Below are 72,089 nucleotides of genomic sequence, written 5' to 3'. Positions count from 1 at the left end.
AATTTCATAAATCAGTTTTCTTCTGTGTAGATATAGATATATGAAAAATACGCTGTTTATTTTCTTAATATTTTTTGTTTGAAGTGATCACTCGATCTTTAATATGTATTTTATTAAAAGTATAATGAACCTAGGTTATTTAGTACAAGATTACAGATCGTTATAGAATATAAAAAATTCAAGCCTTTCATAGATTTAGAAAAACTTTCAATGCTATTATTTAAAATACTTATAAAGGTTATAATATGTTATTATGGTTATAAAAACTTTTTCTAAATAGAATTATGACTTATTTTTTTGCTTATTAATTAATACTTTGTTTATTAATTATGTTTTTATTTTTTAAAACAGAATGTATTAAACTATATATTTTCAATAAGATAAAGTTTTAAAATCTATTATTAATATTATATTTTTTATAATACGTTAAATACATTACATATATTAATATTTACAAAATTGATATTTACAAGTATTGAATAAATACATATAGTGTATTTGTGCACGTACTGAAAAAATTACTAAATTTTCTTTATTTTGGAATTAGTTTTGCTTTTTTCTCTGAAAATTATCAAATTTAAAAATATATGTATATATAAATAAATAAAATTAAACGTTATTCTACTATTTTTCTAATGTTTCAAGTAGTAAAAAATCATGATAAACGAGTATAAGATTTTAGTTAGCAATGAAAAAAAAATTAATGAAATCAATAAAATAAAATATAATATATGTACTTAAAAAGTTATAAGTATTTGAGTAAAAATACTATTTAGATGATATAATCATGAAATTTTTAAATTATTTTATAATAATTGGTATAAAATTACATTTTGTCTGATTTCTGTATTCGAGATAACGGCAGAGAGCAAGGATAAATGTCTTCGGTAAATAACTCATAAGATGTTCTACGAATGAATAGTAAAAATATAAAGTTAAAAATAAAAGAATAAAAATAAAGAAAAAGAAGAAAAAAATAGAAAAAATAAGAAAAAACTGCAGATAGGGATTTAAGAAATAGTACGAATGTTATTTAATACGAGATATTAAGCCAATGAAAAAATTAATAATTTACATGCCAAATTATTAAAAATATTTCAAAATATACTTACATCAATTATTAAAGATAATTTTAAAAACATTTGTTTTTTTAACACATTTAATAATTTTATTACAAATATTTGTGTTAAACTAGTGTTACTAATTATATAATGCAATATTTTTCGTACGTGTAATATATCTATAATATAATAAACATTCTTATTCCCAGTAGAAATCTATCCCCTTATTGATAAAAGAACTATTTTGAAACAAATAACTAATAGTTATTGACAAAATATTCCAGAAGCATCAAATACAGCCATCTATAGAAGAAAACGTAGTACTGAAATTATATGCCATATATAGATAAGAAGTGTTTTGCACAATAGGAATACACTTAAAATATAAACTACACCAAATTCTTTCTGGCTTATTTTTAAGCATTATGAACAAATGAATATTAATTTGCAATATAATATTTAAATATTCTTCCATTCTTCTCTCATTATTTGAATTGATATTATCGTTGAATTACAGTCTAGAAACGCTATCCCTGATACATTATGTTAGTTCTTATTCAATAAGAGAACTAAGTATTGTTTAAGAGCAAAATAAAATATTAAGACACTTAAACCATATTGTATGAATTCGCAATTGGATATTGGCTTAATAAATTATAAAAGTATTTAAAAATTGATTATAAGAAAATACCAAATATTTAATTTATATATTATTTTAGGAATTGGAATTATATCTTATAAAATTTATTTTAACTTCAGTGATATTAGACACACAAATATTTATAAGATGCACACAATATTAAATGTATAAATTATAAAAAATAAATACTAACTTCATGTTGATAATTTATTACTTATTAATTTGATAAACACTAAACTTGATATGTATTTTCCGATTTTAAAGTATATACATTATTAATAAAAGATGCATTACATTAAATTTTTTGTTGATTCATATAAATGATTTAACTGATAAATAAAATCATACTATAATTAAGTGAAACGAATTGTTTACAACATACAACATACAACAAACTATATTTACTAATTGGGGAAACTAATTTTTTTTAAATTATATTAATAATATAAAATATAATTTTAATTATAAAATATTAATTTTATTTTATTTAGATTTCCCAAATAATTCAAATATTACATGTATTATTATATATAATAATTGTGACAACAACAAATATTCAATTTTATTTCTAAAAATAATTTTTTATAAAAAGATATTTTAAATTACAAATATGTAAGTATTTTCTTCATTTATTTATATGTTTTTGTTTTTGATTTTTTTATTGTTACATTTGTAATTTATTGTTATAAAATATTTATTTCGTGATGCAGTTTATGAAGTGTTATCTACAGCCGGTAACAAAGTATTTGTTATTTTGTGACCTTATGTAGATAATGTCCACTTTCGGATATTTTTTGCTTTAATATCAATTACTTTTTTTAAAATATTGTAATTTAATATTATACAATATATTAAATTATCTCACTTTTTTCATTATTTAGAATAGAGACCAAAATTTTACTCTAAACTTCATATAAAAATGTTTAGTATATAAAAATTATCTAAATAATCTATAATAAAACAATTACATATATAAAAATTTTCAAAACATGATATTTAGAAGTACGTATAAAATAACAATGCAAAATTTTATACAAAACAAAGATTTTATTTAAACCCATAAATAAATGGTATTAATTATAATTTCAATTATAATGAAATATACAAATTAATTTTCTTTGTAGATATTTGTATTGTATTATTTTCATATCTTGCCTTATCTATTTAAATATTTTGTTTATTGCTATTTTACTTTTTTATGTTTGTATATTCTCAATTATCATTGAAAATAGTTACAATAAACATTATAAATTTCATATACTTAGAATAATTTTTGTAAAGAAATTATAATTATACGTGAAAATTTTAAAACCAAAAAATTTGTTATATCTGTTAGAAAAGGTACAAAACTAATTTTATAACTTATAAAACATTAAATTATATGGATTATTATCTTTATACATATATAACATAATTTTATAGTAATGGGTATCTTTTGAATAATAGTAATGATTTCAGTTTTTATTATAATGTAGATAGTAACTTAGTAATTTATTATATATTAAATCATATATTGTTTATTCTAGATAATACAATTTAAATTTTTATTTTAGATTCTTAATATTATAAAATGATTTATTGTATAATTAAGATAATCATTATTCTTTTAGTATATAATAAGATTGATAGTTATACATGGTTATCAATGTGGAAATTAATATATTATGTAATGATTCATTATATAAAAATTGTAAACAGTTATAATACAACCGTACGAACAAACAGACAATGTATTTTCAAATATAATAAAAATTACATTATGAATAAATACATTGTGTGAGATTATGGTAAATTAAAAAATATTTCTAAATTAATATAACAATGAAATTTCTTTTCAGTTCTTTTGTCAAATCCATTGATGTGATTTAATTATTATTTAATGAGTATGTCGATAAAAATTACAATATATTATTATATTTCTTTATTAATCTTAAAATCTTTTATAATATTACCTTATATATGTACTTTTAAATTAAATTTATTATTCAACATAAATATTATTTAACGATCTGGAATTTTTAAAAATTATAATTCATTTTTTTCTGATATAAATAGTTAAATCTATGATTATATTGAAATGCAACATAATCATTTATGTTGTTATTATTTTATTCAGATTTTCATTAATTATATAGAAATTAAAGTTAGTATTTTAGTACAGTCTACCAATTTCTTATAGATCTATGATGCATTATGCATTGGGAGTAATTTATAAAGATTAAGTTAAGTTTTTGTAAAATAAAGTGTTCGAAAAAATTTCTCGAAGGTTACAAAAAAATATAGGAAATAATTAAGCAGTTGGCTAAGAGTATTCAGTTTTTAAATCAATTCATGCTACTATTAAATTTTATAGTATATATAGTATATGTTTCAATTTATAAATTTTAAAAAATCCTGGACACGATACAATTCTATTCGTAAGATAAGAGTGTATGTATAAAAATACAGCATAATATAGACTAGGATGGTAAAATGCGTATATAAGCGTCTCCGGACCCTTGAGGCTGACCTGAATAATTTACAGCTACTGAGACTACGGGTTGTGGGGTCTGTCTGAAAGGCTCCACTGGCTATCTTTGTTGCTTTTGCACAGGGGTACTGGGCGTTCAAGGACTGTTCAAATATTCACATGCCTATTCACGTGTATATATTTGTGAGCATGCAGACCGTTAAAATTGCACGCACAGCCAAAACGGAGTACAACGAAAAATACTGTTTTTGACTCTTCTTATTTATCTACAATGCTTTCAATGCTTCAACAGAACAAGACAGAATTTTCATTCAAATCTATAGAGTTGTTTATGTAATTGAATAAAGATGAAGTGCCATACCTTAGATTTCTTTATAAATATAAAATACTATTCATAATAAAATAAAATAAAATTTAAAAGTCTTGATAGTTTTTATTTATTAAATTAAAAAATTGTAATAGAATAATGAATCTTTTTCATAAGAAAACATAAAGCTACACAAAAAAGTATAGCTCCTAACTAAAAAAGTCTTATTAGAAGTTCAAAAGTGACTCCAGTTTTTTGTATTTATTTATTAACATATGCACTCATGATAAACTAAATAACTAAAAAACTGAATAAAAATCTAATGCTACAATACGTCTATAAATCAATAGAATAGTGCTTAGTACTTTTTCTCATGATTTTTTACGAAGTTAAGTCTGAAATCATATACATATATATGAGTATATATAATGCGTAAGATTCGAACAATCGTGATAAAGACATAAGCTTTTTTATGAGCTTTACGTATATTTTCGGTCAAGTGCTCCCGCGAGGATATAGTTCTACTCCCGTTATAAGACGATCGATAATCGTAATCATTGTTCGGTCTCCACACAGATGAAAAAAATTATTTCTACTCTCAGTTTTGTACTGGATACCTGTAATGGATTTAAATCATTATAATTTATATGGCTATAACATAAACTTAGTCGATTTGCTTTCAAGTTTAACAAAACATGTAAAACTACTTCACTTTATAATTGTACAATTTGATTAAATAAGTTTTAAGTGTTTATAATTTTTATATATAACCAAATTTTATTGTACTTTTATTGGAAAATACCTTATTGCACTCTTGTCAAACAATCATAATGTAATAAGCAAAAATAATTCATTTTACGAAGAATAAGGAAAGCATTTTAATTAAACATAATTACTTCATTATACATAAATATATTGATTCAATTCATTCAAAATAGACAGCCATCAATTAAATGTCTATTTTGTACAAATATACTGTTCTTATTTATTAATTTAATTATCTATTACATAATTGAATATTTCCATTGTTGTTGATTGGAGGTAATCGTTATTTGATTTTTCTTTTATTTTTGGCTTTTATCCTCGCAAATGTATATTATTGAAAAACTTTTTTAAGCTACAAATTTTCCATGGAACCTTTTTCTTTTCGTACCCCACGTCTTAGGTCAAGATCTTTTGTGAGTACTATTTACTTAAGTAGAAATGAAATAAAAGTTGTAATTTAATTAATATTTTATTGTATAGAGTATCTATTACACTTCTTTTATTTAAATATTTTATAATAAACAGTTAATATAAATATAGAATAATGATGTAAGTAAATGTAAATAGATTGATTACATATAATGGAATGAAAATATTTATTTCTAAGAAATTATAAGATTATAAATAAATAAATTAAGGTTATCAATATAATAATTCTTTATTTCTTAAAAAAGGTTAATTTGATAATTATAATTATGAATATTTTGTGATGCATTTTAAGAATAATAAATGTAAAGGAATAAGTTTTTAATATAAAATATTTTTAATAGTTCTATGAAAATATATTGCTAAAATTTTGTTTCGTTATGAACTTGTTTAATTAGTTTTTATAAAATGTTGTTTTTAAAACATTATTAATATTTTAAAAATTAATATTAATGATAATAATAACATTAATAATAATAATAATAATATTATTAACAACAATAATAATAATGCAGATATATACGTTTTAAGAAATTATTTTAGAAAATTCTAATAAATACAAAATTATTTGATTTTTAAGTTTTAAGTATTAAACATTTTTTTAATTATATTTGATGTTATACATGATAGTCACTAATTTTCATAATTTATTTGACTGAAATCAATATAGTAATATGAAAAATAATAATTTGTGGCTCATTTATAATATTAACTCTCTTGCAAAAGTATATACAAATTTATAAAAAAAAGGTAGTGTAAAGTTCACGTTCTATGATTTAAAAATTATATCTTTACTTCGATAGTTTCCTTTTTTAAATATCTGTATATTGCTAATATATATTAATTTTGTTAGTTAAATATTTAAAAAGAAATATAGAATTATTTATGAATTAAAATATCAGATTAAATAAACAGCATTTACTGATTCAGTTACAGATTATGAACAAATAATTCGATACAAAGTTAATTAATATTTATTTAATTTTGTAATTATTAAAAATTACTTATATTTCTTCATATCAACTATTTGTAATGGAATTATTTGTTAAATTTTGTTAAATTATTTGTTAATTCTTTTGTAGAACGAATATTATTATAGGAATAAATGTGAAGCCCAGTTTTACTTATTTATTACTTCAAAAAATTAAATTAAAAATTAATTATATTTAATTATTTTAAATAATCATATTTTAATTTAATTTTACTATATTTTAACATAATATTGTAAATGTATTTTATAAATTTTTATAATTGTTTTATATAACATTGATACATATCTATTATAATAAAAGAAAGCAGTCAATATCAATATGTATCGGAAATATTTGTATAAGTATAAGTTAGGTATAAAGCGTCTCGTTTTTCCCTTAGTCAAGAAAAAATAAAACTATACGTGTTAAAGCGAATGAAAGGCTAGTAAAGTTGTGATGCTATCCGTGATGTGATGCGATATCCATTGTAGAAACTTTCCGTTGTTCCTTCATCAAACGAGACGTTCTAGGGGTTGATTTCTAAAGTGGTGACGAGGTAGCAACATACGATGTATTTGTCATACGTCGATAGGCGTCAGAATTGACACGCGACTTAGAGTCGAAGAGCTTCGGAAGCACGTAAAATGACGTAGGGAGCATCAAAATAAATATTTGAGACATGCGATGTAACTGCTTCGGCAATCGCGAAGCAGCCTATCGAATATTTGGTGACTATAAATCGATTTATTTCAATTTGTATGGTAGTCTTTCTTTATCTGTTTATACTTATATACACATAATTTTTAGTTAGTGTAAAGCAGTTTAGTTATTAGTAAGTTAGAAAAATGAACGTTGATTCATAAAAACTTTATTTTAATAAAATACCTTTAGTATTAAAAAATTTATTTAAATGCTTTTTAATTTATACAGTTAAAATTACTAGGTAAGTACTATGAAATTTTACGTATTTTTCATATTGAATTGAATCTATGTAAATTAATATGTGCCATTTCAGGTAACTGAAATCATACGATTTACATTGTCAAATCATAAAAGAAGTAAGAAGAAGTATATATATTTATGTTAAATATTAATTTATTAAGATGAAGTTGAATTACAACTTTTTATATATAAGCTTATAATTATTTTACCGCGTTTTAAGAAATAATTATGCTAACTTAATTCTTTGAAATATATGACAATTTTCATTTTGAAGAATTTTCTTATTTAAAAAGATTCTTATTTAAATAATTATGCGTGTATTATAACCATTAAAAAAGAATTGATTTTTTTTAAGTTAATTAAAGAAATTTTCATGTATCAATGTATAAGAAAAGCTTTTTGGATTTCACTAAGTTATTGGTTAATAATTATACTTAAACATTGTAATATTCATTTTTGATGCGTTATAAATATTCTATTACATATTTTAATCATATTCATTCATTTGAAAGAAAAATTTAAAAAAAAGAAAAGGTTTTCTTTTTCTAAATTTTAATTATTTTTTCACCTGTTAATTTTTATTTTAAGAAAAAAATTACGTAAATATAATATACTCAAAGTAATATATTTAAGATTTATAAATTATAATCTATTCCATTTTTATTATATTTTTTACTTAGAAGATGCAAATTTAAAAATAAATCAATGCGTATTTACCTACACAAGTTAACAATATTTAATAATATTTATTAGTATTATTAATAATATTTATTAGAAGTATTTATTAGAATGAAAAATTACGTTTTATTTATTTATATTCATTTTATATTTTATATTTATTAATCCTATCTAAATATTAATAAATTTTATGTATATTTTACAATTACTTTTATTTTGAAAATTTTCAAAATTTGTACTAAATAAGTATAATTATTTTTTATAATTATTTTTGAAAAAAAAAAATTAATAATGAATTTAATTATCCAAGATCAATACTATTTTAACTATTTACTTATATTATTATTCAATCTATTAGTAAATTATTAAATAATATTTTGTTAATAAATTATGTATTTTTTTACTTGTAATACAAATTTCGAAATGTCAAGTAAAAATATTTTTTTAGTTTTTAAAATAGATGTAACGTTGTCAATATTGATAAAAATTATAATTATTATGATATTGCATGTTTTGGTATTTATTGTAAATTAAAATAAAATCTGCAATAATATTTTACAGAAATACATTTTTTATTTAAAACGTTTCATTAGATTTTTATAATAATAAATAGATAATAATTTCGTATTTTAAACATTAAATATACATATACTAACTATTGAATTTTATACTTTAAGATAGTAAATTTTTAAACTTTAGAAGTAGTTGAGTTATATTATCTTATTCTTAAAAGTTTGTTTAAAATTGAATTTTTTTATCTTTGTAACTATCTCTCTATAAATATTTAGATCAATTAATATATACGCGACGATACATATTAAAAGATAATGAGTGCCAAGGAGATGAAGTGAAATAAAAATGTTCAAATAAGTAAAATAAAATTAATTTGATAAGTTCGTTAGTAAATTCAATAGTAATAAGAATGCATTATAGATACAATTAGTTCTACAAGCAAATCTTAATAATTAGACACATTAACGAAATCGCTATCTCTTAAAATAATGCTGAGTACATAAATACACGCTCGCGGATTTTATTGTAAAAATTAACACTTGGTATATTTTACGTAGTCATTTTAAAGTACTAAATATAATAAATATATTTTGTGCAATATAAGCTATTTTTTCATATAGTTACACGATGTAGGGTCATATGATATTTGCATGCATATTATTTGGCGAAGTGTATTAAAGTACTAAAGAAAGGTTTAGTAATTTAATATTTTTATTCTTAGAATTGTAAAATTTTAAGAAATATTTAATGTAATTATTAATTTCACCTACATTAGTAAGTAGGTGAAAATAGCATTTTAATATATATGATACATATTGAAAATTAATCTACAAAAACTCAAACAATCTTTTAAAATATTTAAATAATTGATGTACTGCATGTACATATGCATTGCTAATAATAAAATTTCATGTGTAATAAAAATGATTATGTTATTATAATTAATAATCATAATAAAGTTTTAATAAAAAAAATAATTATAATATATAATAATACATTATAATATATATGTAATTGTATTATATACCACTTAACTTTTTTTTAATATACGATAATGTCATGTTATACAAATATGATACGCTTTATCAATATCAATAAATAGTTAAAATATTTTTAAATAATACGTTTCATATTACATTTAAGAAAGTTTTTGTTACTTAATATATCTATTTTTTTTATTCACGACATTTTTATAATAAATAGAAAGCTATATTACATAGTGAAAATATTGTTATGCAATATTGTATACATTAAATCATATATGCGTACTTTTTATAAGTACTTTCTATATTATTTACTTGAAATCATTCTCCGTATAAAACATAAAAAAATTCGATACACCTTATTTGAGTTACAAGAATTCGGGAGTACAATCATCACCGATCACTGTCTTACCTAGTAAGAGTCTGACATGAATAAAATGCGAAGGGTGGAAATGATTTTACAGGCGGCACAGGACTCAGTAATCAGTTTGTTGAAACACATGCTCATGTACGTTACTTTCATATCGATATGATTCGTGCGTACTCGTTCTCCCCTCGGATTGCGCGTAAGGGCTGCATTTTAAAACTAATCCCTTGGGGTGCTCTTATGAAATCGAGCTGTACGCGGTCCTGTTCTTGGCTAAGGCGGTACTGGCCCTGTGGGACTATCGTCTGGATGGTTGCTTAGAACTGATCGTAGCTACTGACATCGACTCTCAATTGAACACCAAGTGCTAAAGGAACATTGCTGAGATCTATTTAAAATAAGTCAGAGCTATGATATTACATTCGAAAATTATTTTTTAGTATTAATATTTATCGGAGAGTTGACGAAAGTATCTTATCATTGTTTTTATTTTCCTACCGTTTAAGAACTGATTAAATCTCAAATATACTCATCTTAAATATAATTATAAAACACATATATAAGATATATAGAGTTTTTTTAATGTAAAAAATAATTAAATAATTGCATTTTTATCTACATAAAATTTAAAATATATTAATTAATATAAACTGTTTGGTAGAATAATTATAGATTGCGTATATATATGTACGTATGGGTTAATATACCAATAAAATAGATAGAATATAGAATTTGATAAACCAATTAATATTATTGAATATATAGTTATTATTGAATATTCAATAGTTATTGAATAAGAGAAACTAAAAATTCAGAAAGCTTTTATATTAGTTTCAATAAAAAATCATACATTATTATATTATTGTTTTAAATTAATAAAAGTTGAATTGTAATATTATTTTAATTATATTTATTTATATAATCTGTTCGATATTAGAAGAAAATATAGTTAAAATGGAAATATAAATATCGACGATTAAAAAGGAAAAGAATACATTAATATTATATATCAATATAAATTTTTTTCTTACTAATCTTTTTTGTTGATTTAACTATATTTCTATTCGATTTCACGACTTCATTTCTATGTAAATATTGACAAATCCATAACCCACAAACATGAAGTTATCGAAAAATTGCAATACAGTAGTTAGTTTCAAGTGAAAGATTACATCTAATAAACTCTAATTTCGATTACATTACGTTGTTAAGCCATCTAAGATAATTTTATTTTTTAATCATTATCTATTTTATTCTCTTAGTGTTACTGCATTGAGTAAAAGGACCGTAACGCATATTGCCTTTGTAATATTATATTATGTAATATAGTATTATTTGAATTGATGGTGTACTAATCAGTTATTTTATATGATGGGTTATTTTACAAATTATTACACCCTATAAATAAAAAGTATAAATTCAAGTATATTTCTAATAAATATGTATTAATGTAATTTAGATTCTTCTTTTGTTATATAAATAACAAATACATTATGAGCTATATACTAAAATTCTGGTTGAAAATATGTAAAAATTATAGTTGTAAAATAATATATTTCAATCACTTCGTATTTAACGAAAATAGACTTTATTAATAGTACCTTTAACCTTTGGATTAATCAAATGTAGCTTAGAATTAAAATCTGAAAACGATAAAAAATAATAGAAAGTTGTCAATGAAAGCAGTAGTAATAGCATCACAAATAGATTTGGTTCAATATATTTCAGAAAATGGACAATTATCAAGAACAACTTATGACATTCATTATGAGATAAGTTCACATAGCAGTTATAGTCTCCTTTAGGTGCTTCAAGAGCTGGTTACAAACTAGACTGATAGAAATAAAAGAACGCGTTGTTCCCTCGGGAAATGATTCTACTTTGTGAAGACCAAATGGAAATAACGAGAAATGGAATCGCCTCCAGGGTCCCATTGTTGCATTAGACTTGATAGTTTTAGTCATGGACACAAATATACTTGGTCAGCGATAATGATAATTTCGAAATTCTGAGAGTTCACTTAAAGCTATACATTGAACTAATTAAACGGCCAATTTATCTGATATAGGTAATTTTATAGATTGAATACTGTCAGTGTCTATAGAACCCTACGTTACTTTTTCTCTTATTATATTTTATTTTGAGGTTTTTATTATACAATAAATACACAAAGGATATATCAACCTATAAAATATGAACTTTACAAAAGTGTTGAAAAAAATTATTCTAATTATTTTTTACTTTAACAAAGAGCGTATATGTGGCCAAATAACGATCGCAGAGAAAAAGATATACCAAAATAACACTAGTTTAATTTATTTATTTATAAACTTTTATACAAATTAATTTCAAGTTCAATGCAGATATTATATCATTATTAAATGTTGCTATGTTGCATATATACAGAATAATTAATTTTATTCTTTTTTCAAAAACATTATATATAAACTTATTTAAATTGTTAGCACAATTTATTTGAAAGCAAAAAGTTCACCTAATGTATAAATTTTAGAGGAAATAAATCGTAATTGATACGTTTTATGTATGCACTAATCTTCGTTGTTATTTAGTTATTGTAAATAACGTTATTCACTAGTGACAAAGAAAAAGGAAGAATAAGACACATAATAAGATTTAAAAGGAACTATGATATTCAGTTTTAGAAGTAATTAAAATAGATATAGAAAATAGACAATTTTTGTGTTATCATATATTTATTTTCTTCGTTTTATTTCGGATTTTATTTACAAATTTGATAAATATAAACTATCTTTTTGAAAAAGGGGTTTATTTTTACCAGAAAATTCAATTATATTTTATATATATTTGATAAACTTATATTTTAATATGTTTTTTATTTTCATTTATTATATTTGTAATATCTTTAACATTTGTACAAAAGTATATGCAATAAACATTTTAAGAAATTAAAGATTATTTCTTATTTTAAATGAAGTAATTTGTTTATAATATATATTATTAAAATATAATATACAATATAAAAATACTATTTTATTCATAGAATGAAAAAGCAATTTAAATTTGCTTAAATTTTGACCGGTATTTTATATATATGAGAATGTATATATTATATGTATGAGACAATATATTGCAATTTTTCCCACTTAGACAAGATTTTTTTCGTTGTTTGCAGCAATATTAAATATAACAAAATAAACAAGAGAGACAATCTCCACTAGCGAATGGGATATAGAGCTATCAAACAGTAACTCTTTCAGACTTCTACAACTGTTGCCTGAAGAAAGATGTAACACTCAAATGACTCAAACGTTTGAGTAAAACTAAAGAAATGATTGGATTAATTAACAATTTTTATGCACTTTCCATAAAATTAAGAGATTTTATGCAAATTTTTATGCCAGTCAATTTTGAGAATTTAGCATACCTTATGCTTAAATATTTTAAATATCCTTAAATTCTCAAAATTGACTGGCATAAAAATTTGCATAAAATCTCTTAATTTTACGGAAATTTACGAAATTCGTATTACTATTCAAATCACTTTAGCATACCTTATACTTAAATATTTTAAATATCCTTAAAGTGATTTGAATAGTAATAGGAATTTAGACTGGTATTACATTTAATTCAGATCCTATTATCTCAGATTTTATATTTTCATTATATATATTATTTAAAATATGTTAATTATTATTATATATATTAATAAATTAAAAACATATATTAGAATAAATAAGAATAATACATTTAAAATACATAATAAGGAAACGTAATGGTCATTATATATTTGAAATAGGTTTACGTCACTATGATATTTATTATAATTAAATTATGCTGTTAAGTTCACGTTCTTGTTTAACTCCAGCTTTTCTACCGTAGATTCCAATAAAATATATGTATTATATGTGTTCACAGACGAATTTTATTAACCTTGTACTTCTCCATATTCAATACATTTTTGTATTCACGTAATTTACAAATATACTGTACATACATTATATTTTCATATTTTTAAAGTAATAATCTTCATGTACCAGAAAATATATTCATTAAATGAAATTTTTTTGTTATTTTTATTACTTGTATTGTTAAGTTATAATAATGTATGTTTATTACAATTTTGTATCTTTCTTTTAAAATTTAACCATATAATTGTAAGATACAATCAGTAATTATTAATTAATTACATACAATTTAAAAATATTTTTATAGTTATTATTAGGGTTGCTACTATTTTAATGAATTAATATTTTACATCATTGAAATTTAAAACTATAATTTACTTCATTTTTTATATTTATTTATATATAAATTAAACTTTTAAATTTAATAAATTACTAAATAAAATAAGTAGAAGAAATATTTGAAAATGTTCACATTAAAACAATTTTTTGTTGGTAGTATGTGTTACATACTCATGAATATGTTTCTGATGTACGTCTAACTTCTTATTTGCGTTGACGTAATATACAACCCCAACGTTTCGCATCTATGCGAAACGAGGCGAGTGATCGGGGGCGGCAAGGACCTTTCATTTTTTGACACCCGGTGTACTTGATTTCACCCTTGTAATAAAGTTCGAGGGTTCTTGCTCTTTTTTCTTTATCCTTATATATACTGTCTTACATGTCATATCGACACCTCATGCTGCCACTACCATCACCTTCTTAACTTTCATATTTTTTTTTTATTTTACTTTCCCTTTTCGGAGATATATTCAAGGGGTGGGCGACTCTTGGATAATTTAGTTTGTTATTTTCGCTTTTTCTCACGCACTGCAAGGACCCCTTCGTACTATTTGATTTAACAGTATATGCTTTTCTTTATTTTATGCTTTTCTTCTTTATTTTCGTCTTTTTCATTTGCTTGCCGACTGTGATTTCATTATGCCGGAGAATCGTCGATATTTGAAGAATTCGTCGCTATTATGTGAAAGGTACATAGAAGATATCTGTATGGTCGGTGACTTCTGGGAAGTTTTATGAAGACTTCGTTTTATTTACTTTGAGTAATAATTTATATCCAACTAAATATCTAGTAAATAAACACACATATACCAATACTGCAATGTAATGCAGATGAGTGGGCTTTCGTTATAAAATAGCTCACATATTGTGAGATGCATGTGCTTATTATTAATTTAGTAAAATAAATAAATGTTTTTATTTAATGAAATTTCATTATTTTAAATACAGTTTAAATATAATTAATTAATCAATAAAAATAAATATAAAATAAAAAAGGAAACATTTATCTAAATTTTAAATTATTTAGGTTAAAAGATAATTTTAGGAAAAAATAAAAAACCTTACGATTTGTCGAATTTAAATATGAACATAAATATAGTAAGTCAAAAAATCGTACTGCTATGTTATTTTTTAAATTATAATTTAGCTCATAATTTAACTCATTATTCTTATTTTTTAATTAGAATATCAATTTAATATACTATGGGTTCCAATTAAGCATACAAAAAAATTTCTTTAAACCTATAGATTTTTTATAATTATTACTTTGTGTATGCTATTCCGTATACAATTCATAAAATCTAGAATATAAATTAATATAAAATTTTTTGTTTATTTTATTATTTATATCATAAATTTAAATAGAATAATTAGAAGAAATATATTGATTCCATTCAAAAAAATTTGAGTAAATTCCTTTATTATTTTATACGGTGGAAATTTAAAAAATATAAATAAAAATTTTAAATAAAAGCATTTCTTTTTATTAAATATCTTGTAATATAATTTCTACATCACCTATAAAAAAATATTATTCAAAATTTAATAAAAAAAAAATTCATAAAAGTTAATTATTAATTTAAAATCTTTATTTTTGACTAAAAATAATTTATTATAATATTGATTCATTCAATTGTATCTGTAAAAAGTAAATACTGTTTATATTTTATTTTTATGTTATTTAAAATCTTTTAGTATTTGTTTAACTTTAATTAATATTGATCATGTTATAAAAGAAATTTGTATTTTTTAACATACAATATAAAAATAAAACTATACGATATATTTTACAAATATTAGCAATATTATTTTATTAAATTAAGTAATTAATAAAAAATTCTATTAAACGTATCAATAATAATGCACAATTTTTTAATAAACACTAAATTAAGTAATTACATATTAAATTCTATATTTAACAAAAATTTTTTTGATAAAAAATCGAATGATTATTTTTTTCATACTATCATTTTAAAATTATCAAACTGCGGAATATATTGATATCATATTTTATTATTAGATTTTTACTGTAACGTTTTATTAAAAAAAACTAATCTCAAAGTATATTCAAGAAATATAATTAATTAAATATGTTTATCATGTTTTTTTTAAGCTAAATCAAATCTTAGATATAATATTTTGCAATACTATATTGAGTAATATATATGAAGGTTTATACATTCATCATTCTTCATAAGCTTTACAAAATATGTGTAGTAAACAATTTTTAAAAATGGAAATAAAAGAGTTTTTATAAAAATATAAAAAATTAAAAATAAATATAAGATATATAAGAAATTTGAAAGAATTTAATATCATGGTATAATATTTTTCTTTAAATTTTAACGCGGTATACTTCAATATTTAATTAAATTCCAAAATACAAACATAATGAATATATCTTTTTATATGGAATTTATTGCAACTTTTAAAATCGAGATATTATCAGGAATATAAGCAAGTATTAATTCCTAACATTTTATGCATTAAACGAAACATAAATACATTTTGTTTCTTGTTATTTATATATACTCATTACAAGGTTCCTTGTCTTTTTATGTCATCTGTGATAAAGACGATTTCTTTGCTATTAATAAGGATTGCTATTAATAAGCAAGTACCCATTTTCAAGATGAACTCATATGATGAATGAGGCTTTATTCAGTTTTTGACATTTACTGAGAAAGACAAATTTATCTTTAAGAACCTTTAAAGACGCTAAGGCCGTGTTGTCGACGCTCATGAGTTGTGTGTCTCCAAAAGATTAAGAAGGTGGGGGTCAGTATATACGCGCACATAAAAGTCGCCGCATGCGCAGTGGATCGTCGCTGAAAAAGTCAGTGACGACCCGCCCCCCGCGACTCCGCCCCAAATTTTCTTCTATCGTTTGCTGCATTGCTCTCTCTCTCTCTCTTTTATTATCTTTCTCGTTTTGTCTTTGCTCTTTTTTCTCTTTTACCTTATAATTCCTCTACTCTTCTATAGTTTCTTAGACGTAAGGTTACAAGGATGCCAGTGCATAAAAGCTATCTGATTTAACTGTAATCGTGTGATTGGATATTTTGAAAATGAATAAAAAAAACTATTTTTTCAAAAGAGAATTTCCAAATATTTTTTTATTAAGTGTATGTTATTTTATAGACTTGTAATAATAGATTGAACAATTACAATTTCAATTGAATTTGCTTTTTTTTGGCTTGTGCCAAAGATGATTAGTGACGAGAGTTTGATTAGTGATACCGATAAAAGTTAATTTAGATATAAAAGTGAAATGTGATTTAGAAAATTATTTTGCTAAACATAATAAATATTGAATTTAACATGATATTACTAGATTCAATTTAAATATAAATTTAAATATATATTTACATATAGAAAGTGATAAAACATTAAAATTCTTTATTTTTTAATAGGAATTCAATCTTATTTTAAAATAATATATTATCTAAAAAGCTCTTATTATTAAAATCTAAACTTATAAATTTATAAACTTCTGAACATTTAACTGTTTTTAAATACTCTTGAAAGAATATATAAGAATCATTCACACAACACTATAGAGAAATTAATTTCATTATTTTCAAACGTCGTACAGTAAAAATAACATATGATAAGATGGTAAGTTTAGTCCAGTAACGTCACGATCACATAACTTGTACGTTGTTGACAGAACTATTCGAGTCTAATTGATTAATGATAGATTAATTCTCGATGTTATGGCAATTATTGTATGATTATATAATAATTGAACCAATTTATTTAACAAATAATTTTATTTTATTATGAATATCTTTAAAGATTGATAAGCTATTTTTCATTTTTATAATAGACAATATTTTGGACGTATATTATAATTTCTTTTCTCTTACTTCTCATCCACATTTAAGCATGAATTTTTAATATTATACATATTTTTTGTATAGTATATATTGTTAAGTACTTTTCAAAATTTTTTTTAAATTTTAAATATTCCAAAATCATAGTACGTACATTAAAATACAAATAATTTAATACGTATCAAAATGAATGATTTTAATGCTATTAGTATTATTGCTGAAATACAAATTATATATTTGAAGATTTTACAGTAATTTTTGGCATTTCTTACATATATTAGATTTATTTTATAAACAATTATATGCTGTTATAGAACTGGAAGGAATTTGTTAAATTAAAAAGTATTAGAAATCTTATTTTACTAGAAAATTCTTTACATACTTTACAAAAATATATAAATACATATGTAAAAATCTCTTATCGAATAGATTATGGTAAATTATTGGTAGTACATTTATCTCGCATACGTATTGTTGTATGATACGTGATATGTATGATTAAAGAATGCCTATCATATTTTAAGTATTTTAGTGATTTTATTATTGTTACTTGTTTCCAATATATAAATTGTATTGTATTTCCTATTCAATTTTCTATTCATATTATTTAATCATTATTAAATTTTATTATATTTAGTTTGTTATATTTTTATTATGTTGCCTTGACTCAAGAAATCGCTAGAATTTCTAATTAAGAATCATATTTGAATATATTTTAGAAATTTTTTTTCTAATTCATATTTATATTTATGTTTTTAATTATATTATATTATTATTTTATTGTATCCACATTTATTATAAATTATTTAAATACATTGACTTTAAAGTAAAAAACCAATTTTTAATTAATATAAAAGATAGTTTTAGATCATACTAAAAGAGTATAAAATTGATGTTATTGAGTAAGTAATGTGACATGTAAATATCTATGAATTAATTTTAAAGAAAATAATTTAGAAATTAAATGTATTGTCGAGTCATTCTAATCCACAGGTTTTGTATTATCTTAGTATTATTTTAGTACTTAATCATTTACTGTTATTAAATTTATGACAATAAATAATTAAGAACTATTACTAAATTACAATATACTAAAAGCATAATTCTGAAAAAATAAACAAGATTCATCACAAATTATGTAAAAATTTTATGTAAACAAATTTTTATTTAAAATACATTGATTAATTATTTTTTTAATTGTTATACTGTAATATTAACTTATTATACTAATGTGATATTATAATATAAATTTATTTTTGTTTATTTTGAAATTGCTTAAACATTTATTTTTTAAATAATGTACTTGGAATTTCAATTTTCAATATTAATTCTTATTGTGAATAATTTAATTGTTAGTAATTGATTATTTGTATATAGGTAAAATGTATGTTTTAATAAATTTGCGATGAACGAACTCAGACCTAAAGTAACTCAGACTTATAGTGACAAGTAACAAAGTAATTAAATTAAAGATATCTAAATCAATAAAAATAATGTTTATTAATTAAAATCAATGGAAAATAATCATTATCATGTCAAGGGGTTTCTTTTTTTTAACTTTTTTTTTGCTTTCGTTCTGTCAAGTTTCTCAACTCCCCTTATATGTTCTCTCTCTCTCCCTCTCTCTGTCTCTTTCACTCTCAGTCTTTCTTTATCGTAGTCCCCCACGAGTTCTCTTATTCTAAACGCAACTACATGGCCGAGGGTGCTTCCGTCGTCTTTGTTTTCCCTTCTTCCCAGTGTCGTTTTGTAGCTGGTTGCGAAACAATCTTCTAAGAAGGCGTTTTCAATAATAATTTTAACGATGAAGGTAAAGCAATAGTAATTAAAGTTTCTTTTCGAAAGGGGTGAAGATAGTTGCTCGCGTCAAAATTTATATTTGCATTTATGTTACATGTGCTTTTTTGTACATTATTTTGTTTAATATATTTCATATATATTTAATGATAATTTATAAGTTACGAATTGCAATTATTATTAATTTAATATTATTGAATTAAATCATCACAAAATCTAAACAATTCCATAATATAATAATATGTACTATTTATAAAAATTCATTATTAATTAAATTTTGTTGATATTAGAATGATGTTAGAATCATAATGAAATGAATTAAATTTTATAATAACAATGTTATTAAGAATAAAATTGTTTTGAACGGGTCAATATTGTAGTACTGTAAAATCTTATTTAGAATATCACTAACATGAAATTAAAAATAGAGATAAACTTAAAAAATAAAGTTTGATTGATAATAATCATCGCTAGAACTACTGTAGACTATATATGAATTACAATTTGAAGAATTATAGGTTCTTTGATTAATAAGATGAAATATGTACCGAAATAAGTGCTTCATAAAGAAATTGCGTATCATACATTTAAAATATAAAAGAAATACAATAATCGAATAAACAGTAGGTGGCAGTCTCATCATTTAAATGAACAGTACGCATAGGCAAGAGTGAGAAAAATAGATTCTAATCGAAGAAAAAAAAGAGAAAAAACAATATAAAAGAGGAAAAAATCAGGAAGAGGTAAAGCAGGTGGCGGGGTATTCGTTTGCAAGCTCTATTTTTCCCCTACCAATGAGAGAAAAACCTTGTTTGGCACCCTCCCTCCATGAAAGTGCAAATCTCCCGACGTGGTGGGGAGGTCATGTGAACGTTTTCCCGTTTTGTTAATTCCCTCTTTCTGCCTTGTTTTCTCTCTTTCTCTCTCTCGCCCTCTCCTTCTCTCTCTCTCTTTCGTTCTCTGTCTTTCCTTCTTTCTTTGGCTCACTCAGTCTATATGTGCGGAGCATCGTGCGTTCACTCGCCTCTTTTTCGCGGCGCACCTTAGTGGTGGTGGTGTATGCGGCCGGGGGCGGCGGCCTCAAAAATACACCGCAACCACACCGCGCGCGGCTCCACCGCAGAAGCCGCTAGCCACCTTTCCAACACCAACGTGCACTCTCCACTGTACTCACCGAAACGAGACCGCGTAAGTTAAACACCCAGTGCAACTTGGAGTTGATAAACGGCAAATGACTTAAAAAAATTTCACTGGTTTTTGATTTTCAATAATCTTGATATTTTTGGAACATTACAACTTTTTTTTGGGCATTCCGATGGCAACGATATTGTAATACAATATTATTAATTATCATTGAAAATTTTAGAACTATTGTATGCTCTTTCTAGAAATTAGTGACCGCGAGTGTAAAAAGTTTTTTAATAGTGAGTTTATATTGACATTATAAAAATACATAAATTTGAACTTGGATATTTTCAATTGTGTTAAATATTTTGTGAAACTTTAACAAATTATTTTCTTGCAAAGATAAAAAGTGACTGAACTTACTTTTATAAAAAAATTTTTTTTTCCATTTTCTGTTCCTAAAATACATATGTTTTAATATAATTTTTTAATAAGATATGCAACTTATCAAATGTTAAAGTGATAGTGTTATGGTATATATTTTTTAAATATATAGATACTTAATATTTCTATAAAAATGATAAATTTGTTTATGAAGTTACAATATATGTGAACATGTGGACTGATATACATTTAATAATTATCTAAATAATAATTTTATTTAAAAGAACGAATAAAAAATTATAAAATAAAAAAAATTTTAAATCTCATATTCTTTAATTTATTATATAGTAAATTTTATATTCAAATAAAAATTATCTTGATTGAAAACTAAAATTGCAATATATATTGAATAATACCTGATTTTTACTGATATGACCAAAAATTCGTATATGCAATTGTTGTACAAAATTAGTATTTTAAATTACTGAAGATAAAATATGTTTAAATATCATTTTAAATTAACAATAAAAGTCTTATAATAGATGGTATTGTTGATATTGATAGTATTTATAATATTAATAGTAAAGTAATACAATAAATATTGTCGTGCGTTTTAAAAATAATATTATTTTTCAATGTTAATGAAGACAACTGCAATGTAATAAAATTAATTTATTATGCATAAAGGTTATGGATAATGTTCTTCTATTTAGCATTTACTAGATTGATAATGGACCACGATAATAGTAAAATTGGAGGTGATAATTTTTTTTTAAATTTGATAAAAAATTCAGAATTAAGTAAAAATCAGAAGTCAAGATTAATACAAAAAAAAATTAGATAACTCAGTATTATTATTACAATTTTAATATTACAAATTTTTAATTTGTTTATTATTAATTATTTATATATATATATATATATATATATATATATATATATATATATATAATAAATATATATAATAAATAATAAATAATAATTAAATAAATAATAAATAATAAATAAATAAATAATAAAATAAAAAACATATATAATAACATAAATATTACAATATTTAATTTACATAATTTAAATAGTATATATTATAAAATCTAATAATTTAAAGAATGCAATAGATAAAACTAAATTTTAAGAAGAAATAAATGTTATTATATTATCAGTATTTATTAAAATTCAAGTCCGTTAAATTCTTTCATAATAAAAATGTTTTTAATAAATGTAAAAATAAATAATACAGTTATCATTCGATAGTTTGTATTTAAAACGTAATATAAAAGTTTAATAAATTATAAATAAATAATTACTTTTAAGAGGTTACTGGAAGAAAGTAATTTTTAATATAATTCAATAAATTCTTTTAATCAGTTTTGATATAAAATATGCTGTTTGGTCTTTAAAAGATGAAGAAAACAAAGATAGAAGGGAAGAAAATGTTGAATCAGTACATGGTATTGATGATCTTTCGATGACCTAAGCATATGTCGAATCCATTACGAGATGCACGACGAGGTGTAACGGTGGAAAATTACGTGAGAGGTTTCAATTCTTTACACCTTCAACAGCAAGTTACCTTAGTCAAGACGGTATCGGCTACGAATGAAAATTATTTGCATCCTCTCCAATACCAACAGCAACATAATCACTATCAACACCATAATCACAACCTTCATTACTATCCACATAATCATCAAAGCCAGCCAGCGAGCAGCAGTCGATTAAGGAGGTTAAGAACATTGTCATTACATCGTAGTATTGAGACAATGCACTTATCTGCTGAAACGCAGACACAGCATCAGGCTACTGTACAAGCCAATCAGCGTCCTGATTACGCTCTTACAGCTGATCTCTTGGCAGAGAGAACGTTGAATGGTTTATTAGCCGAACATCCTGGTGAACTTGTTCGAACCGGTGGGTTTATATCTGTAACCGTATATCATAAATTTATCAAATACGATAAAAAATAATCAGATAAACTTCTCTTAGTAATAATTAAAATGCACAATGAGCCTGTTTAGAAAATAAGATGTTATTGACAAAAATATTAATTCATAGAAATATAAGTTTAAATTTTTATGTGAAAAATAATATTCTAAATAAAATTTATTATATACTTAATTTATATTTTAGAATATTCATGGTATAATTTGTAAAAAAGTAATTTTAAATTTTCTATCTAAAAAGTAATTGTAATGTGTATGTATTAATGAGATTGTGTTGAATTAATGGAATATGATAAACAATAAAATAGTTTTGAATTATAGTTTATTCGTAAAGTTGAATATTATTTTTTATATTATTTAATATATAGTTTATTTTAAATTAATCAAATCTATAACAACAAAATTAAAATAAACTTATAAATTTAATATTTTAAGTACTAATACTGCAACTAAAAACACTATTTTTAGGAGATATAATAACGAAATTATATAATAAAGTTTAAATAGAAATTAATAAAAGTAAAATTATACATTATAAATTTCATTTACTCGAATGCATAGGTATTATTATTACAAAAAAAACATTTTTCTTCAATATGTTATAAACTATATAATTAATATAAAGAATTAAAATAATTTACGATAAGTTATATTGTATTCAATGTGATTAATTTTTAATATAGTAGTTTGATATAGTTAATAATAAGTGAAATATATAATTGAAACATATCTAAATTTTGTTTTATATTTCTATAAAAGTTCCATTTAATTTTTATTAATAAATATTGCATCATGATTAAAAAATAAATATGTTATTTTTATTTTTGTAATTTTTTTATTATAACATAAAAAAGAAAATAATTTAAATTGAAGAAATAAAAATAATTTTTTTTAAGAATTACAGAAAAATTTTATATAGTCATATATGAATTCTAATATATTCTCAAATAATTATAAAAAATTTCGAAACTATGTCATGATCTGATTCATTAGTTAAATTTGCATATAAATCAGTTATCTTTGAGTGTACACCTATAATGAGCTCAAACACATACCAATAATTTTTAACAAAATGAATTCACAGTTATTCAACATAAGCTCCATCAACAATACTCGAGTAAAATTTCGAGTTGAACAAAAATTGAAATTCAATCATAGAGCTTTGGGCATGTAACTTAAGCATTTTACAGATGTGACGTTGTGGCTTATACCTATTTTGTTTAAGTGATTAATATTAAATAGAAATTTGAAAAATCACTATCAATTCTATTTTTGCATATTAGTAATTTAATTACTGTAAATAGGTCACCAGCATAGTTATTAACTATGTAACAAATATAACGTTGTATTTAAAATATAGCATATATTAGACATATAATTTTATTAAAAAAATTGATTGATATTGATTAAGAAATCAAGATAATTGATTTACTAATATACATGTATATTTGCTATTATATTGTTAATTAATTAATTATAATAACATTTTATTAAAATATAAAAACATTTACTTAATATTTAATTAACATCTAGTTTAAAATAAAAAATATAGCTTACATTTAACATATTATTTTATTAGGTAACGGTATTATGTAGTTATACGCTATAAAGATGATAGCTTTAAATTTATAAATATATACCTAGTTATATTTAAAATTCGGGTATATTTCTAATTAATATATGTTTGTGCTACTTAAAATACAATTGATATGTTGTATACTATAAATATTTTAATGTAATTTTTGCTTTTTATAAGTATAGGTAAGTGGTAGCTTACATAAATATACAATTTAAAATTTTTAATATCAATACTTAATTTCTATAAAAAAATATCTATATTACCTAAAATCTATATTACCAAATTATCTATAAACATATCTATTTAAAATATTATTAATATTAAATAGGATATTAATAATAGATTAATAATTGGATCATAAATTCTCCTTGAATATATAATTGCTATTTTTAATTTATGTATGTAAGATTTATGTAAAAGAATAAACATAAATTAAAATTTATTTTGGTATCAAGCATTAATATATGCTAAATTATTTAATACTATTAATTAACTTAATCCAATACATATATCTATTAGTAGAATGAATTTTTAACGAGAATACTAATTTTATATATTATACTTTGGAAAGATAATATTTAATTATTGTAAATAAAAATTATAAAAAGTGAATTAATATTTAACATTATATATTGCTTTATAGGTTTTATTCGATTATTTCTTTTGCGTAGATGAAAATATTGAAAAAAATAAAGGACTTCCTCTGTTTGTTGAAAGGTTCACCGCATGTTGTGTGCACAGTACTCCCGACTCATTGGCGTTCTAATAAGACATTACCAGTAGCTTTCAAAGTTGTAGCACTTGGAGAAGTAGGCGATGGGACATTGGTCACCGTAAGAGCTGGTAATGATGAAAATTGTTGTGCCGAGTTGAGAAATTCTACAGCCCTTATGAAGAACCAGGTAGCCAAGTTCAATGACCTTAGGTTCGTTGGACGTAGTGGTCGGGGTGAGTTACCAAAATTTATTTTTGTTTATTTAAAATTTATATAAATGATTATAAAAAAATCTAATTTTTATACACAAAAATATCTTTAAATTATAAAATCATTAAAAATAATATATTAGTTCTATGCAGAATAGTATGATTTGAGATACCTGTTGATATTATCTTATAATAATAACTGAGAACTGTTTATTTAAAATGATATTTTCAGATTTAAATATTTACTTGATATTATATATCTTTTAAAATAATATTTGGAAAAGTACAAAATAATTGATTATTAGATTTATTACAAATAGTATTTTTTTTCTAATAAAATTCAAAGTTTTGATAAATACAAAATAAAATTATATAATTAATTACACGTTAAACTGTTTTATACCATTTATATTTTATAATAGATATATAAATATTATAAATAACACTAAGAAATGAATAAAAGCTAACAAAATTAATTATTAATTTAAATGCACGTTTTATTAACTTATATATTTTACTTTAGTTTCAGATAAAAAGTAATTTAAAACTGAAATTAATTAATGCGATGGTTAATAAAATAGAAATTTAAATTTTAAATATTTATATTCTCTAAAAATGCGAAAAAATATATAATTTACATAAAAAAAATTTTATATCAAATGAATGCAATATTATTTTGAAATATTACCTATTTTTAAAAATCAAAAAAATGTTTATGTTTAGATATATTTGTAATATCTTAAATAGTATGTATTATAGCATGAAACAATCTAGTGCCATTAATGTTATTTATAATTTAAATTTCGCTATAAATGAGATTTTAGAAAAAGAAACGGAATATTTAAAACTAGTTTAATATTGCACTAAAATATTCTATTCAGAGCTAATCAATAATACATTATATATTTTTAAAACTTAATGATTCAAAACTTAAAATAATATAAAGTTTAACTCGTTATATGATTAATAAAAATTAAAAGTAATTACACTTTATTTTTATACTTCAACATGTATTTATTAATTTTTGTTCAATATTGTTTATTAATTTAGTATATATAAAGTAATATAAATAAAATGAAAGTAAAGTATAAAAATTTATATTATTTACATTAAGTTAATAATGAAAATAAGTGCAAGAAAAATTAAAAAAATATGAAACTGTATTCTATGAATTAAAATAAACATAAAAATTGGATGGCTGAACACTTGACACCTTGAATAATTTATTTCTAAAATCGAATATGAAGGATGTACATTACAGAGAGAAGTTAGAGAGAAGGAAAGAAAAAGGAGGAAAGAAGAGAGCTAAATCTTCAGTAGTTCTGTATATTATTTGGTCTCATTTTTGTTTACTTTCTCAAATAACCATGATTCTTTTTTTCTTCATTCAATTTTCTATTTTTTTTTTCCATCGTGTTACTGAAAATACTTAAAAATATTTTTAATTTATTGCTTTTCAAAATTAACAGTTTATATCAGTATTTGCTAGTACTACAGGTAAGTCAATGAATAGTCCAATAGTAAAAAAAATAGAGATTTCAAAGTGGAGAATAAAGCGCATTACGGTATTTCTTCAATATTGTGTGATAATTATTACAGGCTAACATCATTGAATTTTTTCAAATAAATGAATTGATATTCAAGCCTATTTTAAGGAATACTTTTCTATGTCTATTGTAAATGTGCATAAAAATTTGATTTATAACTTGAAATATAAATTTCAAGTTATAAATTTAGATACGTTCATGTATAGTACAATAGTCCTCATATGTGAATAATGCTATAATTATGCAAATTAAAATTTCTTGAAAAATTTTATGAAAGTATTCTAATTCTTATTACAAAAATATAGATTAATAATGTAATATTTTTAATTGCTAATGCATCTTTAACAATACATTTGGCTATTTATATTTATTATATGTTCAGTAAATCTTATCTTCTACTTTGATATTTTTCAATTGTTTTAAAGTCAAAATTTTAATATTTTTTATTATCTATTTTTAATATAATCTATTTCTTGGGAATTTAAATTTTATATTTTTTTATTTGTAAGTATTTGATGTAATATATTATCGCATTATTCAATTTTCATATATATTTCGTTATTATATATAGCCTCTAAACCCGAAAAATGGTATAAAAAATTAACCAATTATTTCATACTTCAAGATTATAAAGTATTTATAAGGTGTAAATAAATTTTCTACAATTATTTTTTACTTTGATAATTAATGATTACCTATACAAATACTTTTGATATTAGCATTTTATTAATATTTCTCAAGGAAATCAAAGATTGAATTAAGAATTTTCACCAATTTAAACTCATGAAGCAAAAGGTTAAAATATTTTTTTAAAATTTCAATTTACTATTAATAGAAACAATTATTGTAGTTTTTTCATTTATACCAATGTTTTTGTATAAATGTATGTAAAAATCTACTATAAATGTACATTGTATAAAAGGTAATAATGTGGATAATAAGGAAAATGAAAGGCAATAATAAGGAAACGTGTATGTAAAATAAAATATTTTATATATAATAAAAAATACATTGGTACAATTTACATAAATATAATTAAAATTTCTTATTTGAATTATTTAGATAATAGAATAGACTTTATTATAATTTTTTCTCTTTACAAGAAAAAAATGGAATAATAAAGGAAAAAATATTAGATAACTGATAAATCAGGTAAAACACAATTAAATGCACAACAATGGTTAGAGCGAATGAATAAGAAAAATATTGCTATGTAGTCGATCATACCTATAAGAGTGTATGTATGAACATATTATTTTAAATAAGTATAATAAGTAGATTATACGTGAGGACATTGAGTATTTGCACGAGAAAAAAAGGAATCTATATGTGTATGTAAAAGAGAAACAAAGATAGGAGGAAATAGACAGAGAGAGAGAGAGAGAGAGAGAGAGAGAGAGAGAGAGAAAGAGAGAAGGGATAAAGAAAAAAGATGTGAAGTGGTCGAGAATAAGCGGCTTTTGTTTCCATGGCAGAGAGTACTAATTACCTTATTATGGTTTTAGCTCATCATGAGTAAATATAACAACCAACATTTTGTAGCGCTATCCTTATATTGCAGTCAGATTCATTAAAATTGTTCACTGAAATATTTTCGTGTGGATCATTAATAATTATTGATACATATTATAATAAACAATCTTATAAAGAGAATTATAATGAATTTTTCTTAATATTAATTTCTTTTATTAATTAGTAAAGCAATGTAGTTTCATTACACAAAATTTCTATCCTAATATATAATAAATAATATTATTGCTATTATTCTGTCCGTCTGTCTGTGTGTGTGTGCGCATGTGTAATTAAAATTTCATATTTAAATGAATAAATTTAAATTGAAGTATATAGTAAAATTTTGGAAAATTGACATATTTTATTTTTAAAATTTTGTTGAACTGTAGTAATTATTTTCTAATAATAACTAGTAATAGTAACTGTGAAATATACTTATTAAGGAAAATATTATTTATTTACGGAATAAATGTTACTAAATTTGAGAGAGATAAAGAAAAAAAATGTACATGAATCTTGACATTTTATTCGGATAAAGTGACCTAACTGAGAAGCGAGTATTTCTTAGTGACGTGTTTTTTATTACATTTAGTATGATCGACGAACGAGGGAAAAGTTTAAGTTAATGAGTAGAGTAAAAAAATTATATGTATAGGGAAATAGAGGAAAAGACAGATACACAGAGAGATAGAAAGAGAGAGAGGAAAGCGGGAACTTGCACAATTCACAAGTTCTCACTCATACTCGACGATGTGAAGGGGTGAATATTATCGTTTTAGTGCAGGACTGTATATCAACTCGGCACCCCTTTTGGCTCTCCCGATGCGGATTAGCGTCAACCTTTTGGACATGAATGCGTTGTTACATGGGAAAGAGGGAACAAGAGTAAATATAGAGACAGAGGGGATATAAGAGAGAAGAAAAGAGAAAGAGGAAAAAATGTGGGATGCAAAAAATTTAGATCGCAAGAATAAAGAAAGAAGAGTCCAGTAAACACATTTAATAAATATTGGGAAATTTTTTATTATTTGTGTTATTGATTCTAAATATGTTATGTACATTTTATTTAATTATATGTGATATTTTTTAAACAATTAATTTTTAATTAATATGAAATTATAACTCTTTAGAAGTTTATAATTTAAAATAATAAAAAATCACATATGAGAATATTTTAAAATTTATATTAATATTATTTGATGCACTTTGCATCATTATTAATAATTGTATTTTTAAATTAAAATTATTAAATAATATTATTAATTCAGACCATAAATGAATTTTTAATTTAAATAAGAGTATTAATTTAATAATTTAAATTCGAAAATCCTAATTAATACTCTTAAGTATGAAAGATATGAATAATTTTTTCAGTTTTCAATTTTTTATATAAGTATAAATAAAATTCCAAATAGAGTTACATCAAAATACTGCTTTATATAATTCATTCACAGAAAGATAATATTTACTTTTCTATTTTAAGGAACTGAACGTAAAAGATAAAATTTTTATACTTTAGTAAATTTACTATGTTATGGTAAACATTCTGTGAGTAAATTTGTAATAGATAGTGAATTATATATTATTCTTAGACTTTTTTAATTTCTATCAGATGAATAATAGGAATTTTTATTTACTTTTTATTAAATTACGCATTTTATACACACTTAATATATTTATCGTATAATGATAATACTTATATAATTCTAAATGACAATTTAGTTTATAACAAAGATAATTAAATTATTGCAAATTTAAAGGTTATATAAATATTTCATAAATAAGAATGCTAAAACAAATATGAATCCAAAAATTGAACAAAATTTATATTGTAGAAGTAAAATGGCAGAAAATATCAAAATTAAAGTGAGTGAATCATATAAAAAAGTTATCGATATATAAATAACATGAAAAAATACGATAAAAAGAGAAAAATAATAAGTAAAAATAATGAAATTTATGCACTACAATATTGGAGTTGCTCTTGCGTTTTATGTTTGGTTTAATCGTTCTTGTCGAATATAAAACAAAGACAAAATACGAAAAAAAGGTCTTTAATAAAAATTGCTATCATCGATTCTATAATCGATATCTTTCAACCCGTTGTATCTTTGTATTCGTATTTACTGATAGTTACTTTTTTGTTGTTGCGTAGAATATATTTTGTAAATTAAGCTCCAATAATTTATGGAATAGATTTTAAACTGGTATATATATTGATATTTGACGAATTGAAAGTATGCTTATCACTTGATGTAATTGAGTTATGTAGGATGTTTGATGAATTATAATGTTTTTATGGATTTTACAAAAATAATATTTATTACTAGAGAATTTAATTTTATTTCTTTCAATTAATGTTTATATTTTTCTTTTAATTTAAATTATTATTTTTGAGATTTAAAATTAAAATTATATCGATGTTTTTAAATAAAAATTTTGTAAAAGTAGGATCGTCCTTTTATTGAAACTTAGTATTTATTACTGGCTAATTACATGAATCTACGAAAGATAGTTCGCGTTCAATAATACACTTATACAATCTTAGTAATGTAATTATTTTTATTTTAATGTAGAGTTAGGAAGAAATATAATTTGTCGTTATTTCTACATTCATAATTGTATTTTTGTAAATATAAATGTTACGAAAATAGAACATAAGTATCATGTGTTTTGCATCCGCAATTTATTTATATAAAATGAGTGCAATAGTTTAATAACTACTGTGTCAGATATTATTTTAAATTATTTTAGTTTTTACTTTTATTCATTATCAATGTTATATAATATTTAAAAAATTTATACAAAACTGATAATGAAATAATTAAAACTAACTTGTTAATATATGAAGTATAATAGTATCTTTCATTGATGTAGTGTTGTTACAGAAATGTACATATAATAGAAAAAATCAATTTTATATTGTATTTTTAAAAAGAAATTATTTTCCATGGATTGTAATATTTGGACAATAAGTTCGCTTGTCTTCACTCGCTAGATACATACAAAGCGGTTTCCCAATTGAGTTTCCATTCTATTTGTTTTTACTTACTCGAAGGGAATTGACTTAGTTCCGGATCCCATGCGTCAGAAGACGAATGCTATTACGATTGCAAGGGAGTTTCACGCGAGTTCACGCACAAATGATTTAATAAGTTGTAAAGGCTCGTCAAGCCGAAGAGGGTCGAAACACGTTCTTTTCTCTAGACAATTTTCCCTTCAGATAAAAGAAATATATCAAAAACAGCCTTATTCCCTTAATCACTAATATCCAGAAAAATAGATAGATTGTTAATGTATTTGTTTAGAATTTTACTTTATTTACTAATTGTTAAATAAAAAATTTAAAGATCTAAAGCAGATAATAAAATTAAAGATTAAAGTGATATAATTTAAAATGCTGATACGAGATAAATTTTTTTATTAATATAATCATCAATGTAACCAAATCAATTCGAACACAAATGATTACACATTTATAATAAACATATGTTGGTAAACTTAACTTAGAATATTTATACAAAATCTATATTGATTACATATATAAAAGTGTAATACTAAATTTTAAATTACTGATGTGAGATAAAAAATATATAATTTATTGAAATTATATAATTCTTATAAAAATATATGGTTTAAATTAAAATAATATATTTCAACAAGTAAAAATACATAATTACACTTTACTGTATCAACTTTTAAATAATTTATTATGATTTAAAAAAAGATGTGTGTTATATGTTTAATAATTGACATTTATAATTATAAACTTGTGAGTTTAGCTTAATAAAATGAAATTTAGTGATGAAAGTGGTTTTAATTTTTTTGATAATAAAATTCTATTGTGTTAAACGGTATAGGATGTAAACGTATAAATAGATATCAGAATCAATTCAATCAATATGTAATAATAAGGTAGTTTGAAAGTTGTTCAAAATAATGTATCCTATTGAAGATGTAAGATGTAAGAAAAATGAATCTTAAATACATATGATAAAAATCATGGAATACTAATCTACGTATACTCTTAATCGATTTATTTATTTTCTCATCAATTTATTTGCATTTCACATATATATGTAAATAACTGAATTTTTAATGTTTAATCCTTCAGTGAACTTGATGTCTCGTATCTCTATATTTTTTTATGCATTATGAATTTCTCTCTAGTATGCATTTTATCTATCTATTAAAGAATTCATAATATTTATCTAATTTAGGAGAAAATTAAAAATGTAATTATAGAATGATCGACTTTTTCATCGTAACGGATTTATTTTATCTATCGACCGATTTTCAGTTAATTAATGGTTTCATTTTGATCTGTTATTTTTATCTTTGATCTCATTTACTGATATTTATTATATGAAATTTAATATCATGTTTATAATATTTAAATTATATGAATTTTATTATTCTATTCACTGCAAATATTTTTACATTATACGAGTGAATAAGAAAACAATAATATTTTATAATTATTATTATAATACATGCCAATAATTTAGATTATAAATTACTCAAGTTTTTATTTTAATTAAAATTTTAACTTTTTAAATATCATATTAAAATTCTCAGAATATTCTTGTTTAATTTCCTTTAGAAATAGTTTTTTTACAGTAATACTTTTTATAAATGGAACTAAATAAATTATACATGGACTATTAATAATTACTTATTTTTACATAATTATATGAAAATAAATTACACGAAATGTTAAAAATTTAAAAATAGATCAAATTTATGTAGAATTTGCATTGATTAACTAATACTTATTTTAGTTATCCATATAAAGAAATTGTGTTAAATATTTGTATATACCAATTTTTACCGAAGGTCTGCATTTTTTTACTACGGGTATCCACTGAAAAGCTGTTACTTATTTGCGTTAAACTAACCTAACATAAAATATACCACAAAATCAGCAAAGCATCTTGGGTATCTACATCGTATAAACGAGATTTCAAAGAAGAAACGGAATACTCAGTAGGGATGAGATTTTGCAAGGGTTCTCAACTGCTACGACGTTCTTCCATTGAGTTACACATAATGCTTAGTAAAGGCCTCTGGCGTCGCGTTGACGGCAATAAATTCACAGACTCGTTAATTCTCTACCTTCTTAGCGTCGACGTTTATGTAAATCGAGAATGCTTCTTTTTAGTCCCTTGCGGGGACTCTTTGTACCCAATGTGATTTAATTAAATTTGATGCTATTTCAGCTATCTACTTATTCTTTGTATGCTGGATGATTATGTAAAAATACGTAGTCATCCAAATAGCCTTATTTATAAAAGCTTAACTTCTGTTAAGTCAAAATGAAACGTGCATTTACGGTTTGTTGTTCAAACATTATATGCTAATCAAATATTTTATAACGTGAGTAAAGTAATAGTTTCAGATAATTAATTGTATCATTTTAATATTATTACAATAGATTTTTACGTAAGTTATAGAAACATTTAAGTTTAGCCAATGTTTAAAATTTACTAAAACATAAAATATAAAGTATTATATTCAAAATACTTAATTTCATAATTTATGAGTAATAAACATCTCGAATTGATTTTGAGAACAAAATTGTAATTCAATTGATGTATTCTTTACTATTATACACTATGATATAAAAATTGTATAGTGTAAAATAATATATACCAAAGGAATACTGTTTTAACTTAATAAACATTTAGTTTAACTACATAATATTTATATTATATATCACATTTATTCTATTAAGCGAATATATTTGTCAATAAAATGAAAATAATTAAATAAGCATCATAAATGTATAAAAAAAAACCTTATTTTCTTCTTACCATATTAATATAAATATTCTACTTATATATTGTTATTTTATCGAAATTTTCTGTACATAGTATGTTGTTGACAAATCGACGGTAATAGTTTATTTTAATTATTAGGTAAGTTTATAATTTCATTCGTTTTATTAGACGTACTACAATATATTTTATATATCAAATAATTAGTACAATAATTTTATTTTCATTGCTTTTATATTTCTAATTTTTTTCACTTTATTGTAAATAATTTTAGCCTTCATTATAAAAATATAATTTTTAATTTGGTAGCTGCTTTATTAAAACACTAATCTACATTCTGTGTTTTTGTAATATAAATATTGAGCATTACATTATTTTCAATTCATTATTTAACTTTTTTAATTATAAATAAATTCTAGTTACTGTTGAATAAAAAATATTATTATTCATTATTTCAATTTGTGATAATATATCTATATAAAAAAGGCGTAGTTAATATAGAAGTAAAATCTTTTACACTTTTGTAGTCAATAAAGTATGATAATTATATTTTGGATGAATATTATACGTAATATTTATACTCCATTTGCATTTTATAGATACACAGCTCCATAGTACTGTATACTATATAATACTTTTCAATTGATTACATTATTTATATTGTTATAAACTTTAGTATATATATATATATATATATAATACAGATATGTAATATAAAATTCATATGTGTTGATTAATATTTGCCTTTATTAAATACCGTAGTATTTTATGAAATTAAAAGCTTCAAAATGAAATACTTAAATGTACTTATACCATTTAAATGTAATATTATAATTATTATACAATTACTGATGAATAATTAATAAAATTTAACTTTATAAAAGAAATGAGACACAAAAATATACTTATAAAATGGAATATGAATGAATAACATATATACCACGTTACATTGAAAAGACAAAAGCGTATGTTTTTAAGATATTCAATTATACGTTAATTTCAAGATTTAAATCCGTTATATTATAAATATAATCTATCGGAAGGTAATTTAAATATAAGAATGAAAAAATTTTTTTTATTTTTTCAATTTTATGAGCATAAATGTAAAATAAGATATGTTTTAATATTAATCATTCATTACTATGATATAAATTTATGAAATCTTTTCAAGCTTAATAAATTGTATAATAGAAAGAGAAAGAATTTTTCTTTAAATTTTATTTATGCTTATCGCCACTTTGTACACAAACATAAGTACACATTTTCAAAAGTAATCAATTTTATGTACACTTTAACTAGAAGATTATATATTACTTTTTATAGCATTAAAAACTCTGAATAAGTTTTTAATTAAGTTTTGATTTAATTATATTTATGTAATGAAACACTAAATAAGACGAAATACAATATTTATTCTACATAATTAAACTACATATTCATATATAAAATGGCATTACACGGATGGATATCACATTTTTTCGGTAATTACTCGTTTTCGGAGTAATAAATTATACATTTTAAATAAAGTTATTTATTGTAGTGTATTTTTTATGTAGTTTTCTTCTTCAAAGTAAAAACGATAAATTTGCAAAGCAATTTTTTATATATTTTTACATTGCTTTAGAAATCTAACTCTTTGTATGCAGCCAAGAGCTAGCTTAAAAGTTTTTCATGTTTGGCCTTATTTAATATTTCGCTTGTTTTCAAACTTATATAAAATACATTACACAATAAAATTTTATTTATACATTGTATAATTTTATAATTATAGATATATAGATATATTAATTATTAATCTATAACATATTAATTCAATATTTAATATATAAATCTATACATTTCGATATTAATTAATATTTATTAATGTATTATGTTTCTAACTAGTACAGTAAATATATTTAATAATATTTATACGAAGAGTACACATAATTAAATGGAAAAGTTAAACTTTGTACTTTAAATATTTTCAACATATTTCTTTTAATACTTAGTTACAGTAATTTTTAATATATATACTTACATTCTTCCTTTATCTTTTAATTGTGTATATTTTGGTTCTAAAATATTAAACTTTAAATATTCAATAAGAATAAAAATTTAGAGGTTGGTTAAAATTATTTTCAAGAAATTAATTTTGTTTCATATTATATAAAAATTTTTATTATTTAATGACAATTAATTAATAATTTAAAAAATTATGATAAAAACTTTTTATATATCATTCTTTTTTATTTTACGTTAATCGCATTTTGTTATTTATTAACCTTAAACAGATTATGAAAATAAATCTAAATATTACTTTTGATACGATTTATAATTAAATAAATCATAATATAATAAAGAATAAAGATTTTTTCAAGCATAACAACTTCATACTAATATTTTTTATTTTATTACTTTTTACATTATATGTTATTATATAATTTTTTGTTTTTTTTTATGCTTTATCTGCAAATTAATTTTGCATAATTTGATTTATACAGACTGTAATTAAAAGAGTTTATATGATTATCCATGCAAATAATGGTATTATGATGTATAGAGAATTACAATTATTTTATTTGCAATAAATTGTTTATAAAATAAATAAATTAATAAATGATTGTATCAAATTGTTTTAATTTCGATCCATGTTTATTAAAATATAATTTTAAATAGATATTCAATAATTATTATTACAATTTATCAAATATTATTTATAGTGAATGAATAAATAATGAAATGGATTTTATAATGCTCAGATGTTCTTTACGTTTATAATAATTCACTACTTCTGGTCGGTACAATTAGATTTGAATAAATAAAACTAGGCCGAAATATAAGATATTGTTGTTAATATTTTTTATGTCAAATTCTTTATGTAGGTTTAAATTATACGAACAAATATCTTATCAATAATTTAATAATTTTTTACCGAGTATATTACGATCTCTTTTTAACTCAATTGGCTATATACCATAGCTGTACACAAAAATATTTTTATTTTTAATATATTTTATTATTACAGACAAAAATATATATTATAAACAAACTGATATTACTTACGAATTACTCTTATCCGTAAAATTTTTATAATTATTACAGGAAAAAGTTTTACGCTAACGATTATGCTTCAAACGTCACCACCTCAAATAGCAACTTTATCTAAGGCTATAAAAGTAACAGTAGATGGGCCAAGAGAACCACGATCAAAAACACGTGAGTTACAATAATAATTTTTTTATTATATTTTTTATTTTTGAAGCAATTAATGGAAAAACAAAAACAACATAGTAATTTGATAGTATTAAAGAAATATCACTACTCATAAAACTATTTTATAATATTAAAACAAAGTTATAAAGTTCATAATATTTAAATAATATGTAAGTAAAGAAAAAGTAAAAAATAAATTAATTATTCAAAAATGAAGCAGTATGAAAATTACATAAACATTAGACATCTTTTCAGGGCATCAGGCGTTTCATCCATTCCATTTTGGGCCTCGATCATTTCATTTTGGACATCTACAGGATCCGTTAGGATTTAAATTGTCTGGTAAGTCAGTACAATTATTTCTTACCAAAGCACATAGATGTAATTTTGAAACCTTCTTTATCTTTTGGACATTTATGACTTTAACTCGTTTAATTTGCTTACTTATTGCAGTTTTCAATCTTCAGTCATTATTATGCAAGATCGTGGGATCTTGTATGATTTCTATATTAAATATTTCCAACCTTTATATATTTATATTTTTGTCTGTTTCTCATACATATACATACGCATGCAATAACTATTAGATTCAACTATATTTATTTAATTTATATAGAATAGAAGTCATATGTAATAATATTCTACAACTACGAAATATTATAGAGAAAGTTTGTACTTCAATATATTAAATAAATAATTTCTACGCCTTTTTATGATTAATAAAATCATCTTCAGAATAGAAATATACATAAAATAATCATGCATTATTAAAATGAGAATATATATAATATTTTATGATAATTGCTATGTGTTTTATAATTACATAATGCAATATATAAAATAAGTACGTATAAGTTTAATTATTAATAATGTTTTTTTAATCTATTGTTTATACCTTTTTCTATACTAGTAATGATAAAATGAAAAACTAATAATTTCAAATATAAGTTTATAGGCTTACCCTAAATTTATTTGTAAAAGAATTGATTGTTATTTTATTTAACTTTATTTTTTAATAAAATAAAATCTAACCAAAAATATTATTCTTATATGTTTAGTTGAATATTAGACTTGTAAAATTACAATTAAAAATCAATTTTTAAATAATAGAAAATATAAAAAATTATATTAAGATATCTTACTAACGCAACAAACTGTATGCAAGTACAGTATCTATTTTCATCATGTGCATTTGTGTTTTTGTACTTTGTCTTCTTTAAGACTAAGTGCATATTCTTCTCTAAGTGCATATATACCTTCCTACTTACTTATCTTTCTAAATTCATTTTTTTTCTATTTTTCTTTTCTCTTTATTCAAGCATTTAAGGTAGTTAAATCTGAATTTTCACGCATTAAAGCTATGCAGCAGCAGAGAAATTGTCATTGCTGTTAAAACAATAATGAAAACACTGCTCAAAATAGAATTGTCCAGTATTTAAAAGGATATTAAGTTCTCATTAGTATCAAAATCTATTTGAAAACTCCTGAATTTTCCCTTTTGATTTAACGCGGAATTTTCAGTTAAAATCACCACTATCGCTAATATGACTCACATCGACATCCATAGGACTCTTCAACTCGACAAAATAATAAATTCTTGTCTTTCGTTTTTCATATTGAAATTATGTATTATACTTGAACGAGAATAATTATTTAATAGAACCTTAGAATAGAGAATATTTAACAAAACCATAGAAATAGAACCTTGTTAACTTTTTGTGTTGTATATTTTATTACATTAATGTAATCTGATAAATGAGATCTAATAATGTTCATAATATCAAATATTCGTTGTACCATTCTTTATTTAGTTAAATTATATATTTTCTGTACAAAAATATAAAATGTAAGTATGCATGTAAACAGCCTTTTTAACGATATTTTTAAATAAAAAAATATCGAATTGACTAAGTCAACAATAACAATATAGCAAGAGATACTACTGATAAAATGAGCTTCTAAGCACTTATTTGTTTTAAAATAATTAATAAAGAAATAACAGAAATATTATATATTAGATATGCAAATAATAGAAATGTTTATTTAAATTGAAATTATTTTAATATTTATTAATTTATTTTAATTAATTAATTATTAATATTTTTTAATGAAAATATATAAACAATAAATAAATACATTATATTTTATAATTTTACAACTTATAAAATATTTTTTTATTAAAAAACAAATATTTTATTTCTTTAAATTACGAATAATAAATTTAATTGTACTATTTTTCATAATGTAATACAACGATATATTAACTATGAACATTTAAAGAGGCAGTCAATAATTTATAAAATATATTTAAAGTAAAATTATGAAATTGTTTTATATAACCATATGTTTATTTCTTTTTAAATCAATTAATCCATAATATTAATGAAGCAAATACTTTTACTTAAATAATTATGTTTAAAATAATGTTTTAAACTGTCGCTTTTGTTGTGAAATAATTGTGTAGTTAGAATTATTATTTTTAATAGATGAACTATTAAAATTATCTTTCAATATACATAACCATATTAAATAACATACTGTATAAAATAAAGTACTTACCTTTTTTTAAAGTTTCAAAACTTTTATTAAAAATAATAAAAATAATAAAAATAAATGTTATTGTTTAATAATTTTCAAGTTTCAGTATAGACAAATATATATTTAAAATTCATATTAAGTGTATTCAAGAAAATAAACATTTATACGTGTACATAATCGGATATAATTGAATTTTGTTCAAGATACTATACTAAGGCAAATATGCTATTCCTCAATCAGATCTAGATAGCATTCACATAATATGTACATACATAATAATGCCTATACATAATACATAATGCATAATACGACTATATTTATAAATAAAGGAATTGAAGAGAGTAGATAGAAGAAGATGATTTAGTATTGATACTGTTGCACCAATAATTTATTGCTTCGATATGATAAGCGGCTTAACAGCACTTCACTCAGCCATACTTTTTCCTCCCACCCTCTCATAATTTATTTCTTTAATTTATTTTCTTTTTGATTTTATTCTATTTATTATTTTGTTTAATCTTTCATATTATTGTTTTTATATTATTAATTCATATTAATGTTTTAAATATTTTCTTAAGTAATAAGCAAACACAAATATAACCAACTGGGTCATCGTTACTTCTTTTTCAAATATTTTTGTTTTAGTAAGAATTAAATAATCATTCAACTTCTGTATGAAGTTCTGTTTTTACACAAATTTATTAAACATTATGGATCTAATTTACTTTATTTTACTGTACTTGTTCTTATTATTTACTTTCATATTTGATATGTTATTATACTTACAGTATTATGTATAATTTAATTTATTTTCATCAAAAAATATTTTTCATTTATTTAGTTATTATTTAATTTTCTTTATTTTTTAAAATTTTATATTTTTAACATTTTTTTCACTTAATTATTTATCTACTTATTATAAAACTTAGTAATCTTTAATATAGTATGTGAATAATATTTAAAAAATATGATAAAATTCAGGTTTTGTAAATTAGAGCAATTAATAAGTATAAGGTGGTTAATAGTGTTATAACCGAATTTCTATTAGTTGGAAATGGAATACCATTGTATAAGAAATAAATTGATTTATTTCTCTTATACAATGGTATCCCATTTCTAGTTGATTTCGGAGCCATATCATCTATGTTCTTTACGGCATATATTATCCAATATTTACCAAGAAGCAGTTTATAGATTGCACTTCTGTTTAGTTTAGCATTGCTAGCATTGGTTATTGGCCAATTAATATTTAAGCTTTGTTAATAGTTTTGTATAAATTGTTGATTTGCATAAAACAATTATTAATTTGATTATTTAAACATTTTTAGCGCAAATCCTGACCGGTATCTTTGTATAAATGTTATTAACATTTGAGACAAAATTTTGTTAATGATAAATTATATTTAAAAAAAGGTAAAAAATTTGTTAAGCAAAGAAATATACCACAAATACTAAATTGAACTTAGAAAAAAAAGCAGTTTAAAAAGGGTGAGAAAGTACAGGAAACAACGTTAAGTGAGAGGCGCGGGTGGATAGAGCAAGACGAAAGGAAGACGCAGATATCCCGGGATACTGGCACTCTAGCATCAGGGGTTGTTAAGGTGTCCATTGAGGTGTAACTAGGGAGATGTTATTAAATTTCGCTCATTCCACCTAAGGCGTACATAGAGCCTTTCGAGCTCACCATGGTCGTACCGGATCGACGGAGTCGAATTTCACGGCTCCCTCATCTTTCGTCCTGTTTCACTCGAAACTCAACTCATGATCTTTTTACTTCTTGAATAGCTTAAGCTATCTTGCTTCTTTCTTGTATTTCTTACAACATTATATTTTTTTATCTTTCATGAGAGGACGATGAGAAAACGCGTACCCTTGTTATCGATCATTTTCAATTTCATTGTCCGATAAAATCTTCTACATTGGTCTAAACTGGGAAAATCGACTAAAGGAAGAATAAAAATATTGTACAAAATATGTTGTCCTTTGCATCCTTATTATAAACATGAAGTTTACATTCAATTAGTTTAAACTTTATTACATACGAATTTAATTAACTCATCCAATATTGAATTGTGAATAATTTAATATAGAAATTATTCAATTGCTACGTACATTAAAAATGATAAATAATTACGTAAGTTTTTGATATTTTTGAAAATTCAAGGTAAATTCTAAGAGTAAATAATCGCATATATGGATGAACACTTTGAGAATTTTAATATAATGATGCTTATATTGAATAAATTATTTAGCATTTTTAATTGGCATTTACATTAATTTTGTTTAAATTCTAACATATTATATCACATTGTTTTATAATGTATTATCTAATATTATATTATTTAATTTTATATCATATTATATTATATTATTTTATATTATAATTTAATAGATACAGTTAACAAATGAAATTTATATTTATGTATATATTATAAATAATATAATAAAAAAACATATTTAAAAAATATTTGTTGATAAAAATTTGAGTTCAAATTTTTGAGTTAATAATCTTATGAAATTTTCATTTTATTACAGAAAAAATATTAAAAAAAATTTTAAAAAAATACCGCATACAATTTATTAATTTACAAATATATTTCTTTTTAAATTTATATTATTATATTTTTTTAATTTTTCATCGTGTAAATATATTATTAATTAAACTTTATGCTTCAATTGTTATAAATGATTCAAAATTAGATATTTTACTTCTATACATACTATAATAAATAAATGTTACTTCTATACGTAATTTAATAAATAGATAATTTCTTTCGATTAATAAATACATATATACTAAATATTAATTTAGTAATATCTGAGTTTATTTTTTATTACTTAAATTATATGTTAAGAAATTGATTTAATTAGGACTATTGATTTATGTAATAATATTACTGAAATAATTCAAATAAGAATAAAATAAAGTTTATACATTTCTCTAATTTGAAACTTTTGAAAATATAAATTTATTAAAATATAATACAAAGAATTGTTAATATATAACATCACCAATCAAAAATAAATTGTGATGAATAATTCAAATTTTCAACATTAAATTATTTTATAACTGGTATGAATAAAGTTTGTCAATAAAAGACAAGTATATAAAAATTAAAGATGTGAAACTATATTTCAAATGATCGCTTTTAAGAATAAATTATAAAAATACTAATATTTATTTCATAAAATTTTTTCTACAATATGTTGTCATAATTATTAGATTAATTATATAATAGATATATTATTTTAATATATAAATCAAAATTTCATAAAAATAAGTTATAATAAATTAATAAATTTAATAATAATAATAAATATATAATAATAATAATAAATAATCAATGAATTCTTACTAATTCTTCTTCCTATTATAGATTCTTCTAATAGAATTTTAATGTATTTCGTAATAAGTATTTGGCTTTTATTTTTTATTCTATTATAGACGGTTTGAATAATTATGTTTCAGTAAATTTTATTTTATTAAATTGAATTGTTTATAAAAATTAATAAAGTATATCAATTAAAAAAGATAATATTTTTTATTAATTTGATTAAAATCAGTCCAAGTCAGTAGAATAAATTTATGAAATATATTGGTTAAGATAAGTAATAAGTTGTGTGGAAGTTGAAAGGAAAGTAAATTTCAAAGTATATAGTTCATTCATTTACCTTAAATGTATATCATTTCCTTCTTATAATATCCTTTTCAATTTATATTTATTTCTTCTTATCGGATTAATTAAATATATTTTAAAGTTATACTTTCTAATATATTTATCTTTTTTCAACTTTCATAAATTTGGTATTTTTGAAATTATTTTTATCTTATGTGTTATAATTATTTTTAATCTCACATTTATAGTATTTATTACTTTTTAGTAATTTCCAATTTTATATAAAGTTTATCCGTTGCTGTTTTTTTTTCATTTAATTCTAAACAACAAAAGCTACTTTCTCCACTTTTTTCTTGTTTCGTTAGTTTGAGGGGATTAAAAATATCTAACAGTACGAGATTCGAGTTAATAAGAGTAGGATAAGTATTGACTTGGCAGGCTATGCTTTTGCCTCTATCCATTTGGTTTCTCTCTTTTTTTTCATTGCCTTTGTACTTCCATGTCACTTAACTACCTCCAAAATTTTGGAAAAATCGCGACCCCCATTTCAATAAGGTGGCTATTACCTCATTTGGGAAACAATTGTTAGTAGTTCTGTTACGGTTGTCTTTTTCTGGTTATCTTTTTCTTCTTATGGAGTTTAAAACTGTTGTCTTCAATCACTGAATTCTGGATTTTACCTTGATTTTTTTATCTTGACTTTTAATACATCCTTTTTCATTAACCATAGTCAGATTGCAACTATTCTAATTTAATAAATATTCCTTAATATATTATGAAATTCAATATAAACTTGAAATACAAATCTGAAACATATATTTTTTAATAATTGCAATTAGCGATAATAAGCAATTATTCAGTAATAAATTTAATACAAATAATTATTTAAATAATAATTTAAAGGATGATCAAAATTCTGATTATTTTTACTTATTTTATTAGTTTCTCAAATGTTAATCTGATAGTTGATAATGCTAATTAAATTTCTTATTTTTAAAAAATATAAATCTGACAATTACATATTTTAAAATGTATAATCAAGAATATTACATTTTTCTCTATAAATGAAAATACTTCTTATTTGATAATATTCTATAGTATTTTTTTTTAATTCTATTTTTTACAGCAACTTAAGAGCATTTATACCATTTATTTATTTTAAAATAATAAGAAGTAGTTTCGATATTTCCCAAAATATTTTTACATAAAATTGGATAATATATAATGATTTGATTTCCTTAAACTATGATATTCTTTTTAACGCAAAAACACGATAAGTATTTTCTACATAGCCCTTTATGTTGACCTGCTTCCTTAAAAAACAGAATTTATTTATTATAATACTGTTAGTTCATATTTAGGGAGGCAAGCATCAATTAAACTTCCATAAATATTTTAAATTGTACAAATTGCATTTGAAGAAATACTGTAAATATTCAATAATAATATTTCAATGACACTGATAAAATATTGAATATAAGTTTATGGCTAATGAATTTAATTACATCAAAATGCAATATTATTCTTAAATATAATGTATTTATCACATGATAGTAATAAAAAGATTTTATTATTGTAGATAGTTAAACATAACTTCATAGAAAACTATTTTTTTAAATAAGTTATTAAATTTATATAGAATCCTTTTATAAATAGAATATATCAAAATATCAGCTATTAATTTCTATTTTCATTAATATTTTTTTTATTTTTGAAAATGAGATATCTGAAATTATACTAAATTTTATAAATTCATCATACCGCGATTAATATACTTAATTAAAAAATAAATCAAATTATGATCGAATAAATATTTTATAAAATAAAATTATTTACGCAAAAAAACTGCAGATTATAATAAAATAATAAAATTTTTATTAATTATTTAATTTAAGTATAAAATAAAAAAGAATCAAACATATGCTCACGTATGTGCACTGAAAAAGGGAATGAAAAATATATATTCAAACGGAACATGTATATACATTTATACACACTTTAATAGTTATTGCTTATATTTGTCTAAAATAATTTTACTATTAATTAATATTTTTCTGATTATTATTAAAATTCTAGTAAGAATTTTTTTTTTCTAATATTATAATTTTGTTTATATAAGTAGCTAAAATTTTATATTGTTAGATAAATAAGTATATAAGATAAGTATATAAGATAAATTTGATAATCGTTAAATCATAAAAAAATAGTATATCTTCTTAGTATTCTAAAAAAAGATTTACATTATTTATAAATTGCTATGAATTGTTACATTAAAAATCTTTCACATGGAAAATAAATATTTTTAAAACTGAATAATTGTGAAAATAAATTATAGATTTTTCTGGCGTATAGTACAATGAAGATTTAAAACTTTTTTTTCTTAAATACAATATTTTAATTATTTTTCAGAATTACTAATGTTTAAAAATCAATAAAAATATTAATGCATTTCAGATAATGTTTTTATTTAGATAAATAATATTATATTTTAAACAACCAGGTAGAATAGTATGGTTTGTTGAAATTTAAAGTATTTAAGATATAAAAATAACTAGCACTTCATATTTACCGCTTATGATATTTGAAGTTCTATGTAAAGTTCAGTTACGATGTACATTATTTAAACGTAGATATAGTATAAATAATTTATAGTAAATTAAAAGTAAAACTTTACAATTATGAATGTATTTACAATACAAATATACAATACAAGTATGTATATATTTTATTTTTAGTAATTTTAACATATTGGGACTGGAAAGCAATAATGAGATCGAAGGTAAGTAAAAGAGCGAGGTATAGGTGGGAAACTTGGCCGAGTTAAATGCGTGGCATCTGCTGTTACTAGCAAGGCGCTGAGCGCCTTCTGCTTGTACATTCTTTGAAAGGCGATGTGCAAAGAGAAAAGGGACTCAATTATTAAAGGGAATATAATTGAAATGGTTAAGAATAAATATTTCAGATCTTTTATTATGAACATGAAAAAAATTACTCGGAACATTTTTCTACTTTAGTATAAAAAATATAAATACTATTTTCCCTTCATTTAATATATTTAAGAAAAGTAGTCCAACGAATCTTATATCAAAATATTTATTTTTCGGATAATTTTTAATAAATTAATAACTAATTTAATAAATTAAATTGTAATAATATATTATATTACATTAAAATGTAGATGAATATTTAAAAAAGATAACGAAAGGTTAAAAAATAGATAGTATACCATTATAAAAATACATTTTAATTGCAGTCTAGAATAAGTAATTTAAAATTTAAAATGTAACTATTACAAAACTAATTTAAATTATTACCTTATATATTTTAATTTAATTTCATAAAATATACATAAAATATAAACATTTAAAAGTAGTTTAAGGAAACAAACAAATTAAAAATTAGAGGTAATATTAAGAAAATAGATGTGAAAAAAACTTAACATAGAAAGAAAAACAGATTTAGCATGAAAGTAAGGGAATGCGCGATTCAAAGAGGGTAAGGGTTAAGTCATCTAAAGCAGGCAGAAGAGCTTTCTAACGCCTGCTTTGCATAGATCTGAATAGGTAAAATGGGCGAGAGGAAAGATGGGCGAATTAATTTATTATGTATCTCACGCTAACCGGACGAACAGCTCTACTCTTTACTTATCCCCAAGTTTACTAGGCTTTACTTCCTAATGCCTCTTTAACTTCAAGCGCTTTAGATTATCTTTAAAAAATAAAATTTTTAAAATTCACGATTTACAAAGCTAGCTTACACTTCTAACGAGACGAAGACTTTACCTAAATATTTAAATGAATGTATAATTAATTATATTACAAATATTTTTGAAATATTATAGAAATATTGAAGTTTTTTTCCTTTTATAAAATAAAAATGGATAATGTTAATAATTTATAAAAGTTATTTACTAAATAAATAAATAAATAAATATATATATATATGAAAAATATATTATTTTTATTTCTTTTAAAGTTATTTTGAGTTTTAAAGTTGAGAAGTTCCCAAAGATAGCTTCAATTATCCTAGTATTATTTCATTTGGAAATTTAATTTATACTAGCAACATGGTCAATAAATACATAAAAAATAACACTATGCTAAAAGAACGCCAAAATCATGAGCTACTTCCCGATTTGTCACAAAGGACATCAACGCGTCCTTGCAGACCCGTGAAAATACATCATCCCTTAAATTCACAGTCACTAGGGGTTACCAGGATTTTCTTCTCTAGAATCTTCTTTCTTCTCTCTTTTCTTCGTTCCCTTTCTCTTTTAGCCTCTTTCTGTCTCTTTCTCTCTTCTTGACGTAAAGGCCCTCCGTCGTTTAAGCTCAACATTTCTCAGACTCCTTGAAAGGGTGCTCTGAAAACCCTTTCTCCCTCACTTTCTCTTCCTCTCCTTTTTCCATCCTTGTTTTGCCACTTTACGTGCAACGAGAGCATCGGCGGGAGCAGTAGCAACATCAGACCTCCCCTCATTAGTCTTCATTTGTTTTCGGAATTATCGCCCCTGTCCAAAGCGGTAGCATAGGAAGACCTAAAGGGGGACCGCGTGGTATTCAAGGGTTTATTAAATTGAAAATATTTTCCTTCTTCCTCTGACTTTCTCTCATTATCACTTTTTTTGTTTCCTTCCAACTCTAACATTGGTAAAAAATAAATATATGGTTAAATAAAAATTTAATAAAGATCTAATTCGAAAATATAGTTTATGTACAAAAAATGATTTCAATGCATATAATTGTCAATTATAATGAACATTAAAATTTATATTTAATGTTTATAAAAATAATTAGGATATGAATAGAAATAGAATATTAGGATATATGGTTAAATAAAATTTTAATAAAGATCTAATTCGAAAACATAGTTTATGTATAAAAAATGATATTCAATGAATATAATTATCAATTATAATGAACATTAAAATTTATATTTAATGTTTATAAAAATAATTAGGATATGAAATTTTGGATCCACATAGAAAATGATAAAATTCTTAATATTTTAAATTATACTTTCTTTCTGTATAATAATAAGTTCTATTTAATTTAAAATTATTACATTATAAAATATTTTTAAAAGTACTAATTATAATATTTTGTTTTAACATATAATTGGTAAATTTTTCTAAAATTCTTAAATTAATCAAACATACCTAATTAATTTAACTATATAAATAATATTATAATGAATAGACATTTATTATTATTAGCATAAATAAAAAATATAAGTTCTTAAATTTGATAAATTATACGAAATAAAAACTAACTGACATATAAATAAAATAATATTTATAATTTAAAATAAATTTTTATATAATCATTTTTAAGAATAAAATAGAAAAATGATATGAAATTATTAGTCAAATTCAAAATGTACATTTTTTATAATTATTTTACATGCGCTATAAAAATCAAAATATAAATCTAAAGAAAAATAAACCATTAATTAATACTCTGAAAAGGAAATGTATCATCTACATCCAAATATTATTTTGAATATATGGAGTATAGTATAGTGTTAAAGACTATTAACTAACTATAGGTATAAAATATACTAATTATAGGTATAAAATATACTAATTATAGGTATAAAATATAATAATTATAGGTATAAAGAAACTTCATAAATATTTTAGTAAATAAAGTTCGTTGCTATTTATTCCTATTTATTACCTACTTTCTTGCTTGCTCGCTAGAAAGATGAAAATCACCTGAAAATTCTTGGTGCCTTTTCTTTATGCTTTTTCAACTTTAAATTATATTTTTTCACTCTGTCTTTCTCACTCTTTTTTTTGTGTCTTTTATTGTTGTTAGTTTCCGTATGAAGTAAAGTCGACAGAAACTACTGTCTGTAACTACTATGATTAGTAGTATTGCGGATGAAGAAAACTATACTTGTTTTGTTACAATTTCTGCTCATACTTAAAGAGTATTACTCGCCTGTACTGCTGTTCTTAATATTTCCATCTCTCTCGACAATATTTTTTCTCTCTCATCCCATCGCCGTTGCCACCATCGACCCCGCTAAAGGGTTTTGTGGGCAACCAATCCGGCATGCCGCAATCTCCGTCCGCCACGCCCATGCACCAGTGACTCCACGGCCATCCCCACCTCGACTCACTATATTTTTCCCTATCCATTTTACCCCTCCAAAGCCCTAAAAGCTTGCAGTCCCCCTTAACTCTAAAGCGCCCCACTGTTGGCAAACTATTTTTTTTATCTGTTTCGCTACTACTATCTACTAGTTATATTCTATCTTTCTTTAACTAAACCTTCAGTTCTTTATATGTATTAAGCTCACAACTCTCTCCATTGCACCTCTCTTTTTTTCTACTACTACTTTGTCGCTTCGATGCTCTTTATTTTCGACTTCTGCTCTTTCTCTGCGTACTTCATTTACTTAATCTTTTATTTTTTCTTACCTGTAATTTCTCCTGAACGAGACATTTTTTTAAATTCATTTATTATCTCCAATATTTGATTCTTCCGGTCTATAATTTCTTTCTTTCAATTTTTCATAAATTTGATATACTTGATAACTTTGTTATTTTAACTCTTTTTCCTTATTATATTTCAGCAATTAAATCAATAATTAATTAAAATAATAATTGAAATTTTTTTAAATTATTTTCTTTCATCATTCTATATTTTGAGTTTCTTTTCGGTTGAGGTTGAGATTTCCAAAGTAACAAGTTAATTTTAAATATTTATCCTTCTTCTATTTTAGACAAATTTTATGAAAAAGAAATATAAACATTTTAAGCAAATGTTGTAATTTTGAAGTGATTGAATAGTATTTAGAACATTTCAAAACGTTTTTTGTTAATCTATTTAAATTAAAATACATTATTTATTGAATAAACCATTACTAAATAATATTAAAATTGTTATTAGTATTTTATTATTAGGAAAAACTGATTTAAAAATTCGTTTATTAAAACATATATCTCAATTGTTGCATATAATAAATACTAAATATTATTTCAGTGATTTCTAGAGTTTTCTTTAAGTTATTACTATTTATTTTTACTTAAATTATATAAATTCTTAATATATTCTTAATATGTACTAAATCTTAATAATGTGTTTTCATTTATAATATAATAACCTATATAAATAATAAAGATTATAAAAGTAATCTAATAGTAATAAAATCACAAAATAATTGATTTTATAAAAATGTGTATAGAAATTAAACATTTTGTGAGTTCTACGACAAAAATTTAATAGAGAGAAGAAAACACTTAATAAGATTATTAAACAAGAAGTAATATAATAATAAATCATATAAATTGAATTGAATTAATAAATACTATTTCAAAAATGTACTATTATAAAAATTTTTTCAAATATTTCCTAGTTATTTATTTTTTTTTTTTACTTAGTTATACTGTATATTTTAATGTTCGTTATGTGGCAGACTATATTTGCTTCGAAACAAATTTTTTTACCTGATATAATCAAATTTACAACACTTAGTTTATTGTCTAAATACTCTGTATGGACGATGATATAATCTGTTAAAGTAAAGATGAAATTATAAATATATTTACTTAGACATTTAGATGTTACGTCGATTAATTGATTGTTGGTCTCATGATCTTCAATTCTCTCGTATTGATTTTAAAATCCTCGTTCCTTTTTCTATTTACTTCTGTCCCTCTTTCAACTTTTTCGTGGATTTTTTTCTCTTCCTATTTTTATTCTATAGTATATCTATAAAATTTCAAACTGTTTTTATTTAATTATATTTATATTTTTATATCTTATATAATTTCAATGAAATTAAATATCACTTAAATTATTAGTCAACAAATATAAATTATTTTCAAAAATATAAGTATATAATATATTTATATAGATTGAATGAAAGTTTATTTATCAAAGTATGTTATTAAATAATATAAAATACATATATTTATAATCTTTAAGTCAGATTTATAATTAGTTATAATATAATTTTTAAAATACGTCTCTTTATGTAAAATTCGAAACTTCAGAATTTAATATTTATGTAATAAAGTAAATGATGAAATGAATATGGAATAAGAAAGATATATTATAGATGAAAAGAAAGATAATGTCTTTATAGGTATGCAATATCTGGGTTTGGATCAAGGAGTAGCGACGACACAGAGTTGGGGTGGTTTACATCGCGGGAGTCTGCCGCCACATTGCCTGCAACGACCTCCGAGTCATCATTCACACTCTCAGCCACAGTCTTCAGCGGTCGGGGGAGCAGCAGCGGTAACGTCTGCTGCCGCCGTTGTTGCCTCTGCCTTCAACCCTTTCCATAAAGTCATTGAGCAAAGACTGCCGAGATTATCCACCACAATCAACAGTAAACAAATTTTAATAAAAACTACCACTTTTCATTATCAGTTTCAAATCAGAACTCTTTAATCAAATTACTTTTGTATTTGTACAGAAAAATTGGTATGAAAGAAAAAGCATTTTTTAGAATTACTAATACATTTCTTCCTGCTTCTTTGTTGTCAAGTCCTTAATATAGTTATCACTAAAATTTTAAATAAAAATTAAAGAAAGTTATAGCATTATTAACTGAAATTCTAAATTTAAAAAATTGTTTAATGTTGCTTATGTAATCTAACGGAATGATTAATCGATTTAAGGCTCATCTACGGCAGAGCTCGGAACGATTAGCGTTTCTATTCAAGAAGTAGCTCCTGTTCCGTCCACTGAAAATATTGGTCTAGGATTACCAGTAACTATAAGCACATCGACACCAACGACTATTGAATCAACGACGACAACGACAAATAATGCCAATCCATCCGATCACCATTCGTACTTTCAAGGTAAGCATTTTATTATATTTTTGCTATAATTTCTCATATTTATATCTTTTCAAATTTAATCACTTTCTAATATTTTTTTGTGAAATACGTGTATTAGTGAATGTATTTGTAGTTATTGCTGCAAATGATATATTTAAAAATAATATTAATATATATACGCTACGTATGTATATTATAGGGGGTATATAATTCTATATTAGCATTTCAAACTAATCAATATAATATGTAACTATATAAATATTAGTTGTAATAAGGACTAAATACTTATTTTTTAAATTTTAATTTAAAATTCAAAGTTGATAGTTCAATATATATTGAAGTAATTTGACATAAAATAAATATTAACTTTACAATTTAACATTTTAAAATGCAATAAAAATAAAACATAATTTATATTCAATATTTCTTGTCAATCACACAGGCCTTCATCTTCTAGGCACATCGAATTCCCTATTTAGCTCTATACTGGCACCACTTCTACCACAATCTTCATGGTTATATAATCCAATATATCATACCCAGCAATACATATTAGAGCCAGAATGGCATGCACTAGCTTTACATATGGCCCAACAGCGTCTACAGAAACCCGATCTATCACGTCTCGAGGACCTCCGTAAACTACGCGATAATAGCAATAGCCCCGAAGACAAATCTAAGTATAAGGAGGAAACTTCCCGAGATTTGGACAGTCTCGATGGCAGCATAGAAGTAGATGATAGTGAGGGTCCTCGACCTAAGATCGAACACTGCTCACAGAGCGAGGAGTCCTTGGAACAGGATAGTCTAAGAATATCGCCTGTCAGGTATTATCGAATTTTTTTCTTCAGTTATTGTTTATTGTAAAATTATTGATATACAATAAAATGATTAGTTGCAGAATTTAATATCGATGTTTTTAAAATTTTTGAAATTGTTTGAATAACTGATTGACGATTTAAATCTAATTTTCTATCGAAGTAAACAAATAAATTACTTTAAGTATTTGATGTTAACTATAAAGATAAAATTGAACAAATAATCTTAATATTTGTAAGTAATTTAATATCATTTAATAGGATTAATATTGTGTAATTTAGATTTCAATTATTTTTTTTATTTAAACTATTAAAAGAATAGTTTCCAAAATAATATAATAAAACATAAAATAATTTTTAAATAAAATGTAAAATATTCAATTTAATTCTAATTTAATAATATTCAATATAATTACAATATCTTAAGTAATTAGCATATTTAATATATTTATAATTTTCAATTTATTCCATTTACTTATTCAATCTTAATTTTGAACTATTTTAAAATTTATCCAGCACATTTTTAATATTTTTACAAATTTTAAATAAAATTATAAAATTAATAATATCAACGTATTATAAAATATTTACAACTATTTTTTTGAAGCTTTCCAATTGCGTGAGGTAGTATAATTTTCCTACCACAAATAATAAATTGTTATTCATCCAATAACATATATTAGAAGATAAATTTATTTTCTCAATTATTTAATATATTTACATATTAAAATATCATTTTGTATAAACACTTATTAATATTTAACATAACATTTCAATTCTAAAAATGTTAGAAACGACAACGAATGTTTCCAAGAAGAGACTATGGGTCGTCTGCGACCAAGTCTGGAAAATGGTAACGATTACGGTTATATCACACAGTTGAATCATCAAGATCAAATCAATCAGTGTGATTTGAATGTGAAAATTCGAATGGAAGGCACAGTTGATTTGAGCAAGAAAACCAGAACTCAACATCAAAATAAAGAGAACGTCGGTCAGGATTTGACAACAACAAAACGGAAGGAAGAAGAAGTTGAAATAGCAGAAAGACAAGCAACTAGGCACAGGAAGGACAGAAGTCCAAAGCCTAGACAAGTCTGGAGACCCTATTAACAAGAGCATCACAGATTATATATGTTATGTATAAATTATTTTTATTTTTGGCGTTCTAGTATGATTCATTAATTAATTTTAATTTTAAAACGTGAATTACGTTTTCCTATTACATTTACAATTAGTAATGTTTTAATAATACCAAAAAAGAAAAAATGTTTTTCAATTTTTACGTTTTTAAATACAAATATTCACACATTTTAGTGTTAAATATTTCGAAGATTTATTCAGAAAAACTAAAAATATATGGAAATAATACTAATATTATATGTATGTGGATTAAGGTATTAATTCCATTAATATTATATAATAAAGATTGGTTTTTTTTATAAAGAAATAATGTGAGCTATCTATGACTTTTAAACCGTCCTCTGAAAAATAATAAAATAATTATTTAAAATTTCTTTTTATAATTTTTAAAAGGAAATAAAAGACAATAAAAATTAAATTTTGTAAATGTAGATATATACATCAGCAAATTTTAACTATAAATTAATATTTATGATTGAACCCATTAAATAATAAGAATAATTTATCCAACTTACAATATTAAGAAATTAATTAAACGATTTTACGTTTCATTCAAATCTCAAAATTATTGTTGATTTAATTAAAGTTGTTTTATTTGTTTAAATATTTTATAATGGTATTTAAATAAAAATATCAGCTTGATCATTGAACCAAAAACGATACTTTAAGTTAATAATATAAAAAATGGTTGTTTTCTATATTTCTTTCATGTAGGAAAAACAACTATAATGAGCTATTCTAAAAAAAGTATTATAATCTGTTTCTTTTAAGATATTTTTTCATTAAAAATTAATGATATTTATATATGTTATAATGCCAAAATGTAACCCTTGTTTCGAAAAATATTGAATAAAATATAAAATAAAATGAAAAAACGATATTACATTTTCTATACTTTAAATTAGTATTTATTAATAATTACTGATTGATTAATATAGTTTATATGAAATCTGTGCATAAAATTTATGAAAAAATAATATTTATATACTATAAAGTAAAAATATAAATTCATACAAAGCTTTACAAATATTAATATGAATTAATGTTTTTAATATAAATAATTAACATAAATAAATTATATTGGGAAAATTTTTGTACATATTTTGATATAATACATTTTTATTTTTTAAATTAATTTAAGATAAAATTTAGTTATTTATAGAAATTATTTATTATTATACATTATTTTATTTTTAAATTATAATGCTATATCTTTGTAAATACGAAATTTAGTTGCGATATTATGAATTAATAAACTCAATTCTTCGAAGAAATAATAAAATGTAGTCATTTTTTATTTAAGTAAATATACTATAAACTATATTGTAGAAAAATATCATATAATAAAATCTATTTGAAGACATTTTTATATATAAATGGTTCGAACATTTTTTTTGTCTAATTCATAATATTTAGTTAGGTGTCTAAAAGTTTATTTCTAATTAATTATATTAGTAAAAATGACTTACTTATCGACTAACTTTTTGAGAAATAAAAACATAACAGTTTAGTAGAGTATAAAAAATAGATTCACATTTGCAAAAATGAGCAATCATTGAATTTATATATATATATATATATATATATATTTATATAAAAATCCTTAAAAAAGAGAAAATATAGTAAGAATATTGTATATTAAGAATTTTTCAATTAAAAATATTTCAATAATAACTAATATATAAAATGGCAATAAATAAGTAATAATAAAAATGGAACTTGGTTTCAAATACATTCTTAATTTATAAAAGAAAATTGAATAAAGATACATACAATTTAAATCATGATTCTAATATATAAGAAAACTAAAAATTTATGAATGCTAATTAAGATATAAGTTAGAGGGATCATCTACTGATCTATTATTTAATAAAGGATATATCGAATAAATATTATTTATTTCATTACTTATACACCTTCTACTTTCTTTACATAATCAAAAAAAAAAAAATATATATATAAGTAATAATTATTTTCAAAATTATAAAATTTGCTTTCAAAATTTTGGTATCTAGTTTTCTAAGTTATTTTTATATTAATTATTTTTATGGTTTGATTAATTTTTTATTAGATGTAAATATATATAATTTTATAATTAATTCTAAATAAATCTAAGTTAATTAATAATTTTATTTCGCACTTCAATACATTTAAAGTTATGATTTATATAAGCATATTGCTTATATTGGTCTATATTATTGGTATATATAGAGTTATTATGAAGTGAATTATATTATTTAACATTTTTTATCTAATGTATAAAATTATTTTTTTTAATTTACTGACGCAAGGTTTAAAATAATTTTAATTATAAAAAAATATATTTTATTCTTAAATCGTAAATCTAGATAAAAAAGAGAGAGCTAATAAATATAAAATGACATAATTAATTAAAAAAGCAAAAATAAAGGTTCATTAAACCTGATATGTCTATAGTGACGATTCTGTTGAATTAGTGTTAAGTATTTTAAATATTTAAATAATAAAGTTATGTTTTTTTATTTATCTAGTCCCCGTTCCGTTTAAATCCTATGAAAAAATAAAATTACTTTTTGTTCTAGGAATTATTTCTCTAATTGTTTTAATGCAAATAGTAAGGAGCAGCATCTTTTTGTTGAACCTCTCTTTTGAAAATTAAAAGGCCAAACAAATAAATTAAAAAATTCTTTTTACGATTCCACGATTGATACATATATACATATGAACTTTTCATGATTCTTTTCAAACTTTTCTTTTTCTTTTTGAGGATTTCCGTGATGTGTCTACTGTATTATGATCGATGCTTAAAATGATTAAAAATGATTAAAAATCTATCTATCTTTCTAATAAGAACTAATAATGGCTCAAACTACGTCTTACTTGGCCAAGCGAAGATGAGTATCTATAGTATTTTGTTATTTAAAAATGTATGGAACATGCATTTCACTACTTTATTAGTAATGTGAAGTATTTACTTTACTACATTATTAATATATTGTCGTATTTTTCAATATAATATTAAATTACTATTATTTGAATATACTATTTAAATAAAAATTTTCATATTATTATCATTAAATTATAGGAATAAATGTATGTAGCGCATTATACTTAATCATTAAACAACATAAACTTATCAAAACATTTTTACCAATTACGCTGCATTTTCAGATTAAAATTTAACAACTTATAAATACTGTACTTTCACACAATTAGTTTTAAATTATAAAAAATAAAAACAAAGTATAATAGAAAAGACTTATTTAAAACTCTTAAAAAAATAATATCTTAAAATTGTAATGTAAAGTGATACAAATTTAATTATTATAGTCATAAACACAAAACTAAATTACAGTTTTTAAATTAAATTATAAAATTCTATTTATTCAATTTCATATATTGAATTAAAATATCCGGACAATATTAATATTCTACATAATCCTTATTTTATTATATTGTAAACGTAAATATACTTAGAGTATAAAATATGATAAAAATTATAAATAATGAAAGTTGAGCTAAATAAACAAATTCCAAAGGTCATGAGTTATAATATAAACAATATTCATTTTTAACATCCCAAAATATTAGTAGAACGGATATTTTAAATGTAATAAGATTGATTAGACGACAGTTATTATTGATTAATAATGTTGACATATCGATTTTATATCATTAGGACTCTGAATTTTGAAAAATATTTGATAATTTTTACACATGGATATATTTTGATAAGCTACGTTATCTCATTCGGAAAGAACTCAAGTAAAAATATTTGATAAAGGCCGCAGTACTCTAAGTACCTTTATTTATATTCGAAGCTATGAAAATATGAGCGACAATATTTTCAGAACTTCTAAGAATATCATATCCTACCGAATTGTTATAACAATTTATTGTTATTTCAGAATATGATTGATACACTGACAAGTAGACTATAGCATTGTCACTTGTAAATATTAATAAATAATTTATAGATATTATGATTAAAGGTATGAAGTATTGTGATCTAAACTTTATTATATTCATATAAGAATATTAATGTAAGTACGTGGAATAATTAATTATATTAGTTACGTTATTAATATTAATTTATTCATGTTAAATATTAAAAGTTATAAAGAATTGGTTCATACATACTACTGGATATTTACAGCAATGTAATTAATTTGATTTGTTATAATTTTTGAGTTGATGAGTAATGGTGAGAATCTAAAGAAATCTATGAAAAATTCATACTTTAGATAAAATAAAAAAAATGTAATAATTATTAGTTTGTATTTGTGAAGGTACATTTAAATAAAACAGATATTGAACTGATGATGAATATGTTGGGTATCGACGTTTAAAAACACTTTAACGAATGTGAGGTAATATTTAAATCCCTCTTATATGCCTATCTAGACAATAACTTGAAAGTCGTCTAGATCATTTATACGAATTACGAATATCTCTGTTCTATATTCTGCGTTAAATCATAGGGGTTACTAGGTCATTTATTATAATTAATTACAGATTACTTCTAATGGATTAGCAGTGTTACTTTTTTACTTGGATTATCACTCGGTTTTTTTATCGTATTATTACATATTTTTGGTCAAATTTAACCAGTAATTTATTTTTATTGGTATAGTTTATCGGCAACGGTATTATTCATTACAACTTATTTGATGAGTTATAATATGGATTGTTTTATGATGGCAAAAATAAGTTTCATAATTTAAAAAAGAACTTTTTTCGATATGTAATATTGTTTTAACTATGCTATTTTAATATATTAATTTTATTGTGTAAATGAATTATGGCATTGTCTACGTCAATAGCAGCTCTATAAAAATCTAATTTCTAGTAGTACAGTAAATTTTCAATTTAAAATATATTTGACTTTAACGAAAGAGAAACTTTTCAAATCTAAAATAATAAAAAAGATTAATTGCAAGTTATTAACTAAATATAAATTTACATTATAGAACCGAAACAATTAAACAACGATTTTAAATACAATTTTTATAAGATTATTAAACAATATTAAATATTATTAAATTATACATATGCGTATCTGTAACATTATAAGGTTTTCATATATACATATTTATGACATTATCATGATTTTCTTAAATAACTGTTAGTTTCATTGGAATTAGAACAAAATTTTTTACTGCTTTTAATAAAAGACTTAATATGTATATATTTAATTCATATTAGTTTAAAACCTATAGAATTATTTAAAAAATAGTAAAAATGATTAATTTTATTCGTTCATTTAATTTGCGTTTATACAAATTTATGAATTTTTAAAGCGTTCACAATAATTTTCTATAAACAACTTTCAATACTGAAACTTTAAGATAAAATTGTTCGGTAAAATTCATTGTTTAACGATGATGGAATACAAATCTACATATTAAATCTAGCTTTGTTTTATAAATATATAGACCTTTATCGGGACAGAAAAATAAGAATTAAAACTATTACGAAAACGGTTCTCTATGCTTTAGGCATCTGTTAAACTATGCTTTTCTGTTATATATACAACTTGATCTACAACTAGCTTATTGCTACGTAGTTATCAGATGATCCGTTCAATATATACTCACTTATGTTGCTCATTGGTTTATATATATTTTATCTCTTTTAGTTATTACTTGCTTATTTAAAATGAAAATGAATACAACCATAATTCAACCGTAACGTAACTACGAAAACTAGTGTAATCACTTTAACATTAGCTTGGAACACATTTTCTGGTTGAATCTCTGCCTTAAAATAAAATTTCGAAATCTCTATGGTACAGCATTCAACGTATTCTAAAATAATATAATATACTTTCATATACTATATATGCTATTTTTGTTTATGTATAATCATTTGAACCATTCAAAACTATTTTAATTAATTCAATTCATTTAAGATTGATCAAAGTTCCTAAAATTTTAATATAATTTAGAACTTATAAGAAAGATTATTACTAATAATCTAATTCTTTAATAATTTGAGTATTTAGAATAATGCTTAAAGTATTGTTCACATAAACGGAATATTTGTCATCTTACTATTATACGATATAATTATATTGTATACTAATCTAGTACTACTAATAAAATTATATATTATTACCAAATTGAAAGTAGTTGTATAGTTAATCAACAATATATAAGATATAATTAAAATAAAAATGATAATTATTATTTGATTCTTATCATAACTGAATATTCTCATTTATAAAAAAGAAATAATTGTAATCATTCAAAGTATCCATGGGTGCGTGTCAAAATCCTCATGGACGGATGATTTTTATTTGTATCGAACTGTTATTTTTTCGTCTTTCTTATATATTCTTTCTCCTTTATTCTTTTGCGCGCCATTAAGCAAAAACGTTTGACTAACCGAGACAAAAATCCGGCAACGACATTTTTCTTTCCACTTGGTACTGGCTTTCAGCCTCAGGGGTGCGAGGAATTCCGTGCGTTCCTTTGCCCCCACAAGATTTGAACAAAGGCGAAGAAAATGATAGAGGGAGGATATATATACATGTGCGTATTCACATTTATCGTTTGTTTCAAGCGTCATTTGTTTGACTGGCGTCGAAAACGAAGGGAAGCGTTCAAATTTTTGTTATGCCTGGTAATTTCATTTCGATTCTTAAAATATACAGGTTATAGTTAAAAAATAATTTTAATTGAGGTAAAAATGTTAAATTATTGAAAATTTTTATGTTTAATTTATTTTTAAGTTTCTAGTTTAGAACAAACGTTCTAATAATTAGTTCTACGTTATACTGTATTTAATATAAGAATTATTGATCTTATTTTAAATCTTAATTAATTCGTAAAAATTTTATATTATCATTTTTTTTTATAATTTTATATAATTTTATAAAATATAATCATTTTTTTAAGATTTAAAAAAATTGGATAAATATTAAGAAAATATTTAGAATAATACCAAAAAGTGATTCAATTTACTATAAGATTAAATGTTAATATCAGATACATAAATGCTATATTGTTTTAATATAAAATTTTAATTATACGCATATTAATTTACAAAACTGTATTAATAGAAAATATATTTTTAGCATAATATATAATATTTAATCTATATTAAAAATATATAGACACATTTTGAATTATTTTAACAAGGAGAACATAATGATCAAACGTTGTAATTTATTTTTAAATAGAAGAGAGATTTTGTAAAAAAATATTTCAACATCGAAAATTATAAAATTAAACCATATAATTTCAAAATAACCTTATAAATCTTAATCAAATTTATCTATAGATAATTTAAATTAAACTATTTTTAAATAACTATTTTTATATTCATAATTTCAAATAAAATTCTGATTATTATAATATTAAATATAGCATTATTTTTTTTATAAATAATAACCGTAATTATTATGATGAATAAATAATTTTTTATAAAAACATTTGAAAATTCAAAGAAAAGTTTATTTAAAATTACAGTGGTATGATAATATAAACAGAAAATTAATTTAAAATAACAATATTTCATATATGTAGATTTTATGATATAATAAGCACTTGAAATACAAGGCAAAGGAATAAGGAAAAGTAGGAAGAACGTATAAGATGAAAATAAATAGAAAATTGAAGATTCATTCTAGCTTGTTTGGCTGACTTCAAAACTAGATGTCCGGGGGGTAGGAAAAGTATGCTGGAAAAGGAACTGGCAACCGTTCATATAGGCCATATTTAGATGCCATCACATAATAGTGGCCTTTTTTTCATTTCGATTTCGGAACCCTTTTCTTTCGTTTCATAAATCTTTACAGAATACTCATATTTTGTCATTTATTTTATTTTTTCTTAGCTATCAGAATAATACAATATCTGACAGCTGAAAGATTAAACAGTATTAACCGGTAATACCCTGTATTCTGTTTAGACAAAATATATAAATTAATTGGATTCTTATATATATTTTCTTAGGCTTACCTTGTACAATAATTTCAAGCCATTGACCTGTCGACGATCTACATGCAAACTTTATACTGTATCATTGTATTTATATGAATTTAATGTTATGTATATATTAAATTATACTATGTAAATATTAATTAAATATTATTTTTATAAGATAGATTTAGATTAAACTATTGGAAATAATATAACAGTGATAATACTAACAAATTTTTTATTTAAAACAAAATAAAGTAATGGTTTTTAATTATATGTAATAAGTTAATATCATTCAACCAGAGCTCACGTTTGTATATATGTTTGCAAATTATCGATATTTTTATTGTACAAATTAATAAATATTAAAATTAATTTTAATAGAAATTAAATTATTAACAACTATAATTATTTATCATCGTATGTATGATGAATATTTGATATTTATTCTTTTCATTATTAATTTTATATTATAAGATTGAAAACATAAATTATGCTTTTCTCTCTTTTAACTAAAAAATACAAAATTTTGATTCTTATTTTTATATTTTTATTCTTAATATAATTTTTATTTCGACATCTTTTGAATATAATATTGTGAAATAAATTTCATATCTTTGATTTATTAAACCTTTGATAAAATCGATCTTACATTAATTAAGATTACATGGTTATTTAAGAAATATTATTGTTATATAAATAATTTACTTTTAATAATATCAAAATACTAGTTAAAATAAGATATTAATATTATTATTAAAGTAATTTTATTATTTTCAATGAATTATAAGTTCAGATTAGAAACTACAAATTTTTTTTGAAAATGCGTTTTCTATATAATGAAATAAATTCCCGACTATATTTTCTATATTTACTTATATTCATACTTAATTATAAAATATTAAATATTATAGTTTCATTCAATATATAGCTATGTTTATAAAATTAATATACACATAAATAATTTTAATAATTATATTGATATTTCCATAAATAATCCATACTTATACAATAGTTGTGATAATTATTTAGTAATTTTTTTAGCTTGAAAAGTTTCTTTTAAGTTATAATGAAAATTAAAATGATACATATGAAGTAACAGTGTAAAAACAAATATAGGGTTACTTAAGTTTTTTTAAAGTTTTCTATTATGTCCAGAAAACAAATTTTTATATTTAAATTTATGTTATAAATTGTCCAAAATCTGTTTTATTTAATTACAAAGATATTTATTTATTTATATTTATATATATTCCATATATAAAAACGCATATATAATATAAAAGTATATACAAATACAACGAGTAGAGCTTCATTCTTTTCTATATTTTCTATATTTCATTCGTTTGTGTTTATTCTATATAATCATTCTTTTCAGTAAGTGATATAATTTATCACATAATTTTTCTTCAGACTGATATATTTTAATAATTCAATATAATTTTTGTTTTATATAAATTTTTATATTTTTTGGAAATTTCCTTTCATTACTGACATTTAAAATTAAAAGATATTACATGCTTTTTCTCGAAATAAGTAAATGAAACCCTACGTTTATTGTATTTTTAAATTATATATTTAAATTAAAAATATTGAAATATTTATTTTATAAAATTATTAACTTATAGAAAATACAAATAAAAAAAAATTGATTTCTATAAAAAAAAAAATTACACTAGTTACACATCGTTAATTTATTATACAATTTATATTGAATACTTTTTTAATTTTTAATAATTAATAATATAACATATAATTTAATATCAGTAACAATTACAACTATTTAAAAATTCTATTATTTTAATATAGTTTGTTTAAAATACTATTTCTGATACTTAAAAAATTATATTTAGAAAAAAATGATTATATTATGAGACATGATAAAAATTATATTTAAAAAAATATTATTTTTAGATTCTTTAGTATCTTTTAATTCATATTTTAATATTGCTGTTACATTAAACGACAATAAATTATACATATCTATCTTAATATATCTTAATAAATTAAACATTATTAAGTTGATTAAACGAAGATTTTTAAAAATTAAAAAACATTATATATATATATAAATTATATATATATATATAACATTTTATAAACTTATACTCCAAAAATGTTCTTTTATCTAAATGTCAAATAATTCGCTCTAATTAGTATATTTAATTTAATATATTTAATGAATATTTTTCTAATTAATTATTTCTTTCTATAGACTATAATGTAAAATAGAAATATCCACAATTATATTTATTAGTTGTACAGCTGATAGATCTCGAATAAAAATATTTAAACAAAATTAAGCGTAGGAAATAAAATTTGAAAACAGATCTTAATTTCATAAAAATAAATATAAGTTATAGCATATGAGAGAAAATGCTATAATATATATATATATAAATTTATATATAAAATATATATAAAATGATAAAATGCTAAAATATATATATATAAATATATATATTTAAATATATATATATTTAAATATAAATATATATATATATTTATTTATAGAGAAAGAGAGAGAGAGAGAGAGAAAGCGAGAGAGAGAGAGAGAGAACGATTTTTCTTTCATTAGAAAATAATTACGCTCTTCTATAGAGATGATGGATTTGGTAGAAATGTCGTTCACTCAGTCAACGTCAAAGTTAACAATAGATTCAATGGTTAGAGTTTTTCTTTATTTAAAGTAGTATTGTGTCTTCTCCGTATTTTTCTCTCCCATGCGTAATGACTCACTCTTTTTCTTTCTTTTTTTAAGGTACACTATACATTCTTGATATTTTCGATACCCTCAATCGTTTTATCTTTATTAATACAGTCTTTGATCAGTTTCCATTTTGCAATGTTTTCATTGGTTCTCTGGAATGATTATCAAAAATATTTCTTGTGATTTACAAGTGAATTATTAGTTCAGTCTAATAAAAAACTTACTGAGAGGATAATATAACAAATTTATAACTTTGAAATAAGAAATAACGATAAAGAAAAATTGTTATTAAACGATATTAAGGTGCTACCCAACATTTGTTTATTAATTATACAAATAAAGAGAATATTTTAATTGTATTATTAGTATTCTATACCATTATAAGTATTAATCGTTCTTAATCAAGCTTTGAAAATTTAATAAATATTAAATTCAAAGCATATTTATTTATTTAAGTATATCCATTTTATAGAATCATTCATTTCAACGTATTATATTTTATAAATTGATTTATATATTAGATGTCTTGATTAAAAGTTATAATTAATTTCAATAAGTTAAAAAGTTTTAATACAGTTTGTAAAATTTCCTGTAAATAAAAAAATATTTCAATTTAAAAATTAATGTATAAATATAATAAATTTTTCCATTGAGTTGATGGTTTAAGTAAAATACAATATAAATTATCAGTTTTTTTTACCTATGAAATCAGTATTCAGAAAGAAATTTTATTTATATTTAAAAACCAATAATTATTTGATTTATATACAAAAAAAAACAAACAATATTTTATAAAAAGAACAATTTTTTAAGAAAACTCGCGGTTCTCCAGAGTTAGCAGTGGAACCGAAAATGCCGTTTAGCGCCATTGTCATCATAGAATAGGCAAAGGGAGCAATATTCCTCTTTACCTTTAACCCCTTTGCACCCAAAGAAGAAGCCGAATATTGGTGCTCTGGAAGTCGAAACTTTTGTTTGCAACGGTTAGTATTATTCCAAACCATTTGTCACCTAGGGGTCGCACGGAAACCCCTTTTACTTCTTCACTTTCTACCAACCCTCTTCAACATCTCGTAGTCTCTTCCTACTTATATTTCTTCTCCTATTTCTCTTTCCATTTTTATATCCTTTTCAGGATTCTTTCATTTACTACAACTTATTTTCATGTTTTTATTCTTTTTTAATCTTTTTATAAATTCATACATTATACTTCGTTTTTTAACGTATCGTTTTTGTTTGTTTTTTTTTGTTTCGAGTTTTATTTTATCCCGCATATTACTTATAACTATTTATATTTTAACATTATAACTTTTTGTGTTTATTTCTGTATTGCACGTAATTTTTGTTTTCAATTTATTTTATGCCATATAGTTTATTTTTTTTATATTTAATACTTTACTTTATATATTATTTATATTCGTAATTTATTATATATTTATATTTTATATTATTTCTTATTGAATAGATGTATATATACTTATTATTATATATTACTCTATGTTATCAACATGCTTTAACTTTTTCTTCTTTTTCTATATGTAATTTACTGGTTATTTTCTTATTTCAAATATTTGTTTAATTTTCTTGTAAGTCTTTTGAAATTTCTATTAGAATCTCGAAGTTTCATACAGATATATTATCTTGCAGAGTGTAGACAAAGACTAAAAATGTTGTTATGTTTTTTTATCATCCCATTCTTTTATTTGATATTCAAACACAATGAGAATTAGAGAATTTATAAAAAGAAATTCAATAGTAAATATTTCTATTCATATTCACTCTTTTTTTATCTAAGATAATTATTTTTGTTTTACATTGGAAATATTTAAAAAATCTGAAATATATAAATTTACTAGTACTATTTTAACTTGTATAATATAATTAAAATTAATTTTCTTTAGGATCAAAGTTTTTATTTCTCTTTGCATGTATGGCAAATCCGTATTTATAACAAGGAGGTGTAGAAAATTGAATTATTTAAAACTATTATAGATAGTATATTATTTATCCTGTGTATTGGATAAAAATTCAAAAATAAAAAATCATTTTTTAACAATATTTTGTATATATTGTATGGAATTTTCAGTTTTTTAAAATGTGTAATAATTTTCATTATACATAGTAAATATACAAAGGGTATCAATTTCGATTGATATTAAGAGTAAAGAAATACAATATTTTGATGAAATTTCAATTAATATAATTTATGACATTTTAATATAGACCCGTTTCTTTCATTTTCAAAATTTTAAGTAATTGCAAGATATTTGTGATGGTTGAACTTCATTTAGAGCAATGGTTTTAAGTATAGCAATAATTAATAAATATTTAAAGTTATTTTATTGTTATTTGATAAAAAATATATAATTAACTACGATTTCATGTATATATTTCAGAATTATAATAATTTTTAATTATTTTATCGAATTTTTTAAATATAATAATAGCATTTAATGTGAACCTATAATTATTAGTTATTTTCTATAATAATTGATAAAGATTATGTAATTAAAATAACTATGCTCAAATAATTTTCATACTACTATTGCATTTTTAATTTATTTGCCTAATTTTTTTCAATTTTATATAAATTACTTAATAGAATCAGATGAATATAAATGAATACTAATTGAATTATATTAATGAATCATTTAGATTGAGCTATAATGGCTTTAAACTGTTTTTAATTATTTTTAATTATTTTCAATTATCAATAAATTTTTATTTTCATTTCATCCTTAAAGAAGTTTTGTTATGTTCACAGTCATCTGTGAACCATTTTTTCCACGTGTAAATGTTTAAGAAATTTTCATATACATTCATCTTTATATTGCCGGACAAATTTTTTACTTAAGTTTCATCGGTATCTGAAAGAATATCATAGAATTTTTATATCTTCTAATGTTAATTTTTTAATTGAATGCTTGAAATATTTTTAAATTAATATTCTTGAAAATTGACGAATATTTGACTAATGCTGTCGTACAATAGTGATTTTCAATACTTTTAATCCTATGTAATAAATAATACAATAGTATTTAAAAAAATTGATTTAGCAGGATTTTGAACCAACTTTCTACGTTTGAATAGTTATTTAATGCATTTTAAAATTATTTAACATCATTTGACAGTAATAATTAGAAATTCCAAAAAATTTTAGTATTGCTCATATACCTACTTATGGATACGTATGCGTGCAAAAATAGTTATGTAGTGCTGCATTTATCAGAAATCTAATCTGCTAAAAGTCTGCTTAATTATGAACGATAGCAAAGAGAGTAAAAGAAAGAACATTAGTCTGCTTCTGTTTTCGGACTTTTCCATTAGCCGGATGAGTCGTTAGTCTTTTGTTGACTTTTATTGGGGAATGCGCTTTTGCTACTGTTCTCTCACGACTCTCTACCCTAGTACATACAATTCTGACTGCCTGACACTCTCTCTCTCTCTCTCTCTCTTTCTCTCTCTCTCTCTCTCTCTCTCTCTCTTTCAATATATTTAGGATATTTAAATTTCACAATCCTAGTTGCATATTTTGCTGACGACTTAATCAGTTTTAAGATTTGTTGTACTCGTTATTTTCATTCATTTATCATATATGTTATTTAATAATGGAAACAAAAAAATGTTCTTTATAATGATAATTATTTATATAATAATTTTGAAATATAATAAATTAAATAAAAAATAAAAGTATTTGTTTTAATCTTAAATTTGTTTGCTTTAAAAATTTTAGTAAATATATATGATTTTCAAAATCAGTAAAATATAAATTTTTTAACCAATTAATTTTTAAAAATAGCATTTTTATCAATTCAGTCGAATTTCAATAAGCATAAACGAAAGTACTCAAATATTTATATATTAGATTAACATTTGCGACGTATTAAAAATTTTTTCAATTTATATTTCATTATCAACATTTATGATTTTTAATTGTTATGAAAATCATAAAAATTGAAAAATAATTTATTCCTATTTAAAAAATAATACATATATTGCTATTTAAAAAAAATATGTAATTAATACCTAATTGTCACTTGTTAAATAAATAGTTAATGAGTTAAAAAATAAATAAAAAAGTTTATTTATGAAATTTAATTACTTAAATTTTTTATAATTTTTTACATGTATATTGTAATTATTTATTGAATTAAATGTTGTTAATTGGTAACATCAATTAATAATTTTCATAAAAATAATTTCACTAAGTTAGTTTGTACTGTTGTATTTTTGGAAAAATATATATTGAATAAAATACATATCGTGGCAATTAAATATCTAAGTTTTCGAAAAATGATTTCAAGTTTCGAAATAACTTAGGACAGAGTAATGGCAATAGTGGTACAACAAGATTTCTCAGCGTGAATCTATTGGATGAAGTGCATCGAATCAACTAGAGAGTTAATTTTCTGGTCAGTTGGTCGCTTCTGGCTTTCCAAGCTTATACCAAACGATTTCGAAGCTTGTAATAACATCCACTTTACTCCCAACAAAAATATCTGGAATTAGCTATTTCTCCTGTGTATTCTGTCTTTCTCTTTCATAGATTGTTTCACGTTTTGTTATTGTCCTCAATTTGCAGCGAAACTAAATATGTTTAAATGTAAGGATCTATATAATTACATTACCAGCGAAAGACTTGTAAAAAGTGATGAGGACGAAAATAAAGAAAACGACGGGTATTGAGTGGTAGATCTAAGCAAATATTTCGATAATAGATCAAGAAGTTGTAAATGAATTAACGTAATTGAATATAGACTTGAAAAGATCTATTTAGCTACATAAAATTTTTCCTTTTCACGCTTTTCACACAAGTTGGTACTTGTATATCTTTTTATTTTATACGTTCTCCATGTGAACATAAGTAACTCCATTCGTTTCATTATATGCCAAACATATTCTTAATTTACAATTTAGATTATTTTGAGTAAGTTCAATTGACTCATTATCAATAATTCTCTTAGAATATCACTGGAATGCCAATAAACGATAATAACTTAATATTTTAAAAGATCTGTATTCCCTATTGTAAATTTTTCTATATATCTAATAATGTAAACTTTAAAATAAATAATATCCATATTGCATAAAATAAATAATTAATATTTTATGTCTAATAAAATTTAAGATTTTATATCCATTACCATTAAATTTTACTATCTACTATACAGTATATTGTTGGTTACCGAAAATTTATTAAAAAAGGTTTTAGTAATTAATATGAGATATTAGTATAAATAAAATAATAAATAAAATAAAATAAAATAAAATAAAATAAAATAAAAATAAAATAAAAATTATGAAATACATAAAATAAATTAAGATATGTAGATCATCTTAATATTCCCTAAAACAGATGGATTTTTTTAAAGGATTAAGAGAATTTATGATGAAGCCCAAAAATTGCGAATCACCATATGTTTAGTTTCAACATGATTATAGTTATTAGGAGCTTTAGTTTTGGTTAAATTCTATATCATTCTACAAGTTAATCACACTATTGCTTTATTTATATAAATTATAAAAGAGCTTTTTCAATTTGAAATTTGTTTTCGGATATGGTAAAACGAGATTTGAATGTTGAGATGGTTGGTTTTATGAATATAATGTTATTGTTGTTAAAAAAATATATACCAATATTAGTAGATAAATTTTTTATTTATATAAATGCATATTGAATAATTTTTTAATATTTCATCTACAAAATGATGCGCTACTTTATAATTAAATATTTTCAAAAATATTTATGTATTCACGAATATAGTAAGCATTGAATTTAATGTTGAGCATTCAATATTATTTCATTCAAATTTATTTATTTATAAAATAAAAATAATAATGCTTACATGATTTAATATAAGTATTTTTTCCATAAAATAAATTTTATTATAATAGACCATTTAAGGCTTAATTTATATAATTGATAATAAATAATTTTTGTTGCTTATAAAAATTTTCCATTATTAGTTATAAAATATCGATATTAGGTATTAAATAATAAACCGCAATTTTTATTATAATACATTAAGTTAGGGAGAGTATATAATTTTTTTTATACTATAATAGAAAACAATTTTTACAAAGAAATTAAAGTTATAATAAATTATTACATGAAATTTAATATTTTTATTCAATAAATATGTTTCTCTAAAATGAATGAATTTTTATAGTTAATACTTCAATCAACTTTACTAAACTTATATTTTATAAATGATTTGAAATATAGATATTAAAAAATTTATAATTTATATATTCGGATGGTGAATCCTTTTTAATATATAACTGATCTCTACGCCGACAATTATAAGAAAAAGTAACGACGGAAAAGACTGAAAAAGTGATGCATTAGAGATGATTGAGAATGCAATTTTACATGGTAGATAAAACAGGGGAATAAAATGAAATCGTACGACTGATGATAAAACACCTTTGTATACTTTACTTATCTGAAAAGGCGCGCAATATTTTAAATATATTTCTGAATACATAAGGTATTTTTAAAAAATTGTTATATATATTTGATACATCCAGTACACTGGTCTGCAATTATATTTGCATAAAATAAATTCAATTACAATCTATAAA

The 72,089-nt window shown here is 21.9% G+C and overlaps 1 protein-coding gene across 1 annotated transcript; it reads left to right on the top strand.

Moving 5' to 3' along the window:
- Positions 1-22,909: 22,909 nt before the first annotated feature.
- Positions 22,910-54,860, top strand: LOC105361694 (uncharacterized). The gene is made up of 7 exons (XM_011498946.1): positions 22,910-23,405; positions 25,734-25,964; positions 37,861-37,974; positions 38,227-38,313; positions 52,765-52,950; positions 53,372-53,756; positions 54,539-54,860. The coding sequence occupies exons 1-7, from the start codon at positions 22,976-22,978 to the stop codon at positions 54,858-54,860; spliced, it is 1,755 nt and encodes a 584-aa protein (XP_011497248.1). The 5' UTR covers positions 22,910-22,975.
- The last annotated feature ends 17,229 nt before the right edge of the window (positions 54,861-72,089 follow it).

The sequence above is a fragment of the Ceratosolen solmsi genome, unplaced genomic scaffold (assembly GCF_000503995.2).
Source record: "Ceratosolen solmsi marchali unplaced genomic scaffold, CerSol_1.0 scaffold30, whole genome shotgun sequence".
Taxonomy (NCBI): domain Eukaryota; kingdom Metazoa; phylum Arthropoda; class Insecta; order Hymenoptera; family Agaonidae; genus Ceratosolen; species Ceratosolen solmsi.
This window is presented reverse-complemented; position numbering and strand designations above follow the sequence as displayed.

What these genes read in the sequence shown, in the direction of transcription:
- LOC105361694 (XM_011498946.1), top strand. Translation starts at nt 22,976, where the DNA reads ATGTCGAATCCATTACGAGATGCACGACGAGGTGTAACGGTGGAAAAT. An exon ending in TGGTGAACTTGTTCGAACCG is followed by an intron (nt 23,406 to 25,733) that starts GTGGGTTTATAT and finishes GTTTGTTGAAAG; the next exon opens with GTTCACCGCATGTTGTGTGC. An exon ending in CGTTGGACGTAGTGGTCGGG is followed by an intron (nt 25,965 to 37,860) that starts GTGAGTTACCAA and finishes TAATTATTACAG; the next exon opens with GAAAAAGTTTTACGCTAACG.